General features: G+C 38.8%; 1 protein-coding gene across 2 annotated transcripts; it reads right to left on the reverse strand.

Moving 5' to 3' along the window:
• Window positions 1–11,825: 11,825 nt before the first annotated feature.
• LOC145015825 (cyclic nucleotide-gated ion channel 4-like) lies at window positions 11,826–43,412 on the reverse strand. Of its 2 annotated transcripts, none has more exons than XM_078974300.1 (7): window positions 42,795–43,412; window positions 14,345–14,560; window positions 13,817–14,133; window positions 13,634–13,742; window positions 13,254–13,494; window positions 12,889–12,971; window positions 11,826–12,508 (listed from the first exon to the last, which is right to left on the reverse strand). In XM_078974300.1, exons 1-7 carry the CDS (start codon window positions 43,287–43,289, stop codon window positions 11,993–11,995), a joined length of 1,977 nt encoding a protein of 658 aa, XP_078830426.1. In that variant the 5' UTR covers window positions 43,290–43,412; the 3' UTR covers window positions 11,826–11,992. The 2 variants fall into 2 exon arrangements, with proteins under 2 accessions (XP_078830426.1, XP_078830427.1); XM_078974301.1 differs by lacking the exon at window positions 42,795–43,412 and adding an exon at window positions 15,024–15,474.
• Window positions 43,413–72,089: the final 28,677 nt, after the last annotated feature.

Consider the following 72,089-nt stretch of genomic DNA (forward strand, 5'->3'; position numbering starts at 1 on the left):
AGAGGACAGTGGGAGTCTTAAAGGTCTTGAAAGTCTCAAGAACTAATCAAGAATAAAACCTGAAGTTCTTCACTAGCACATGACTTGAGGTTCATAAGCTATCGTGTTGACATATTCTATGCCCATTCCGATTAAATTTGGCTTTGCATATGAGCTCTTAGAGTTATCAATTGGTTGCACAACAACTTGGAAGCAATGGCAGGCCCTTGAGCTGCCAGATGGCAAGAAATTAAGATTGAGTTCAGTCCATATGAGTTGGGATTTGTCATTGTCCTTGTCTTGTAACTATGGTTTTGACAATTCACATGGATAAGAACACATACACCATTAAATCTAAGTGTAATAAGGTTTCTCTCTGATTCATGAAAATGATGGTGAGGAAACACCTTCACTAAGTAGATTTTAGCTAGATAGCAATTGTGATATTTGCATTCTCAAAGTCATTAGTGGAGCGTGTGTGGTTTACCGGCACACTAACATGGACTTGTGAGAAGTGGCAAAGGTCTAAACAATCAAGACTATGATTATGGAATCCCTTTTCATAGTTCTTAAAATTGTTTAGACACACCTGTGAGCTATCTAAGATAAGATGTATGATTATGATAAAGTTTTATCAACGCAATCTAGTATCAGAAATCTGAACTTTGGTAAGAAAGTCAACAAAGTATTGATTTCTAGAGGTCTAGCTGATTTCTGAGTAAGTGTTATGCTAATAATCATCATGTTAGTAGGAGCATGATAATTATGATAAAGGTTGCAAGTTAACAATGTTAATTATAGAAAACAAAACTTTCAATTGGGAAAGAGTTGTTTTGTTATAATTAAGGGAGAGGAAATGAAATTATACTTCATCTCAAATCTATAAGCTTAGATTGTAAGTTTTTAATCAATTTATTCTAGTATATATATATGTATATATATATATATATATATATATATATATATATATATATATATATATATATATGTTGGAATGGCTCAACATAAGAAAATTCTATATATGGGTCCATTATTTGCGTTCTAAAATTCGATTATGATTACAACATCCCTTTTCATAATCTGAATTATAAGAACTTGGCAAATAGAAATGGAAATTTTATAGCAAAAGACTGGTTTAGTCTTTATGTGAGACATATGAATCGTGTCTCATATGCTTCGGATATAGGATCGATTACATGTCCTATATTCATCCTTTCTAAAATTTCCCAAATGCCTGGGGCATTAAGAAGGGAAAAAGGTCTAGAATTGGATATGACTAAAAGGATTAAACAATTTTCGAGGACAATCTAAAGTTTACCAAAGATTGGTTGCTCAAGGACATTTGGCAGTATAGTGACAATTCTGGAAGGACCATATTAACATAATCTGTAAGGAGGCAACTCTTGTTCAGAAGTGATAGTTAAAATGGAATCTGCAAGTGTTTCAAAGTTCGAAATTATTCAATCTGTGTAAGATTAGGAAACTTAATACAAGAAGGATGTTACCAAGGAGCTGATCTCCTTTGGAATGCTCTGTAATGGTTGTTGTCAAGTCTTTCTGACTTTGTGCATAATCATTACAAGAGGATCAATGCATATAAGTTTAGAATCTAACAGAATTCAGTAAATGACATGAATTTGGAATTCTTGCATTTGCAGTAAGGATTTGGGAATGTGATAAGAGGATCATTGGAGTTATGTTCAATTCATCTATTTCACAAAGTAAAGATCATAGACAAACATAGTATGCATACTTAGTGTATGGCATGACTAGTGTTTAGAAAACATAGTGTACAAGCTTAGAGCATGGGAGAACTATTGTTTTAAATTCAAGAATAAAGTTGATAGCTGAAACAGTATACAATGAATAATGTGTAATCATATGGTGATAAATAAAAGGTGTTTTATTTATGTTCATAGGTTTTGATACCATATTGAATTCAATTATTATTGTGTTTCACTTTGCTTGTTTTAACTTCTAGAATAACTAGGTCATTGTTCTGTATGACTAAGTTATTCAAACCATCCACAGTCGGTCATATGTTGGAAGTAGATATGAATTAAGACTGTCATGGGTTGGATTGTAGAGGTCTAAGATGTTGGACAAAGGGCTACAACACTCATGAGTGCTCGTAAGTTATGAATATTGGATTCAACCCGCGCTCATTGGAATCACTTCATGGATTTTATCACGAGTGATCATGAGACGATAATATCTTATACTCTTCAAACCTAGATATATGAGTTGTTACTATGAGGTGGTTGTACATTGATTGCACGAAAACACATTCAGTAACTCAATGTTATAAAACGTGCCTTTGTGTATGATTCAACAAGTAGTAGAACAAGCCATATGAGTCGAAGTTTATCCATTCTTTTTACCTTCGTGATAAAAGCGATATATGTGGGCCCCTCGATGATTTGGTGATGACAAATGTGAGTGCTCGGCCGGGCCAGGACTGATTTGATTTGTTCAATTAGTCAGTCGTCAAAAATCGGAAATCGGGAAACAACAAATGGATAGAGAGAATGATTATAATCCATGTCTCAGTCCATATGATATCGAGAATGGAGGAATATATGATCCATTATCTAATGGACAAGTCATTGACAAAGGTCAGAGTTCGACAGAAGCTTTTGAGAGCTACGATTGCCAGTCGGTTCTTGAAGTCATACACAATAATAGTTTTAGACTTATCCAAGTGGGAGAATGTTGGATTAATGTCTAAGTCCATAACTATAATTGGTGAGACTTGACCCGACCCGACATGGTCCATTTGGGTTGCATGGCATCATGCATTTGGATATACTATAATGAGAGAAATAACACTTAAGGTTTGTTAATATATTATAAGTTCTAATATATTAATAAGGTCATTTAATTGATATTGATCAAGAATTAATTTGGAATTAATTAAGTGATCAAAAGGAGACTAATTAAATATATGGATTGATTGTGTAAATCATTCATTCTTATATATGTGGGCTTGTGATCTAAGATTCCTTATATTGGACTAAGTCCATGGGGTGACCCATGGATACTCCATGGAGGTTAAAATCCATGGAGCATAAGGAATGGGTAAAGTTACGAGTTACATGGTTTAACCCTAATAGCCACCATAGAAAAGAATCCCATGGCTCAAGAAATCAGCGACTATGTGTGAGAATGACGGGCTAGCCGATTTCATGAAGTGTGTATGTTCTCTCAATCTATTCCAAGTGTATTTGGTGTTGTGTGAAGCATTTGAGGTGTCACACTTGGGGCACTAGGCACTCAAGCTTCATGAAGACAATCCTACATTAAAGGGGTATGTAATTCTAACTTGATATATTCATTTGAATCAATGTTATTATGCTAGTTAGCATGAATCCCTTGGAAAGTTCATATTTGCATGTATAATAGAGAAAACATAGATCCAAGGTATTTAGGGTTTATGTACACTTAGGAGTGTTAGAATGCTTAAAACTCAACAGAGAAACCCTAATTTTTACGGTTTGCACCCTATTTAAAGAACTTATTGCGCCTGTTGTGGCACCCTCTTTAAAGAGCTAATTGCGCCTCTTGTGGCCTCTTGTGGCCTTTGTAAGTGATTTTGAGGCATTTTTGAAGGATTCTAGAGCTTGAAGAGGAAGGAGCAAGGAGAGGAGTAGTAGATCCAACATCTACTCCGTCTTGGCCATCATTTTTAGGTATAAAGTCGTCACCTTGATCTCTAGTTGATTAGATCCCTTTTCTTAGTAGTAGATGACCATTCTTGGTGCGAAATGGAGTCAAGCTTGGATCTGGACTTATCACAAGAATATGGTTCCAGATCTCGACCTCTCAAGGTCCCTAATGGCATAAAGTTGCTCACTTTATGCAACCTATCCCTTTCCATGCACAAAACCTTGTAAGAAGCCTAGTTTTGGGGTTATGGCCTTGTAGGGCCTTGCATTGACGTAAAGTTTGCAACTTTACGTGGTATCTGCACTAAAGCAGTTTGGATGTGGAGTTTGGGACCATAGATCCCACTAAAAAGGGATGAACTTGTTAAGAACCAACAGAACTCATCAAGCCCCTTAGGTGACTCGATGAGTCGGTGTAGCGTTTGCCCGTTTATGGGTTTTTGGATAAGTGCAACGATGGATTAGGGTTTTGGTTCGTTTAGATCTTAGTTTTCTGGACATATGATGAATTGGCGAGTTGAGGTGGGACTTAGTGGGATGGACTCGGGAGGAACTCAACGAGTTACAAAAGGTAACTCGGCAAGTTAACGACTCATATAGGAACTCGACGAGTTCATAGGTGTACTCGACGAGTTGAGGTCAACATGGAGTGTTGACCTTGCTTGTTGACCAGGGTTGACTAGAGTTGACTTTAAGGGATATTATGGGATTATGACAAGTTAATGGTTATAAGTAGTTGAGGAGGAGCAACACGTGGGACATACCTGATTCTAGCGTGTCACTTCAGCATTTGAGAGGTGAGTCTTCTTACCATACCAATGGGTCTAAGGCACCAAGGCCGGCCCATTTTATGTTATATAGATTGTTGATTGATTATTGTGACATCCCCATTTTCACAACTAGAAAAGACCGATTTTGTTTATGCTTTATAAAAATCAGAGTACCTCTTTTAATAAAAATGTTGTGGAATTTGTTCCCAGTAAAACATGATAAATACATTATCAAGGCATTTCCGAAGAAAAAGTATTTTTATTCATTTTAAAACATTTGGGATGTCATCGTCAATACAGAGACATAAGCATAAACAGAACTTACATTCATTATCACTAGTGATTTATATCTCCTTAATCTCTCTATGTAATGTGACTTCATATCAATACCTGTGATATAAATAAACTGAGTGGGTTAGGTTGGGAAACCTGGTAAGTTCATAGGGTTTTCAACCCACAATAACATAATTATTATGTTTAATCATTAAACAATTAACCCAATTACCCATCCCCATTATCTTCTTTACTCTTAAGGATTTACCCTAAGAATTAGTTATTCCTCGCTCATATTTTCCTAACGATTATCATAAGGAACAGGCATAAAATCCATCATTGCCAGGGTTTGCTTAATAGGCACTAAATCCATAGCTGCTAGGGTTATCTCGTTTATCGACAGTATTGTTTCCGAGAATCCACTCGCAATACATGTCAATGGTTTTTAGAGTACACCGGTGAACACATCGTTCACAACACCTACAGGTTGCGAGTCTGCTAGTGTTCCATTAGATTGTCTAGAATAGTGCATGGTTGTCATCCATACTCTGATAGATGACAGGGCCATCGCTTGGGTCATCGCTTAGGTCATCGTTTGGCTCATCGTTTTGGCTCATCGCTTCTCACCATATTTTACCACTTATATATCATCGCCCATTATTCATCTCATCTCTCATCGCTCATCATTTATCTCATCTCTAATCTACCCATGTTCTACCCAACACATTTTGTAGATATAAAATACGTATACAGTTTAAATTATTTAAAACATGTATAAAATCGTTCATCTAGCATAGACAGCAAGTATACAGATAATATGCACACGTAGCACGTAATTTATATAAAATACTTCATATCTATGTGTAAGATGAAAGTAACTATGCACTCACAACACGTAATTTATATTAAATACTTCATATCTATGTGTAAGATGAAAGGTACCATGCACTCACTTGAAAAGGTGGTGACTCGGCACTCGGATAGCACTTCGTTACTCTTAACACAATTTTCCTCTGACAAAACAACGGGTTTTTCTCAAAATCGGGATCCTCTGGAACAACATTTCTGATCCGAAAGTCTCTTTTTCTCAGAGCCATCGGGAACTCTGGGGCTTCTGCCACGTGCTAGGGAGGTTCCCTAGGCTTTTCAGGGGGTTTCGGGGCTAAAGAGAGAGAAAAGTGATGGGAGGTGTGAGGAATGAAGAGGGCTTCACCTATTATTTATAGGAGGCTAGGGGGTCACTTACATCGTGATTTTTAAGGTGCTCACGTCGTGAGCCAGGTTGGCTACAGCCAGGAACAGCCTAGTGCTGACACGTGGCATCGCACACAGGGTGGAAATCAGTCGATTTTCAAAAACTCATAACTTTCGCATACGAACTCCGTTTTGATGTTCTTTCTATCCACATGTAGGTAAAAACAAGGTCTACAACTTTCATTTAGACTTTATTAGCTAATTCTTGATTGATCTTAAATTTAACAGTAGGAGGAGATTAGACTATTAAATGACCGCGAAGAATTCGTAACTCCTTCATACGGACTCTGTTTTCTTCTATCTTTTTATAGTTGAGTTCCTATTAATGAGATCTTAAACTCTCATTTAGTTCGTGTAGGCCAAAAACTGCTCGAACTAAAATTCGAGTATCATGCCGTACACTGCTAAGCTGAAACTTCGAAAAATCATAACTTCCTCATATTCTACGACTTTAAATTAGATTACTAAGGCTAAAAGTCGCTCTATCATAAACTCACTATTTACATCTTCCTGGTGTCGTGACGGTTCCATTGCGAAACTTTGACCGGTCATAACTTCTTTGTTATAACTAGGATTTCGGCGCTCTTTATATGTACAGAACCCTTGAGATATATTCTACAACTTGGTTAAGATTATTTATTCTAAATAATATTTTGTCGAAAAGTCATTTTTGACCCCTATTATCTCTAAATTGACTAGCCCGGATCTACGGTGGTTACAATTATGCGTTATAATAGTATGACATTTGCATGGAAGACCACGTGGGGGTTCCCGTGGCATTTGGTATAAGCCCTGCGAGGGTTTCCATGGCATCCTAGTATATCTGCTTGTATAGTTTGCATTATGTCTTGTTTGGTAGTAAAGACCTTGTGGGGGTTCCCAAGGCAAGAAGACCTTGTAGGGGTTCCCATGGTAGGATAACCATGTAGGGGTTCCCATGGCAGATAAAACCACATGGGGGTTTCTGTGGTATTAGGTGTAAGACCGTGGAGGGTTTCCATAGCTTCCTTATATGTTGTATGCATGGCTTATGTGAGTAATATGATATGTGTTATGTGGATTATGTTTGGGGTATGCTCTGGGGGACTCACCAAGCATTAGCTTAAAGTTTGTCGATTTGTTTCAAGTACATCTGAGCCCAAGGGCAAGGGCAAGGCTTGATGACACGGGGGTTCCCGTGGCATTTGATATAAGACCTTGGATGGTTTCCATGGCATCCTAGTATATTTTCTTGTATAGTTTGCATTATGTCTTGTTTGGTAGTGAAGACCTTGTGGGGGTTCCTAAGGCAGGAAGACCTTGTGTGGGTTCCTAAGGCAAGAAGACCATGTGGGGATTCCCATGGCAGATAAAAAACCACGTGGGGGTTCCCATGGCATTAGGTGTAAGACCCTGGAGGGTTTCCATGGCTTCCTTATATGTTGTATGCATGACTTATGTGATATGTGTAGCTTTATAGATAATATGATATGTTTTATGTGGATTGTGTGTTGGGTATGCTCTGGGGGACTCACTAAGCATTAGCTTAAAGTTTGTGGATTTGTTTCAGGTAAATTTGAGCCCAAGGGCAAGGGCAAGGCTTGATGATGCGGTGTCCACTCTTACTTGAGCATTTTACAGGACACTCTGATATTTTGAAATAAAGTTGTATTTGATATGGTTTAAAAACAATTGTAACTGGTTTTTGTGGATGATGAAAACGTGATTTGGATAAGTAAAAATGAAAAATTTTCTTTTGAAAATTGGGTCGTTACAATTTCTACTAAGGCTGGGTTTTTATTGCAATATTGGAGGGAAGTCGTCGGTATAAGGTGACATCTCAGCCCTAATTGGATTTCACGAAGTTCAGATTCGATTGGCTATGTGACAGAAGAAGTAGTAATGAATGATTTCAAGGAAAAATCTCATTTAAATGGGGGAGAGTTATAACACATTGTTTCAGGTCGTTTCTTAATTCGGGGTTGCGATCCGAAGTTTGATTACGAAAATGGTTAATAATGTTGTCTGTAAGGCCTAAACCTTTTGATTTATATCCTGGACCAAAGGGTAGAAAAGGGAAAAGTTAGATCAGGCTTCTTGTGAGGTTTTAGTTTTAGTTCTATTGGTGGTAAGTCAAAAGTAACTAGACATAAATGTGGGTCTCTTCAATACCTCTCCGTGAATATAAAGATCGCTGAGAAAGGAGATGGAACGATGAAGTTAAGGTCGTTTGTAGTTAAGTTGGAAATGAATAAGTTATAACTATTTTGGTTTTAAACCCTACTTTTTATAGTTTGGACCATATTTAATGGACCTTAAGCCCTTGAGGCCTCCTTTATCATCAGCCTCCTCTCCCTCATCCTAGCCTAATTTGTGATAGTTTAAGGCCTTAGTGTGCTTTACGTGTGTTATTTTGAAGAAGGAATCCATTGGAGAAGCGTTGGTGAGCTTGAAGCTTGAATATCTAGAACCTTCAACACCTTTACAACCTTCCAGATGTATAAAGCTTAAACCTTTATGATTCTCTTACTTATATCTTGGTTATCTTAGAAAATTTGATTCTTTTGGTCCCATGGCTTGGATCTTGTGAGTAAAATCTACCCTAGAGCTTAGGTTTATCATTTCTTGAAGTTTATGAATTTTTCATGGAATTAAATTGGATCTTCAGTATTCCTCTTGGATTCATGAGTTGTTGGCCATTTTATGAAGTTATGAAACTAGCGTTTGGTTTTGGGCTCTCTTTAGCCACGCAAAGTCATAAATTCAGGAACTTTAAGACTTTATCTGAGAGTTGAATATGTTTTATAAAGGTATTAAGGACTTAAAATGTATTTTTCTTAGTTTCTTGAGTATGCAAGGCATAACCCTAGAGTATACAGCGCATAATAGGTTATTCCCCGTTTTCACTTTTGTGGAAGCATGCTACGGGGGCGTAGTTATGGTGTACACATGGCATACTCCTAGGACTAGAAATATGTCATTTTGAGATTTAGGCCAAGTTGTGTTGGTTTAACCTTTGAAGGGTAAAATGGTCTTTTACCATTAGTGAAAAAGAATATGAAATGGACTTTGATTATGGGTTATTACCCTAATTGTTGATTAGGATTCCGTTTGATATGTTCAGTGTAAGGAGCTTTCGTAGCAGAAGTGTGTCTGCGAGTTTTAGTTATCTTCAGATTGAGGTGAGTCTCCTCACAATATTTGCAGGTCGAAGGTACCAATACCGACACATTGAATTATGGTTATAGGATGCTAGTTGTGTATGTGACTCTCAAATGTATTGTAGGTGTTTTTATGTATACCGAGAGCGGCCGGATGCTAGGCGGGGCCTGATGAATATGTTGGGTGGGGCACATCGCATGTTATTGACAGATCTGTACCGAGTGGGGGCAGATGTCGGGCGGAGCCTGATGTATGTATGGTATGTGTTATTTTGGGAAACTTACTAGGCTTTGTGCTTATAATTTCATGCTTATGATTTTAGGTACCTTCGGTATGAAAAAACGCCCGACATGATAGCACTGCATCCCCTATTGGCTATTTATGATTTTTACTCTGATGTATAAATGATTTAATCACTGTAAATGGTTTTGGAACAACTCATTTGAATGGACTAAGTATTTTTGAGATAAAAAAATTTACTCTGAATTTGTGGGATGTATCAAGAGGAAACAACAAGTAGTGATGAAGAAGATGTGGGCGAAAAATTAGAGAAAGGGGTGATGAGTAAGCAAAGTAAACTCAAACAACTGACTGATCACATGATAAGTCCGTTGGTTAGTGGAAATCGGCTATTGCCTTAAAGAGGCGGTGAGAACATGGGCCGAACACGTTGCAAGCCATTCTTGATCATCTTAATATTATATATAATACTAGGGCAAAAATATTGGGTTTAAGGACTAAACGTGTCAAACTGGACAAAGAAGTGTGGCAAAAGTTTGAAGAACAAACAAACTATCCTTAAAGTTTTGTTCATTAATATATATATATATATATATATATATATATATATATATATATATATATATATATATATTAATGAAATCAGAATTCTATAATGAACCTAATTTAAAAAAAAGTATATGTACACAGGATTTGGATAATATAAGTACAATTTTAAAACTTTTCAAGAAGATACACTATTACACACCATTATGAAAGTTGGATGCTATAGAACCAATATAAAATTAGATTTCTAAAATAATGCTAAAATAGTAAAATTAAAATCTTAATAATCATCATGAAAATATGATGCTTAAACGATGACATTTTCTAAAACCATTTGACTAATTAACATGTATACATGATTTGGTTAATATTAGTACATTGTTATAATTATTCGTAGAATTCATGTGTACACACCATCATGAAAGTAAGTTGCATTCACAAAGGAAATAATGTTACAAGGGTCGTTTCAATTCATAGACCCATTGAAATTCTTTTTCCATTCTGTCAGATTTTGGGTTAACTAATTTGATAGTAGATAATTTCATACTTTGTATATTTGGTTGGTTTTAGTATGTTTATTATTCCTCATTGTAAAGTTTTTTTTTACTCTAACTTTTAATTGCATATTCTTAACCTTGCTTTTTATATTTGATTTTTTTATCAAGTTTTTAAGTTTGGACTAGATGTTAGGCGAGAAGGTGCCATGCCATGGTTCTACCATGACAAAACTCCACGTAAGAATGTGGTGTGACATCCATTTTGAAACCATGGAAAAACAGTGGTAGGGAAGAAAGGAAGAAGAGAGAGATATAGGAGATAGTGGGAGAAGATAGAGAAAGACCCGACTCTTTCTAGCCAAAGAGAGAGAAATCACACTCGAAACCACAGAACTAACATGGTGTTTACCACAACTTATATAGCAAACCGCACCCACACCTTTTAGCCTTAGAAATATAAACATATTTTGATATGTAACATATGATGAATGAAAATAAGATCACTATGTCAGTGTCTTTAGTACAAATCAAATTTTTGGAATTCATCAGCATGATGGAAACAACATCTACTTTTCATCCACATTTCAAGTCACTATTTGTTACTTGACACCATATAATGTATCATCACTTCTATAGATAGTGAAACTATATAAACAATGAACAATAATTAATTTATCAGTCAACCCAATCATCAACGGACATTAGTTACTATTAGTTTTACATGTATAACAAAAAATAGGCAGCTTGACTAGTGTTTTATTTGAAAGTCAACTCACATGATAATATAAACATATACGACACAGTAGAGAATCCATGGATCACTTAACCAACTTTAATTCCAAGGCTAAGTAGGAGCAACCCACAAGATATGAAAACTTCGTTTTTCATTTTGTCATTTCTTCGAACACATGATCCGGATCTCCCTACCCCCTCCCTCCATTTATACCACATTCACTCAATTTCCAAACCTAAATAATTACACTAACCCGATCGGATTCCATCGACGGAATCATATACGAGGCAGGATGAGTGGTGATATGGTAAGGAAAGCATGGGTGGTGGTTGCTACCATTGGGTCGGTTGAGGTGTTGCACGGTGGAATGGACCTCTTACGAAAATTTCTTATTGTTCGTTGAGAGTGGGTTACAATGGGTAAATTAAGAGTGAATAGAGGAAAATAGGAATCAATGAAGAAAGTCATGGATATGAGCTGCTTTAGATTTTAGAAGCATGCTCTATATTATTGCCATGGACGTCGATCCATAAGATAAACAACAGTAACACTAATCATGTAAGTATTCATAAGTTGTCTCCATCCATCATCTATGCATGATTTTTTAATCAAATCTCGTCGCAAGTTCTTGCTGGATTAACTTTCTACTTCAAGATAAAACATTCTGGTTGATCTGTTGCATCAACAAATCAAACTATTTATCAATCAACGTTAATTTCGAATGAAGTTTTGAAACCTGATATTGATATGAACATTAATCTACATATTATACTCATATATTGTATCACGACTCTTTTCATAATCAAACGAATAAATAAACATATTACATATACAACTTTATACTTCTCTTTTTATCATCTTTACACAAACATTATAACACCCAAATCTACAATCTCAAAAGTCAAAATCATCATGATTTGGTTTAGGCGAAGTCAACAAAGCAGCGTAAAGCCTCAACCGATCTTCCCCAAGTGAAGAACACCTTGATAATGGTCTTCTTGGTCTAATGAAAGATAGCGACGTCAAAGTAAGTCTATGTCGGTACCTCCGCCAAGCCAACTGAATCGCCACCGCCGCCCAAGTCCTCCACCCTGGAGAATAATAACGAGCACTCCTCTTCACCTTTTCATTCACGAATGTATACCTGAAATGTTGTGTTACATACTTGACATCATCAGCTTCTAGCCCAAAAGCTTCGGTTGTTTCGAGAGTCATGAGGGTTGATGATGATGGCGGTAGTCTCTCGATGAAGGGTCGTCGAAGACACCATGATAAGAGCTCGTCGCCACTGAAGTTTCCAGGGCCTAACATGCAACAACTATTGACACCGTCTCGGAGTACTTGGCTGCTTTGAAGATGACCTCTTACTATGAACAACATTCTCTGTACAGGATCTCCTTCTCTTGCAATCTACTCCAATAATAAATAAAATATTTTAAAAAATACAAAATTTATGTAGTAACTATGAATTTCATATTTTGTTGGTTGCAAAATTTCAATAAATTGCAAAATTGATTTTTTTTCTTTTGAAAAATTAAAAATTTACTTTTTTACTAACGAAATATTGTGTTTTTGGGTTTAATTAGATAAAAGATTCTATATTTTAGGTTTTCTTTAATTAAACTTCAACTTTATATTGTATTTACTTTTAATTAAACCTCAACTTTACTTTTAGTTAACAAAATATTGCAAAAATGGTTACCTTATTAAATATTAAATATGATATGATAGTTATTTTTTGTGATTAAATGAAGGTAGCAATTGTAAACTTTTGAGTTAGAAGGACTTACCGTTTCTCCCTTGGTAAAAATGAGGGACTTGACACGATCGCATATATTCTCAAGGACCAAATTGTCCATATGTTGAAATAATGGTACCTGAGTTAAACATTCATCATAGCAATAAGATTTTAAGATAAGAAGTAAGAACATATAAGTTTCATCTCACCTCCTTGAAGGTCTATATATGTTATTACCAATTACCAATTACACACACCAGTCAAGATTATTGTCATTTAAATCCAAACAGTTCAACATTTACCCATCAACTATGAAATAAGATATCCGATTTATTATAAATAATAGACACAACTAATAAAATAAGATTTCCAATTTGTTATAAATAATAGATAATAGATTTCAGATTATCAGTATAGGTACCTGTCGGACCAAGTCCAAACAGAGATGATACTTAATGTCTCTCCTGAGACCCTCTGGGAGATTACGTATCATCTCACATTCGTCCACACCACGCATTGCCGCCCATCGTTGGCGCTCATAATTACGTACTCTTTGTCGGAAACTCTGAGGGAGGTGCCTCCTCCTCATCCACCACTCTATGTTTCTCATTTTCAATTGCATAGCTTGTTTCTTTGATGTTGTTGCATGTAAAAACACCTATATAAACAAAAATATATTATCTTTCAAAAATGACTAAAAAGTCCTTGTAGTCTCTACATATTTAAAAAAGTAACTTTAAGTTCAATAAGGATGCTTTTGAGACAAGGTCATGATATTTATATGTGTATGTATGTACCTTGATATTTCCAATCAACATGGTGACTAGAAGAAGCCCTGTTGTGAGAACGATAATGATGAAAACGCATTCCAACCAATCGGTTGTGCTCTCTAAGTTTCCGAACGTACTGTATATATAATAAATACATATAATAAAATCATTTACACTATAAAAACGTTTCTTGAAGAAAAATTGGGTTACCTAAGGGTCATGAGTCCCCAAAAAATCGGAAAAAGTATCTTTTCCAAACGGCTATCATTAGTAACGAGTTGAAGAGTCCATTTATAAGCTCCATAGCTAGAATTGTCTTCGTTTTCAAGACAAGTTGTTCTCGCCTCTTTATTTGATCCCCACAAGAGCCTTGTGTGATCTTTCATGAACTTATCTTTGCCATAATAAATAGGGTTTTGACATGTCAAAAATCTTGAGACACAAATCCCGTTTGCTTCCATGCATTTTTCTTTCAAGCATTTCGCAGCCCTTTGCATACCAAGCAAGTACCAACATGCTCCTACTGCCTGCATACCAATAAAAAAATATTTGAGAAAATGACTGACATATAGTATTAATTAAGTTCTAACGTGTTGTATGTAAACACAACATAAAGAGTACTTTTGTCACAGTTTCTTCTGGGAGTAACTTTATTTTCAATTATTGAAGGGGTTTATTGTAATTTTAAAATAATGTATGTGTGTTAAGACAAAATTTAGATAAAAAAGACAATCTTACATGAGAGGCAACGAAATAAGCGATCAAATTGAGAGCAATACCCCACCAAACAGTACCAAAAATGTAGCCTGAGAGATTTTGCATACGTCGCAAAAGGCATACAGAGTGATAAATCTTTGGTAAGTATTGAAACAAGAACATGATTAAAGAAACTGTCATTATTTCTGTCGTGGAACCCTTCTTTAACAATGCAGGAATCACTACCCATAACACCACCTGTCCAAAAAATTAATACTATATTATTAAAAATTTGTATAATAAAAATGAGTCTAATGATTTCAACTTCTTAATAGTTAACAGAAATAAAGTTATTGAACTGTTTAGACTTTCGAGAATTTTAATTAAAATAAGGTGTAAAAAACGATACAAAGATAAACAATAAATGGTTCCATTTAGATTGATCAAAGAGACTAAACATGTACATATTAGAATAACATTTATCAGAACCAATATTTATACGGAACAAACCGTGCAAGAAAAATAAAATGTAAAACATAAATATGTTAGAAATTTTTTAGTATTAAATCATTTAATGTTTATATTCTTATTAGTATTAAATTAATATTTTTAGGACGTGACTTTATCTTGTCCTTAGATTTTGTCTTAATCGAAAGTTGACATGTATTAATATAATAATACTTTTATCGGTGTATTAATTTCTGTCAAATGTCTGATAAACCTGAGGGATTGGGAGGATGACGAAGAAATCAAACAGGAACGCCCTCCGGGACACGTTGCATGAATTCCTGTCGTCATGTCGTGATCGGACGTCGTAACGCGACCACCTGTTCCACTTGAACTGTAACCACATGTTGGCCACGTGTAAGGCGTCGGTCATGCACCGGACCACCGTGACGGTGATAGCAAACCACCCGTCGATGAACACACACATCCAGGAGTCGCGTATGGAGAGTACGTAGAAAAACAGCGGGTCGATGAACATACCGGTGATGCATGCAAGCAAATAAACCTGTTCCCAAGCCAGTAATACACCTCGACGGAATGCGCTGCCGTAAATCCTGCTCTTACTCTCCGTCGACTCCACTTCCACTGTTTCATCGCCGGAGTAGTCGTCGGTTGTGTCGGAGTAATCATCGGAAAAACGATGCCTGCTATTCATTTTGACTGGAATTCCCCATAAGGAAGAAGATATATATATATATATATATATATATATATATATATATATATATATATATATATATATATATATATATATATATAATATATATATATATATATATATATATATATATATATATATATATATATATATATATATATATATATATATATAGATCCGGTAAGAAATTTTTTTTGATAGGAAGGGAAGAAGTTTTTTTTCTACATATTTTTTTGACGAACAAAAAAAATGAATCACTAGATTATTCATTTGTAAGATGATTCACAAGAAAAAATTCTCAAAAAAACATCTTTATGATTCATTTTTAAGTAAATTAAGAAAAAAATCACTTTTATGACAATTTTAGTGAATAACAACAAAATCATTATATAAATGAATCATCGAGATGTTTTTTTTGAGAATTTTTTTTCTTGTGAATCATCTTACAAATGAATCATCTAATGATTCATTTTGTTTGTTCGTGAAAAAAATATGTAGAAAAAAAACTTCTTACCTTCCTACCAAAAATTTCCTTCTTATTTGATCTTGACTCTCTCTCTCTCTCTCTCTCTCTCTCTCTATATATATATATATATATATATATATATATATATATATATATATATATATATATATATATATATATATATATATATATATATATATATATATATATATATATCGCAGTAAAGGGACTGAACGTTCAGCGACTTGTTCGGTGAGAAGTTCGTTTATTTTTGTTTATTTAATAAATGAACGAATATAAACACAAATTTCCGTTACGAACGAACATAAACAATGATCTCGTTCATTCAATTATGTTTGTAAACGGTTATTTATGTTGTTTGTTTACATTTGTTTATGTTCGTCCATATAAATTAATTTTATGTTCATATATGTTTATTTATATTTGGTTAAATTACTATATCATATTTTCATTTATATTTAAATTATGTTTATTTATCTTTGTTCATTTATGTTCGTTTAACATGTTGATGAGCATAAACAAACAACTATTAACAAGAAAAGTTGTTCGTTTATCCATTTGTATTCATTCATTTGTTTGATTAATTTAAACGAACAAATACAAACAAGTCATGTTTGTGTTCGTTCGGTTCGTTTATAGCTCTCTCTTTATATATATATATATATATATATATATATATATATATATATATATATATATATATATATATATATATATATATATATGTGTGTGTGTGTGTGTGTGTGTGTGTGTGTGTATGTGTGTGTGTGTGTGTGTCAACTACTAGGAGAGGGTTTGGTTTTGTTTTTTGGTAATTAAAAAGTTGAAAACTATTGAAACATTCTTGTCGAAGTTAAAAGGATATGAAAAATACACAAATTCCATTTCTACGGAAGGAATGAATTAGAAGAACGTCGGGATTTACTCTATAGTGGAACTTTGTTCCTACATATATAGGTGGAACAAGAAATTGTTTAAAATTTTTTATATTGTTGTTCATGATTCATCAAATGATTGATGGGAGTATATCGCAAAAGGTTGAAAAGGTTATGGCCGTCGGTTTAACATATTGGCTTTCATATAGAGGTAGAAGTGTTAATGTTAATGGTCACAAGATGGGTATTCGGCTCATTATATTTTAAGTGAAACTTTAATTTGGCAACGGGCTCTTTAGAAGTGAAACTTCAATCTTTTGCATGGATAGCTTTCTCTCTCCATCTTCCCTTGGGTTTTCTAAAGAATCTTAAAATAGAGCTGCCAAAATTCAATAACTATGCAAGAAATTGAATCAGATAGTAGAATCCTGATCAAGCCAAAAGTCCGGTTACCATCATATAAATAAAGACAAAATCATGTCTTAGGACTTTGACAAGTCTCTATCTGAACTAGCATCTTATTTTGTAACAAGTAAAAATGATTATTTTCTTTGATTTGCACCGTCTCATTTTTTTTTCCAGTAATATTGGAGCCGATCAACACTACATCTTATAACAAAAGGGTTTCTAAATTAAAGGTATTAGATGTTGTCATTTCTTTTTCAGGTTGAAAGTTAAAGTTTTGTCTAGGATTTAAAGTGGAATTATGAATAAATTAGATTTACTGTTCAAAATAATAAATAGATAAATAATTAAATAAAAATTCAATCTTCATCTTATACATGAGTTTTAAGTTTTATGAAAAAAATACTTCATGACAAACTTGTGAGAGGTATACTATGTTTTAGGGCAAGAAATTTCGCCAACTTGAGAAGGTACATCTCACAAAATAAATATGTGGATGATACATTGAAAAAAAGTTTTATATCGATCAACATTAATATATGGTAATGAAATCTAGATTTGTAAATAAAATTGGTTTAGTTACTGCAAGTGTTTGTTAAAGTTTGGTTGAAAGGGTAATATATCTTTAAAAAACCTATCTAGAAATTGTTTTATTTTGGAACATCTATAATCGAAAATTTCTATGTAACTCTTTGAATTAAAGTAGTGATAGTTATGTGATATATAAAATGTGATATCTCTTATAAAACATTAGAGATCCTTTTATTATATATATATATATATATATATATATATATATATATATATATATATATATATATATATATATATATATATATATATATATATATATATATATATATATATATATATATATATATATATATATATATATATATATATATATCGAAGCTCTAGATTTCTTCCACCTCCTATGGTCCCTTATAACAGACACCCTATTTTTCAATCTCAAGATTGAGCAATCTAAAAATACATGGATTCCACATGGTTCTTACATTTTTCAACATATAAAAATGCATTTACCATTAAAATTGAAAATATACAATGCGTGCCATGGACCGAGATTTTCAAGATCAAAACTCGAGAATATAAAGAACTCAAGCATATAAACCATCCATAAGATCCTTTGATCGGTAAAGTTGTAACACTCGGTTTTTCGGATTGGGTTGATTTAGGCCTTCAAAGAGTCAAAGGCATGATTTTTAGGAAAAACCACGGCTCACGATGTGACCATAGAAAGGGTCACGACGTGAGAACGAATTAAATGAAGACTCTAATTTAATTGAGCTCACAACATGAGATGCGTTGCAGCCCAAACTCATGATCTTTTAGTGTTTCCACTGTATTTAAACCCCATAACTTCATTTTAGGGGGAAACCAACCTCCTTCGTCCCTAAACTCAGTAAAACCCCAAACCTAACCTTTCTTTGTGTTTCTTGAGCTTTTGGTGGAGTTTTGGTGGTTTGAAGAGGAAGAGATCACCATGGAAGCATAGTCTCAACTTGGAAGTTTCATTTGCAACCCTTAGCTACACTTCTGGACCAATATGAGTAATCAAGATCCAATCTTTATGTTTCCTTATTATTAGATCTAAATTTTTATGCATATTTATCCAAGAGCTTAAGAGTGAGAGTGTTGGGACTCCATAAAGTTGGGAGCTTTATATGTTATTAGGGTCCCTTGATGCTTATATATCATGGATTTGATGTTTGGAGAAAGTTTGAGTTCATACATGAGAAATTACTTCCTTTTGTTCATAAATAACCTAGCTTGAGCTCAAGTCTTGTATTGGACATACAAGACCTTAAAGTACTGATTTTTATGATTCTTGGAGTGTTAGGAAGCCTCCTGCAATAAATGGATTAGTGACTTAAGGGATTAAGAAGTTTTGGATCAATAAGGCATTCAGACGGGTCTCACGACGTAAGGAGATGAATGTCACGTCTTGAGAGTGGTGAGACTCGATTATTTTTTCATGTAGTGGCTCATAATATGAGCCATACATGGTCACGTCGTGAGGGTCTGATGGCTATTGACTTTTGTTGACCATTGACTTTTTGACCAAGTTTGAATATGGGTCAAACTTGAGGATTTTTGGCTATTGATTGAGATTCTATCTGCTTCTAATGTTAGTTGATTCGCGGGAGCAAGCAATACTTAAAAGGGGGCGTATCGTAGTGTAACAGCCCGGATCCCCAGGTATCTTCATTTCATATATTTTTGACATTCTGTGAGGGGACTCGGTGAGTTGGAGGTCGAACTCGCCGAGTTGGGTCGCGGTTTTGGGCGGGGGTTCGCGTCCGGACTCGGTGAGTCCAAGGGATGGACTCGGCGAGTCCGCGCTGTTTAATGAAACCCTAATTTACCGGTCCTAAGCCCTATTTAAAGGACCTTATGGCCCTCATTTGCGGCCACCTTGAACCCTAAGAGCCTCCATACGTCTGTAAGCCCTTGTGAGTGTGTTTGAAGGCCATTGTTCATCATTTTGTGTGATATTGCAAGGAAAGGAGGGAGAGGAGCAAGCTTGAAGTGTTGGGGAGCTTAGATCTGTTGCTATTTCATCAAGGGAGTCTTCTTGAGGTAATTTTCAGAGCCAAACTTCGTGTTTTGTGTTGATGTGCCAAATCTAGGGTTTCTTCTTGCATGTCTTGGCTTGAATAAGAAGTATGAGAGGTCCCATGGAGATATGGAACCTAGATCTGGACTTTAGCAGGTCCAGGAGACCCCTTATGACAAGCTTTAGGTCCATTCTTTTGAGTTAGAAGCTAAACTTGCCATATTAGAGGTTGTTTCTTCAAAATAAGCCTTGTATGCATTGCATGACAACCAAGACTGAGACTTTACGTGACAAATAAGCTTGGGAAGGCCAGATCTATGTATGTATGGAACGGATCTGATCGCAAAAGCCAGTTTTAGCTGGTGCATGGCATGGACTCGCCGAGTCTGAAGAACAGACTCGACGAGTCGCTTGAAGATTTTCTTTGAGACCATCCTGTGTGTAGTCCGAACCGAGTTGTGGGCGACTCAGTGAGTCGCAGAGAGTTGGAAAGGTTTTGACAGGTGGACCGAGTCAGGTTGGGACTCGCCGAGTTGACCTTCGACTCGGCGAGTTGAGTCGCAGTGGCCCTGTGATTCAGGCCCAGGGGGAACTCGTCGAGTCGGGGGAGTACTCGACGAGTCAAAGGGGAATAACCCTGATAGTTGATTAAAATGCGTAGACTCGCCGAGTCACTAGTGTGCACTCGCCGAGTCCGGTCCAAATTGATTAAAGACGATTGACCAAGTTAAACTGTGTTGACTTGATAAGGATGGACCACCTTTGTAGTACAAGTAATAATTATAGATTTATAATATCATAGGAGGATTGCAGCTCGAGGGTTCGAGCCCGAGTGATTTCAGGATTTACGATTAGCGACTTAGCGAGGCATTCGAGGTGAGTCTTCTCACTATACTGTACCCGGAAGGGTTTTGACTGTGTGACCGGAAGGTCGAATATGATATGAAATATATGCCTTATGTGTGTTAAGTTATTTGTTATATGTGTCATGTATGATATGTTTGATCCGGGCCGGAAGGCAACATGATATGGACCGGAAGGCGTGGTCATATGGACTGTAAGGGTTGACGTGGGTAGGACCGGAAGGTTTACCCAGTCGGGACGGAAGTCCCCTGAGACACATGGACCGGAAGGTCAAGGCCTGGAAAGGCGTATGTGCGTATGTTGTACTTTGGGGACTCACTAAGCTTTATGCTTACAGTTGTTGCATTATGTGTTTCAGGTACTAGTGAGGACCGTGGAAAGGCGCCAGCGTGACCGTACACACACTCGGGGAAACTATCCTGTTATCTTTTGTTATGTAATCGGTTGTGACTACATTGTTACTTTGGAATCTAAACTTATTAATCAGGTTTTGATGGTTGTAAAAATGAAAATTTTTAGTTGGAAATTTTATGACGTTACAAGTTGGTATCAGAGCCTTGGTTTGAGGGATTCGGGTACACCTTCGGGCGTAACTGAACTCAAACCGGGGATTTGAGAAAATTTAAAAAAAAAAATAAATAAGTAATAAATTTTTGATAAGTGAGACGACCAAAGAAGAAAAAGTGTGTACGGTCAGCCAGCGCCCGAACGGTAAAAATCCCCAAAATACCCTTATTATATGTGTTACGATATATGATATGATATGATACGCATGCTAGTAGACTAGGTATACATATTAGGACTAGAGTGGCCTAATTTTGTGATGCCTTAGTCTAGGGAAACCTGCTTCTATGAGGTGCTCGAGAGCGAGTGGGTAACTAGAGTATGACAAGAATAAAGTACTCAGGATTCGGGGTTTGGGGAGAAGGACTTGGGGTGAATACCGACGCGGTGTAATTGGTAGTATTGGGCCCGTACTACCAAGGACACCGGGTCAGTGGGCAGCCCAAGTAAGAATCCCTGAGTATCGGAGACTGAGTAGGACTGCGTTATCGAGTGCGATTCTGCCCGATAGAGTCTCTGATATTTTTATGTTGTATTTCAGAGACATCATGGTTGGACCACGACACAGACCTGGTACGAGTGGAGTGACTGACGAGGAGCTTCGTCAGATGATTCATGAGGAGGTAGCTGTAGCGATCCGGGCCGAGATTCCAGAGATGTTTGGGTCTATTAAGACCACGCTGATGGAGACATTTGATGAGCGGTACGCCGCGTTGACTGAGGCTGCCGCCGCTGTAGCTACCGTAGCTGTGGCCGCTGCCAGACCACAGGGAGGTGACTCGTTGCTGTTCCGGGAGTTCAGCAACACGAAACCACCAGAGTTTGACAGGACACAGGATCCGATTGCTGCTATGAGGTGGATTGCTGATATCGAGGGATGCTTCTATACTTGTTCATGTCCGGAGCATCTGAGGGTGCGGTTCGCCTTGAACCAGCTCCGCCTGGGAGCAAAGGATTGGTGGAAGTTCATGACGGCGAACTTCACTCTTGCGGAGGTTTCAGCCGTGACTTGGGAGAGATTTACTGCTATGTTTAGAGACGAGTATGTTCCCCCGGTGGAGAGGGAACGGTTGGTTTAGGAGTTCTTGACCCTCAAGCAGGGTAATGATTCGGTTACAATGATCACGCGGAAGTTTCATGAGAGGGCGATGTTCTGCCCCGAGCAGGTGTCCACGGAGCAGGCTCGGATGAGCCGGTATTTGGGAGTGCTGAGGAGAGACATCCGGGAGTTTGTATCGAACTCGTCATATCAGACTTTTGCTGAGCTTCAGGCGAATGCCAGGAAGCGTGAGATTGAGTTGGAGACCCAGGCCAGGGAGGAGGTCGAGTCTCAACGGGTGGATTGGCGGCCGGCTCAGTCGCAGCCGGCAGCCAAGCGGACCAAGTCCGCTGATTTGAGATCCGGAGGACAGAAGAGCCGCACTTGTGGGAAGTGCGGCAAGGGTCACGAGGGGGCATGTCGATCGGGTGCTTGCTACAAGTGTGGCAAGGAGGGGCACATTGCCAGGGATTGCCCCAAGGGATTTATGGTTTGCTTCCATTGCAACCAGACTGGCCATCGGAAGGCCGAATGCCCCCAGCTTCGCCAGGGATCTTCGCCTGCTGCCAGGGTTCCTGAGGTTCGGCTAGTGAAGACCGAGGCTCCGAAGGCTCGTGGGAGAGCTTTCCAGTTGACTGCGGAGGAGGTCCGCGCGGTGCCTGATGTTGTGGCCGGTATGTATTCTTTCATGTATTTACATTTATTCTGAGATATTATGCTTATATTACTATTTGCGTAGGTACTTTTCTTGTGAATCATGTGCCTGCTTTGGTATTGTTCGACTCGGGTGCGAGTCGGTCCTTTGTTTCGTTGGCTTTTAGCCAGCACATCGATACCGATCGAGAGACGATGAGTCATCCCCTGCGAGTTGCTATAGCGAATGAGAGAGCGGTATACGCCACCGAGGTGATTCGAGGATGCGTGATCGAGATTTTTGGGGTCGAGTTTCCTATAGACTTGGTCCCTATAGCTATGGGGGATGTTTGCATTATCGTGGGCATGGATTGGTTGAGCAAGTTTGGAGCAGTCATTGACTGCGAGAGACAGTTGGTGATGATTCGAGACCCTAGTGGGGGAGTGCTCACGGTTTATGGCGAGGGGACCCGGTGTGGGTCGGCGTTTTGTTCGGCGGCCAGGGCAAGGCAGAGTTTGCAGCAGGGCTGTGATGGATTCATAGCCTATGTGATGGATACTCGTGTGACCGCGGAGAGGCCCAATTCGATTGATGACGTTCCGGTTGTATGCGAGTTTTCGGATGTGTTCCCCGAGGAGTTACCAGGTGTGCCTCCGGAGAGGCAAGTGGAGTTTCGTATCGATTTGGTTCCGGGAGCGGCGCCCATCGCCAAGGCGCCTTACCGCCTCGCTCCATCGGAAATGCAGGAATTATCCTCGCAGCTTCAGGAGCTGTTGGGAAAGGGATTCATTCGACCGAGTAGTTCGCCTTGGGGAGCGCCGATTTTGTTCGTCAAGAAGAAGGATGGTTCACATCGGATGTGTATCGATTATCAGGAGTTGAACAAGTTGACGGTTAAGAACCGATACCCGTTACCTAGGATCGACGATCTATTTCTATCAGTTGCAGGGGGCATCTTGGTTTTCCAAGATTGACTTGAGGTCGGGATATCATCAGATGAGGGTTCGCGAGGAGGATATCCAAAAGAATGCTTTCAGGACTCGTTATGGACATTATGAGTTTGTGGTGATGCCTTTTGGGCTCACCAATGCCCCGGCCTCATTCATGGATCTCATGAACCGGGTGTGCCGACCGATGCTGGATCGGTCGGTGATCGTATTCATCGATGATATCTTGGTGTATTCGAGGACTAGGGACCAACATGAGGAACATTTACGGGAGATTCTTCTGGTTTTGAGATCGGAGAGACTGTATGCCAAGTTATCCAAGTGTGATTTCTGGTTACGAGAGGTCCAGTTCCTCGGGCATCTTGTGAACCAGAAGGGGATATTGGTCGACCCGGCCAAGATTGAGGCGGTGTTGAGGTGGGAGGTGCCGAGATCTCCCACCGAGATCAGGAGTTTTCTGGGTTTGGCTGGATATTACCGCAGATTTATCAAGGATTTCTCCAAGATCACTGTGCCACTTACTAGGATGACCCGGAAGGGTGTTACGTTTTCATGGGGACCGGAGCAGCAGTCTTCATTTGAGACGCTTCGTCAGAAATTGTGTGAGGCTCCAGTGTTTGCACTCCCGGAGGGTTGGATGATTTTGTGGTATACTGTGATGCATCTATATCGGGTTTGGGGGCGGTACTTATGCAGAGGGGTCATGTGATAGCGTACGCTTCGAGGCAGTTGAAGCCTCATGAGTCGAGATATCCCACGCACGACCTGGAATTGGGGGCGGTGGTGTTTGCCCTCAAGATCTGGCGACACTATTTGTACGGGGTTCGGTGTACGATTTACACGGACCATAAGAGCTTGAAATACTTGATGGATCAGCCAAATCTGAATATGCGACAGAGGAGGTGGTTGGATGTGGTGAAGGATTACGATTGTGAGATCCTGTACCACCCGGGCAAGGCTAATGTGGTAGCCGACGCATTGAGCCGTAGGGCGGATAGCGCCCCGATCCGACATATTTGTATGAGGTTGACGGTTTTGACCCCGATTCTGGATATTATTCGAGGGGCTCAGTTGGAGGCTGCGAAGCCGGAACACCAGAAGAAGGAACGGGTTGTAGGTCAGGTATCAGGATTTGTTACGGATGGTAGAGGGCTTATGACTTTTCAGGGACGGATTTGGGTGCCGTTTGTCGGAGGTGCGCGCACTATTTTGATGGAGGAAGCACATTGATCGAAATTCTCGATTCATCCTGGTGCTACAAAAATGTATTTGGATATCAAGAAGGAGTACTGGTGGCCATGTATGAAAAGGGATGTCGCTTGTTTCGTCGAGAGGTGCTTGACTTGTCGGCAGGTCAAGGCCGAACACCAGCGACCGCACGGTAAGCTGCAACCGCTAGAGATTCCCGAATGGAAGTGGGAACAAATCTCTATGGATTTCATCACCAAGTTACCGCGAACGGCGAGAGGAGTCGATGCGATTTGGGTGATCGTGGATCGGCTGACAAAGAGCGCTCATTTTCTAGCCATTAGCGAGAGCTCTTCTGCGGAGAAGTTAGTTGAGTTATATATGAGAGAAGTAGTATCTCGGCACGGGGTGACGATCTCGATTATTTCGGACCGCGACGTGCGTTTCACTTCCAGGTTCTGGAAGAAATTCCATGAAGAGTTGGGTACTAGGTTAAATTTTAGTACGGCATATCATCCTCAGACAGACGGTCAGAGTGAGCGGACAATTCAGACACTCGAGGACATGCTTCGGGCATGTGTGTTGGACTTCGGAGGGAGCTGGGACACCTATCTACCGTTAGCAGAGTTCTCGTATAACAACAGCCATCATTCGAGCATTGGTATGCCGCCCTTTGAGCTGTTGTATGGGCGGAGGTGTCGCACCGCCATCTGTTGGGGTGAGGTGGGACAGCAGGTTATGGGTAGCACGGAGATCATACTTCAGACGACCGAGCAAATTTAGATGGTCAGGCAAAGGTTGTTGACCGCTCAGAGCCGACAGAAGAGTTATGCAGACAGGCGACGGTCCGAGCTTGAGTTCCAAGTTGGTGATCTCGTACTCCTGAAGGTCTCTCCTTGGAAAGGAGTGATTCGGTTCGGGAAGAGGGGCAAGTTGGGGCCCCGATATATTGGTCCTTTCCGTGTGATCGCAAGGGTGGGCCGGGTAGCCTACCGTTTAGACTTTCCAGCAGAGTTGGGACAGATTCACGATACTTTCCATGTGTCGCAACTGAGGAAATGTATAGCCGACGAATCAGCGGTGGTTCCGTTAGGGGATATTCAGGTGGATGCAAGCCTGAATTATGCTGAAAGACCTGTAGCCATCAAAGATCGGAAGATCAAGGTTTTGAGAAACAAGGAGGTACCCCTGGTATTGGCTCAGTGGCAGCATCGGAAGGGATCAGAGATGACGTGGGAGCCGGAACGTGAGATGCGGGAGCAGCATCCGGAGCTTTTTGCCTAGCGGGACTTCGAGGGCGAAGTCTTATTCTAGTGGGGGAGAATTGTAACAGCCCGGATCCCCAGGTATCTTCATTTCATATATTTTTGACATTCTGTGAGGGGACTCGGCGAGTTGGAGGTCGAACTCGCTGAGTCGGGTCGCGGTTTTGGGCGGGGGTTCGCGTCCGGACTCGGCGAGTCCAAAGGATGGACTCGGTGAGTCCGTGCTGTTTAATGAAACCCTAATTTCCCGGTCCTAAGCCCTATTTAAAGGACCTTATGGCCCTCATTTGCGGCCACCTTGAACCCTAAGAGCCTCCATACGTCTGTAAGCCCTTGTGAGTGTGTTTGAAGGCCATTCTTCATCATTTTGTGTGATATTGCAAGGAAAGGAGGGAGAGGAGCAAGCTTGATGTGTTGGGGAGCTTAGATCTGTTGCTAATTCATCAAGGGAGTCTTCTTGAGGTAATTTTCAGAGCCAAACTTCAAGTTTTGTGTTGATGTGCCAAATCTAGGGTTTCTTCTTGCATTTCTTGGCTTGAATAAGAAGTATGAGAGGTCCCATGGAGATATGGAACCTAGATCTGGACTTTAGCAGGTCCAGGAGACCCCTTATGACAAGCTTTATGTCCATTCTTTTGAGTTAGAAGCTAAACTTGCCATATTAGAGGTTGTTTCTTCAAAATAAGCCTTGTATGCATTGCATGGGAACCAAGACTGAGACTTTACGTGACAAATAAGCTTGGGAACGCCAGATCTATGTATGTATGGAACGGATCTGATCGCAAAAGCCAGTTTTAGCTGGTGCATGGCATGGACTCGCCGAGTCTGAAGAACAGACTCGACGAGTCGCTTGAAGATTTTCTTTGAGACCATCCTGTGTGTAGTCCGGACCGAGTTGTGGGCGACTCAGTGAGTCGCAGAGAGTTGGAAAGGTTTTGACAGGTGGACCGAGTCAGGTTGGGACTCGCTGAGTTGACCTTCGACTCGGCGAGTTGAGTCGCGGTGGCCCTGTGATTCAGGCCCAGGGGGAACTCGTCGAGTCGGGGGAGTACTCGACGAGTCAAAGGGGAATAACCCTGATAGTTGATTAAAATGCGTAGACTCGCCGAGTCACTAGTGTGCACTCGCCGAGTCCGGTCCAAATTGATTAAAGACGATTGACCAAGTTAACCTGTGTTGACTTGATAAGGATGGCCCACCTTTGTGGTACAAGTAATAATTATAGATTTATAATATCATAGGAGGATTGCAGCTCGAGGGTTCGAGCCCGAGTGATTTTAGGATTTACGATTAGCGACTTAGCGAGGCATTCGAGGTGAGTCTTCTCACTATACTGTACCCGGAAGGGTTTTGACTGTGTGACCGGAAGGTCGAATATGATATGAAATATATGCCTTATGTGTGTTAAGTTATTTGTTATATGTGTCATGTATGATATGTTTGATCCGGGCCGGAAGGCAACATGATATGGGCCGGAAGGCGTGGTTATATGGACTGTAAGGGTTGACGTGGGTAGGACCGGAAGGTTTACCCAGTCGGGACGGAAGTCCCCTGAGACACATGGACCGAAAGGTCAAGGCCTGGAAAGGCGTATGTGCGTATGTTGTACTTTGGGAACTCACTAAGCTTTATGCTTACAGTTGTTGCATTATGTGTTTCAGGTACTAGTGAGGACCGTGGGAAGGCGCCAGCGTGACCGTACACACACTCGGGGAAACTATCCTGTTATCTTTTGTTATGTAATCGGTTGTGACTACGTTGTTACTTTGGAATCTAAACTTATTACTCATGTTTTGATGGTTGTAAAAATGAAAATTTTTGGTTGTAAATTTTATGACGTTACACGTAGTGTTCAGAGTTCTTCGACTCAGGTGATTTTCGCCTCACTGTACCATGTGTCGAAGGCACTAATGTTGGCCTACTAGTTTTGGTTATCTATTAGTAGAGGGATTCTTTAGGGATTGTATATAATCATGTATGATAGACTGAGGACTCTTGACCTTGTCTTTTTTACCTGATCCTTGTTTGGTTGTGTTTATGGAGTAGGATTACCTGTCCGGGTGAATATCTCACCTCAAAGTATATATGGTTATGCGTTCCTTGGATTGTTGGTAATTAGTATGTTGTTATGTTGTAGTGATCTGTTAGATCTGTATCCTGGTATTTAGGATGTTGTTGTGCGGTAGTGATTTATATCTGTATGTCTGTGTGTACTTGTTGGTTATCATCTAGTGAAGTGCCCTAGGGACTGTGTAACATCCGGATTTTCAGGTATCATAATTTAAGTATTTACTTTTTGAGTTAAGAAGGAGGACTCGATGAGTTGACGCCTAAACTCGTCAAGTAGGATATAATTATTAATTTAATATAATTAGGAGGAGAAATTTTAAATTTTGAAATTTAAAATGAAGAATCAATTATTAATTTAATATAATTATAGTGGAAAATTTAAAATTTAAAATTTAAAATTTGAAATTTGAAATGGATAATTAATAGGTTGACAAATGGCATGATAAGTGACTTATAATATTAATAATAGTGATAATACTATGACACTTGTCAATAGAAGAATAAAATTATTCTTTTATTAGAATAGTGATATATATATATATATATATATATATATATATATATATATATATATATATATATATATATAAAATCAGGGTGGTTCAGGTTGGGATGAGGATAACCCATTCAATGCCCCGAACCCGATGAAAAACCTGATAACGACCTGTTACCCGACCCGAAAGGCTCACGTTTTGGGTTACGCTATTGGGTTCATTTTTTTGCCATCCCTAAATATTATGCCTAATAAAGGCATTTTCTATTTATCTATGGTCCATTTTCTATGGCAAAACTACATGTTTATTCCTATAGATGTATTTGTGGGTGTCTACGCTTCCCAATAAACACATGTCTACCACTTACAAACTCCAAGTGTGAGCCACCCCATATGCGTTCTTGGATTTTCACCTAATCATTTGTAACATCCCAAAACTCAGGTAAAGCAATTTAACCCTTCCCTTTTGTTAAGTTGTTAAGATTAGTCCATGGAATGAGTTTTGTAGCAAACGAGTACGTTGGGCGTACTGGGGTGTACGTTGCATGTAATCAGAGAGTGAAACCCTAAAAGAGCCTTCCATCGTCCTTAGCTTAAGTGTGAGTGTTTTTGAGCAAAAAGTGCCTTGGTGTGTTAGTGAAAAAGAAGGAGAGGAGCTTGTGGAGGCTAGGGCTTGAAGTGCAAGTTAGGATCTGGGATCTTCAGAAGAAGGAGCTTCATCTAGACGTATAAAGTTCAAAACTTTCCTCTTTATTTGGTTTGATGTTGCATGGACCATTTCTAGGGTTAAAAGTCCCAAAGGTGGAGACTTTATGAGTGTAATAGACTCCATAGACCTAGATCTGTCCCATTTCAGTGATATTTGTGTTATAGATCCATAAAAATCACAACTTGGTTGTTGTTATGGGGTCATGCTTGAGTTATGAGCTTTATAGGGTTGGGAATGGAATGTTATGGGTGTTAGTGACTTGTCCAGCCATGCAAAGGCTTAAAGTCAGCAACTTTATGGATTAAGAGGCTTAGGGATGGTAAGATCTAAAAGTTGGACGTGTGTCTTAACTGTTTAAGACCCCAAAAGCTAAGGAGTCTGAAACTGGGAGTTACACGGGGCATAATCCCAGTACGCGCGGCGTATGGGGTCGCGTACCCCGTTTTGTGAGGACGTCGGGTATGCCCATCATACATGTTTGGTACGTGCAACGTAACGAGAGGGGTAAAATGGTCACGATAGGGGTAAAATGGTCTTTTACCCTTCTGAGAGTACTAAGAGAGGAAATAGTCTAGCTTTGAGATGTATTGATTAAGGGTGTTTATTTCGTATGATTAGGCAGAGGCTAGATCATATTTTTACAGAGTTTGAGATTACCGAGTTACCCAAGGTGAGTCTTCTCACTATACTTTACCTAGAGTGGTAATTAGAATTATATGACAGAGTATCTTGTATGCTATCTATGTGATTGTGATGCACTACATTATTTCTACCTGATTTATGTTGTGTATGTTCCAGAGTTTACAGAGTTAAAACCGGAAGGTTCACAGAGTTAGAACCAGAGGGTCCAAAGAGTTATAGACTCAAGTGGCTAATATGTGTTATATGTGGTATTTTAGGGAACTCACTAAGCATTTATTCTTATAGTGTTGTGTTATGTGTTTCAGGTACCAGTGAGGATCGCGGGAAGGCGCCCGCATGATCAGTACACACACGAGGAGTTTTTATGTATTATGATCTTGGGTTGTGTTTCTATGGTTGTTATATGATACAATGACATTTTTATAATATTTATGAATGAAAGTATGTTGTTGGAAAATGTAAAAATTGTTTTGTAAATTTGGGTGTTACAAGTTGGTATCACAGCCTTGGTTTGAGGGATTCGGGTGCACCTTCGTGCGTATCTGAACTCAAACTGAGGATTTGAGAGATTTTTAAAATAAAATTGACAAAATTTTCTCAAAGAGTAAAAAGTTTTTGAAAGAGCAGAGCAGAGCAGTGTGTATGATCAGTCATCGCCCGAACGATGATTTCCCAAAATACCCTTTACATTATGAGCTATGAGAAATGTTATGATATGATATGCATGCTAGAATAGGCTTGGTATTCTTATTAGGACTAGAGTGGCCTGATTTGTGATGCCTTAGCCTAGGGGTTTTGCTAGTAGATGCTTGAGAGTGAGTAGATAGCAACGAGGAGCTGTGAGAGATCTGGTAGAGAGTAGACTATGCATAGTGAGAGTAGAGTACTTGGGACTTGGGATCCTAGGAGGAGGACTTGGGGTGAATACTGATGCGGTGTGGACGATAGTATTGGGCCCGTACTACTGAAGACACTGGAACAGTGCGCAGCCCAAGTAAGAATCCTTGGGTTACCAAAGAACGAGTAGTGTCAAGTTATCGAGTGAGAGTATGTTCGAGCGAGCCTCTGATATGTTTTATGTTGTATTTCAAAGACATCATGGTTGGGACACGCCACAGACCAGGGATCAGCGGGGTGAGCGATGAGGAGCTCCGCCAGATGATCTATGAGGAGGTGGCTGCGACCATCCGTGCAGAGATTCTAGAGATGTTTAGGTCTATCAAGACCACTCTGATTGAGACTTTCAATGAAAGATACGTGGCAGTGACTGAGGTTGCAACCGCTACAGCTACCGCAACTGTTGCTGCTGCCAGACCTCAGGGTGGCGATTCGTTGCTATTCCGGGAGTTCAACAACATGAAGCCACCAGACTCTGATGGGATGCAGGATCCGATTGCTGCGATGAGATGGGTTTATGATATTGAGGGATGCTTCTATACATGTTCATGTCCAGAGCATCCGAGGGTCCGATTGGCGCTGAACCAGCTTCGCTTGGGAGCGAAGGACTGGTGGAAGTATGTGACGGTGCACTTTTCATTTGCTGAGCTTGCCGCAGTGACCTGGGAGAGGTTCACCGCTATGTTTCGTGATGAGTACGTTCCCCTGGTGGAGAGGGACCGTTTGGCCTAGGAGTTTCTGACCCTCAAGCAGGGTATTGAGTCTGTTACCGTGATCACTAGGATGTTCCAAGAGAGGGCGATGTTCTGCCCTGAGCACGTGTCTACCGAGTAGGCACGTATGAGTCGGTATTTGAGTATTCTAAGTAGGGACATACGAGAGTTGGTGGCGAACTCGTCATATTGAACATTTGCCGAGCTTCAGGCAAATGCTCGGAAGCGGGAAATAGAGCTAGAGACTCGGGTTAGGGAGGAGGCGGAGACTCAGGGGAGGGATCGACGACCAAATCAGTCCCAGCCGGCAGCCAAGGGGGCCAAGCCCGCCAATTCGAGATCAGGGAACCAGAAGGGCCATACTTATGGCAAGTGCGACAAGGGTCATGAAGGAGTGTGTAGAGTAGGGTCTTGCTACAAGTGTGGCAAGGAGGGGCATATGGCCAAGGATTGCCCCAAGGGATTTGCAGTCTATTTTCACTGCAACCAGACTGGACACCGAAAGGCCGAGAGCCGGCGGGTGAAGGCCGAGGCACCGAAGCCACGAGGGAGAGCTTTTTAGTTGACCGCAAAGGAGGTCCGCGCGACGCCCGATGTTATGGCTGGTATGTATTCTTTCACGTATTTTCTATCATGTTTATGATATGGTGTTTATATTATGTTATGCGTAGGTACTTTCCTTGTGTGTTCTGTGCCTGCTTTGGTGTTATTTGACTCGAGTGCGAGTCGGTCTTTTGTATCGTTAGCCTTTAGTCAGGACATCAGTATCCGTTGAGAGGCGTTGAGTCGACCTTTGCGAGTCTCCATAGCTAACGAGAGAGCAGTGTATGCCACAGATGTAATTCGAGGATGTGTACTCGAGATCTTCGGAGTTGAGTTTCCAATTGATTTGGTCCTGATTGCTATGGGAGATATTTGTGTCATTGTGGGCATGGATTGGTTGAGTAGATTTGGAGAGGTTATCGACTGCGAGCGACATCTGGTGACCATATGAGACCCTAGTGGGGGATTTCTTACAGTTTATGGTTAGGGTACCCGTTCTGGGTCAGCATTTTGTTTAGTCACAAGAGCGAGGCAGAGTCTACAACAGGGCTGTACTGGGTTTATGGCTTATGTGGTGGATACGAGAGTAGGTGCAGAGAGACCGAGGTCGGTCGATGAGGTCCCGATAGTACGTGAGTTCTCTGATGTTTTCCGCAAGGAGTTGTCGGGTGTGCCTCCCAAGAGGCAGGTGGAGTTTCGTATCAATTTGGTTCAAGGGGCAGCGTCTATCGCCAAGGCGCCCTGTCGCCTTGCACCTCCATAGATGCAAGAGTTATCCTCGCAGCTTTAGGAGCTGCTGGGAAAAGGGTTTATACGGTCGAGTAGCTCGCCGTGGGGAGCGCCGATCCTTTTTGTCAAGAAAAAGGATGGTTCACACCGGATGTGCATTGATTACCGGGAGTTGAACAAGCTAACGGTCAAGAACCGTTACCCTTTTACCGAGGATCGAAAATTTGTTCGATCAGTTGCAGGGAGCGTCTTTGTTCTCCAAGATTGATTTGAGGTATGGATATCATCAGATAAGGGTGCGTGATGAGGATATCCAGAAGACAGCGTTCAGGACTCGTTATGGGCATTACGAGTTCGTGGTGATGCCTTTCGGGCTCACAAATGCACCGGCGGCATTCATAGACCTCATGAACAGGGTGTACAGGCCGATGTTGGATCGTTCGGTAATCGTGTTCATTGATGATATATTGGTGTATTCGAGATCTAGAGAGTAGCATGAGGAGCATTTGAGGGAGATCCTCAGAGTTCTGAGATCAGAGAGGCTTTACGCCAAATTCTCCAAGTGCGATTTCTGGTTACGAGAGGTCCAGTTTCTAGGACACCTCGTCAACCAGAATGGGATATTGGTCTATCCGACCAAGATCGAGGCGGTGATGAGTTGGGAGGTGCCGAGATCCCTCTCAGAGATCAGGAGTTTTCTGGGGCTGGCCGGCTATTATCGTAGATTTATCAAAGATTTCTCCAAGATTGTGATTCTTCTCACCAAGTTGACCCGGAAGGACGTAGCATTTAGTTGGGGACCAGAGCAGTAGGCCTCATTCGAGACACTTCGCCAGAGATTATGCGAAGCCTCGGTATTGGCCCTTCCGGAGGGAATGGAGGACTTTGTGGTATATTGTGACGCGTTGATATCGGGACTGGGTGCGGTGCTGATGCAGAGAGGGCATGTGATAACATACGCATCGAGGCAGCTAAAGCCTCATGAGACGAGGTATCCTACCCACGATTTGGAGTTGGGGGCTGTGGTGTTCGCCCTCAAGATCTGGCATCACTATTTGTATGGGGTTCGGTGTACCATATATACGGATCACAAGAGCTTGAACTATCTTATGGATCAGCCCAACCTGAACATGCGTCAGAGGAGATGGTTGGACGTGGTAAATGATTACGAGTGTGAGATCCTGTACCACTCGGGCAAGGCTAACGTGGTAGCCGATGCCTAGAGCCGTAGGTCAGAGAGTACCCCATTACGAGATGTTTGTTTGAGGTTGACAGTGATGACTCCGGTGTTGGACACCATTCGGGAGGCCCAGGTAGAGGCCATGAGATCGGAGAATCGCAAGCGAGAGCTGGTGATCGGACAGATATCTGAGTTCATTACCGATAGCCGGGGGCTTATGACCTTCCAGGGCTGGATTTGGGTGCCATATGAGGGCAGGGCACGTGCCATTTTGATGGAGGAGGCGCACATGTCGAGGTGTTCGATCCATCCTGTGGCCACTAAGATGTATTTGGACCTTAAAAGAGACTATTGGTGGCTCTGTATGAAGAGGGACATGACGTGGTTTGTAGAGAGGTGCTTGACTTGTCGCAAGGTTAAGTCCGAGCACTAGTATCCACATGGCAAGTTGTAGCCACTTGAGGTTCCCCAGTGGAAGTGGGAATAGATTTCCATGGATTTTATCACCAAATTGCCGAGGACTGTGAGAGGCGTCGATGCAATTTGGGTGATCGTCGACCGGCTGACAAAGAGCGCTCATTTTCTTGCTATCAGTGAGAGCTCTTCCGCAGAGAGGCTGGCAGAGGTGTTTGTGAGGGAGGTGGTATCACGATATGGTGTACCGATCTCGATTGTGTCAGATCGAGATGTGCGTTTCACCTCCAGGTTTTAGAAGAAGTTCCATGAAGAGTTGGGTACTAGGATGCATTTCAGTACCGCTTACCACCCATAGACGGACGGACAGAGTGAGCGGACGATTCAGACGCTCGAGGACATGCTTTAGGCGTGTGTGTTGGACTTTGGAGGACGTTGGGACACCTATCTGCCTTTGGCTGAGTTTTCTTATAACAACAACCACCATTCAAGCATTGGTATGCCTCCTTTCGAGTTGTTGTATGGGAGAAGGTGCCGGACTCCCATCTATTGGGGAGAGGTAGGGCATCGAGTGATGGGCAACACCGAGATAGTGCTTCAGACGACCGAGCAGATTTAGCAGGTTAGACAGAGGTTGTTGACGACCCAGAGTCGCCAGAAGAGTTACGCGGATAGGCGACGATCCGAGCTCGAGTTTCAGGTTGGAGATTTTGTACTCTTGAAAGTGTCTCCTTGAAAAGGAGTGATCCGATTCAGGATAAGGGGCAAGTTGGGGCCCCGATACATTGGACCGTTTAGGGTGATCGTGAGGGTGGGCAGGGTAGCATATCGTTTGGAGCTACCTGCAGAGCTGAGCCAAATCCATGGTACCTTCCACATGTCACAGCTGAGGAAGTGTATAGTCGATGAGTCAGCAGTGGTACCGTTGGGGGATATCTAGGTGGACGTGAGCCTGAATTATGTTGAGAGACCGATCACGAGTTTGGACCGGAAGGTCAAGAAAGTGCCTTTAGTTCAGGTCCAGTGGCAGCATCAGAAGGGGTCCGAGCTGACTTGGGAGCTGGAGTCAGAGATGCGGGAGCAACATCCGGAGTTTTTTTCGGCATGAGACTTCGAGGGCGAAGTCTGGTTCTAGCGGGGGAGAATTGTAACATCCTGAAAATCAGGTAAAGCTATTTAACCCTTCCCTTTTGTTAAGTTGTTAAGATTAGTCCCTGGAATGAGTTTTTGTAGCAAACGAGTGCGTTGGGCGTATTGGGGCGTACGTTGCATGTACTCATGCGCTTAAGTTGGACGCAGACTCGCTTGGGTACGTTGGGCGTAGCGGGCCCAGATGCAAACCCTAATATTTGGCTTGTACACTATATAAAGGATGCTAAGACTCATTTCTCAGCCTCCATATCATAAAGTGAAACCCTAAGAGAGCCTTCCATCGTCCTTAGCTTGAGTGTGAGTGTTTTTGAGCTAAAAGTTCCTTGGTGTGTTAGTGAAGAAGAAGGAGAGGAGCTTGTGGAGGCTAGGGCTTGAAGTGCAAGTTAGGATCTGGGATCTTCAGAAGAAGGAGCTTCATCTAGAGGTATAAAGTTCAAAACTTTACTCTTTATTTGGTTTGATGTTGCATGGACCATTTCTACGGTTAAAAGTACCAAAGGTAGAGACTTTATGAGTGTAATCAACTCCATGGATCTAGATTTGTCCCATTTCAGTGATATTTGTGTTATAGATCCATAAAAATCCCAACTTGGTCGTTGTTATGGGGTCATGCCTGACTTATGAGCTTTCTATGGTTGGGAATGGAATGTTATGGGTGTTAGTGACTTGTCCAGCCATGAAAAGGCTTAAAGTCACCAACTTTATGGATGAAGAGGCTTAGGGATGGTCAGATCTAATAGTTGGACTTGTGTCGTAACTGTTTAAGACCCTAAAAGCTAAGGAGTCTGAAACTGGGAGTTACGCGGGGTGTAATCCCAGTATGCATGGTGTAATGAGTCGCATACCCCGTTTCTGTGAGGACACCGGGTACGCCCAACATACATGTTTGGTACGCATAGCGTAACCCGGAGAGTTGACTTTTGTTGACTTTTAGGGTTTGGTCAACTTTAGGGTCTTTGAGCCATGAGAGGGGTAAAATGGTCTTTCACCCTTCTGAGAGTACTAAGAGAGGGAATAACCTAGCTTTGAGAGACGTATTGATTAAGAGTGTTTATTTTGTATGATTAGGTGGAGGCTAGATTAGATTTTTACAGAGTTCGAGATTATCGAGTTACCCGAGGTGAGTCTTCTTATTATACTTTAGCTAGAGTGGTAATTAGAGTTATATGACAGTGTATCTTGTATGCTATCTATGTGATTGTGATGCATTGAATTATTTCTACATTATTTATGCTGTGTATGTTCTAGAGTTTTACAGAGTTAGAACCGGAAGGTTCACAGAGTTAGGACCAGAGGGTCCACAAAGTTATAGACTCGAGTGGCTAATATGTGTTATATGTGGTATTTTGGGGAACTCACTAAGTATTTAAGCTTACAGTGTTGTGTTATGTGTTTCAGGTACTAGTGAGGATCGCGGGAAGGCGCCCGCATGATCAGTACACACACAAGGAGTTTTTATGTATTATGATCTTTGGTTGTGTTTCTGTGGTTGTTATATGATACAATGCCATTTTTATAATATTTATGAATGAAAGTATGTTTTTGGAAAATGTAAAAATTGTTTTGAAAATTTGGGTGTTACATCATTGAGGCATTGCCATCATTATTTCTCGACATGTCACATTTGATTCATAGTTTTCATTCTCTAAAATAGTCGTCTACCTAAAAAAGTTCCTTCTTCGGTACCTTACATTATCTATAACTACCTCTCATAACACCATATTCCAACCATCATTGTATGTTAACCATTACCAATATCTTTTATGCAACAACACAACCTCTATTGGTTGGTAGGAGTGTGGGAGTTGGCTCAGCAATCCACTTGGCGACCTCAACGAACATCTGGTTGAGTACTCGATCGGCATGCAAAGCTCGGTTTGGCAATTCGACAGAAATGCACCGATGAGAGAGAAAGGTGGTTGGAGGAATTGAAGTTTTTTTGAACGTTGGAGTTGGTTAAATTTCCATTTTTTTAAAAAAAAATTCAAAAATCTCACTTTTATCACTATATAAATACGTTTACATACCATATTTCATCTCACTTCACTTTATTTATTTGTTCACTCAAACAACATAATTTTGTGAAAATTATGGCTTCTCCTTCTAATCCAAAAACTTAAAAAACCAAAAGAAAACACCCAAAACAGAAACCCAATCACACATTGTTCACCAAATTTCATTCAAAGCCAAAACGATCGACCTATTTATTCACCTCAAAATTTACACTTTGGTAGTGTCTACTACCCATTTTAAGCGATCAACCTATCTATTTACCGTGTCATAACGATCTTAACGAGAGCCACTAGTACTCTTATCGAATGAAAAAGAAATAAGGATGAAAGTAAAAGAGAAGGTGGTGAAAAAAATACAATATCTAGGTTTCATTATTTAAATTCCTATGTTTTTTTTTTTTTTTTTTTTTTTTTTTTTTTTTTTTTTTTTTTTTTGTGGTTTCTAGGTTCTTAGTTTGAAATCCTATGTTTTTTTTTAATTTTTTTTTTATTTTCTAGTTTAATGAAACTTTAATTTTTTAAAAAATATAATATTTGAAATGTTTAATTTTTTAAACTAATTAATCTAAAATATAACAAATGTGGCAACCAATATCATTTAAATGAAAAAAATTTGAAGAAGTAAATTCTACGTGGACCGCAACAAATTTGACACTACCCCTCCGACCTTACCACTACTATCTCATCCCAACCTACTTCAATGCCATCAACCTATCCCACCCTATATAAATATTTACCCTTTGCCCATTCTGATAAACTATTATTCTCCGCAACCTTCCATTTTTCAACAACCACCCAAAATAAACTTGGTATCATCAAAATCAATCTTAAATGGCTAAATACATTCTTTCCTATATTGTTGCCTCTATACTCCTATTCTTAATTTACATCTTAAGGCCTTAGGAGATCGTAGTTGGCAAATTTTCATGCTTGAAAAAATGATGCCGTTACTATAAATTAGTTTATAACTTGTGGGAACTATAGTTATAAAACTAAGTAAACTTTCATAGTAAATAGTAAAACTCAAAGTTATTAATAAATTATTTTATATAAATTATTAATTAAGATGTATTTTTTTAGTTATATAAAATTATAATCGTTGATTTAAATAAATACATGATCTTATAATCCATATTAATTTTATTTTAATTTTTATTCTAATGTTATTAATTTAATGTAATTAGAATGACAAAGTTAAAATTTAAAATTTAAAATGAAGAATAAATAAATAGAAAAGTGACATGATATTAATTAAAAAACCAAATAGGATGACATATGACAAAAAAAAAAAAATTGAATAAAAAGAATTGAAACTTGCACCATAACCTAGTGATGTTAATATTATCCGATGGATGTGAGATTTTATCATAAAATTTGTTTTAATGGCACTCTAGAGCGTCAAAAGGCTTGTCCTATGGTATACAAGTTGGCAGGATATTGTAATGAGACGTTTATCTTCATGGTTAAATATACAAATATTTACCCTTAAGTTGGCAGGCCATCATCCCACTTTGAGTGTGGGGAGTAACAGACAATTACTTTGTAAGTCAAAGATAATAATAAATCATGTTATATGCATATCATGTAGATATCTCTCCCAATTGAAGATCTATATCCACTAGCCTTGTTGAGCTTAATTATTCTAGACATAACCCAAATACGTAGAATTTGCTCCAACATGTTGTCAAGCTATACGATTCAAAGGACTTCATAGTCACTTGGAGGGTATTAATAAGATATTGCTACCAACTTTTAACGTGATAAGGTATCAACAGTTATGTTAAAATAGCAAACCAATTATATAGTGTTGGAATACTTCTGTTGACGTCGCATTAGGACCATTCCTGTAATAATTATTTGATTGTTTTTACATTTACATGTTGTGATAACAACCATGTCAATATGACATAAATAGTACCCCATCTTATATAATTGTTATTTGATGAAAGTAACTATAAGTATAAATATATGGGGGAATCTGATTTCCCTTAGATGTCTCATATATACAAAAAAGGTGAAGCATGGTTCTCTTTCTTACTGACTATTTTTTCGTAGACACGAATTCGGTCTTCAAGAACACCATTTACTATCCCATCCCATGTGATTTTCCATCAAATTAAGACATCATAACAGGAATCAAATTGACATCTTCTTCTACAAAGATTGAGTTCCCATCAACTAAGTTCTATAACTTTTATCTACTTGGATTCCATATGTTTGAATTGATTAGAACTCATATGGGATAATTGATTTTTGGAAATTAAACAACATATAGAAATCAATATATCATGGTTAAATAAGAGAGTGGTGGAAGAAAAAAATTGTGGAAAATGGTCGAAGTAGATTGCTGATGTAATGAGAATGAGTCAAACTCAGGTAAAATATTAGGAGTTTAGTGCCAATTAACCTTTAGCATTTTTAATGATCTTATGATGGAGGAGGGGTGATTGAATGTAGATATTATTTAGGCTAAATCTTCTCTTTTTTTTTTTTTTTTTTTTTTTTTTTTTTTTTTTTTTGTAAACTTTAATATTTTTTAATTGGTTTGATTGGTGTTATAGCCCTTCATGGGAATGTATTAAACTCAAATAATTCTAGCTTTTTGCTAGCTAGTTTTGTATACAACTCTTGATGTTAAAAAAATAGTAAAATTTGATTTCAAAACGAGTTAAATGTTCCTACAAAAAGGCATTGAACTTCTTTTTGGTCCCTACAAAAAAACTAACCTTTATGTTGTAACTACAGGTGTTATTCGAACTAACAGTTTTGTTGTAACTACAGTTGTTATTCGGTTGGTTATCAGTTTTTTAACATCTATAAATTAATTATCATCAAACCAAATAAGATTCAGTTTAATCTGTTTTATTTTATTTGATTTGGTTTATTGGTTAAAACAAATAAATGAAAAGTCTATTACAAGTTTACGTAAGAAAGCCTTCTTGCAAGCAAGTAAGAAGGAAGGCTTTTAAGATGGAAAGCCCCTATTGAACACTCACCGGAGAGAAGGTGTTGGTGATTTGTTGTCATCAATATTATTTAAGTGTAATGAGATTACTTTGTTTATCAAAGGTGATCTTGATAAATATTAAACAAGTAAGGAAGGTGTGGAGTACACACTTGTTTAAGTTTAATCAAGTTTTCAAAGTACACTGTCATTTAAGGGCGAAACCCCTAAACGAACAGGGGTCCAGGGGCAACGCCCCTGGGAGTGGGGTCCAAGGGGCAGAGCCCCTGGCTGGGTTCGAAAATCGTATTTTCAAATAATTAACTATTGTTTGACCCTTATCCAAACTTCCGTTTTATGTCAGTTTTTATAGTTTATAACAGTTAGAAACTATCATATGACAGTTTTCAGAGAAAGATCATAAATTTGGTTTTGGTCTCATTTTTCTGGTACAGACGAAACTATCATCAAAACATTCTAAATTCTTATCTCTCTGAGTCTTATCCGATTAAAGAATATTGAGAATATCACCCAAATACTTTAATCTGAAAGTGTTTTACACAAATTTCAAGCTTTACTATACCCCAATTTCTAACAGAAGGGATCATCTCCAATCTAGTTTACAAGTTAAAACAAATTCAAATTAAACCAAATAAAAAGAACAACCAAATTTATAAATTAAATAAAAATTAAATAGAAAAATCATCCTTGAGAAGTTAACAGGATATAAAAAAACAACTCCATAATTAAATAGTCCAAATAGAAAAATGTCATCCATGCTTCTGTTGAGTATATATATGTTGTTGCCCAAGATTTGTTTTTAATAAAATAGTGTATTTGTTGTTCGAAAAAATAATTGAATGGAAGCACTAAGAGGTTAATAAGTAATTAGACTAAACATAGGTTAACATGTTAGATATTATAAAAGGATTGATAATAAATTTATAGAATTAAAATCAAACGTTAATTTATGAAAACTAAAATATAATAGTACTGTATATTTAATTGTTTTTTCGGTATAACTAAAATAATAAAAATCTAATAAAACCAGACCAAATAAATATACTTTGTTAGGTAAACTAAAAACCAAATAACTCAAATATCATTTATTTTCACTTTTGTTATTCAGTTTTGTTTGATATATTTATTCACTTTAATAGACAATATTATTGATCCATGTCCTTTCCTTTGTACAAAGATACACACTTCTTGTGAATACAAATCGATTTGCGTCTTGTATTAATTAGCAAACTATAGTTTGTTTCATATATAAAAAAAAAAAAAAAAAAAAAAAAAAAAAAAAAAAAAAAATTGAAGAAATACTCGTTCAACCTTTTAATTACATGTTAGACTTTGTTCACATGGAATGTAGAAAAATCTAAATAAATCTTAGATATTAATTCGACAAAAGAAATCTAAACCTCATTCTAACCAAACTGCAAAAAATAAAAATAAAATTGCTGACGTCATTTATTAGGGTATATGTTTATAAACTGAATAATTAGATTTGCGCAGCATATATATTCCCCTAGTTCCCCTAGTTATTATAAAATAATTTCGTGATGAATTCAAGTCATATTAAGCTTATACTCTTTGTATATAATGAATATATATTATGTTTAATATTCATGAGTCATAAACACGATGTTAACTTGTTTATACATCCAAATTCCATCCCACTCCCTACATTAACTGACTAGCATATGATATAAGAATCATGTTTTTATTGCTTCTTTGGTTTACTCTAATGTGGTTATTAATTTCACAAATAATTAAAGTAATAAATGACTTAATTCATATATAATATGCATAACGTATTTGTTCATTTTTCACGTGTCTTAGTTAGAACCCATGGTTAATATATATATTCAAAATATTTCCATCCTACTCCCAACATTAACGATATAAAATCGGTTTTTTAATGCTTATTCCATTTTCCTAGTGTGGTATTTAATTAAGTAATTTCTAAGGCATATATCAAACCTGGGGTATTGGGAGGATTACGAAGAGATCAAAAACGAAGCTTTTCTTGGCCTTGGTTATGATCCGAGCGGCGACGTTACGTGCAATGTCATCGTCATGGCTTAATCGACGGTGGTGGTGCGGCGATCTCCACCACCTGCTCATCTTGAACTGCAACCACATGTTCCACACGTGTAAGGCGTCGGTAACACACCGGAGAACCGTGACTGTGACGGCGAACCACCCGTCGACGAAGACACACATGCATGGTTCACTTATGGTGAGTGTGTAGAAAAACAGTGGGTCAATGAACAGACCGGTGGCGCAAACCAGAAGGAACGCCCGGTTCCATTCTTGAACCCATTCGGATCTTGGGTCCAGAAACGCCCTCCCACGTGGTGGGCACGTGCTAGGAATGAGCTCTTTGCAATCTTTGGATTCCTCTTCAACATCTTCTTCTTCTTCCTCACTGGTATCTGTACTGTATGCATCTGCAAAATCATGTCTGGTAGCCATGTATGTGAGTATGTATATGTGCGTGTGTTTTCACCTTCACTGTGTGTGAGAGATTGAGAGAGAGAGAGGGGAATTAGGGATGGGGTTTAGTCAGTGAGAGGGCAGAGGGAATATATGAAGAGATTTTTTTGGAGGGTAGGAGTTAGGAGTGAGGTGTAAATGTGTAATATAGATTTTTTTTTTTAAATATATTTTTTGGATTTCTCTTAAAATAATACTAGAACAATTTCAGAATGAACTTATCACTTGGAATGCATTAAACTATTAGGGTGGTGAAAAAAAATGCAGTGTTAGTTACATGCTATTCGAACTAGTTAAATCAACAATATTTTTCTATTTTTAATTATTTAATATCTATATTATTAGTTTCATTTTTAAATATTTAATTACTTAATGTCAATATTATTATTTATTTATTACAAGTTTTATTTGTATTTTTCATATGCATTACATAATTATTATTTTATTTTCTTATATATATATATATATATATATATATATATATATATATATATATATATATATATATATATATATATATATATATAAATGTAGATAACATTTATTGTGTGAAGATATGAATATTTCAGGACCAATAGATGAATAAAATGAATGATCATTATCTGAGAGTTTATAATATTACTATGAGATAACAAGGTACTGTATAATCACATAAATTTTGATATAAGAGTATTTTAGTTAATTAAAATATATTAATTTTTTTTTAAATTTTAAGAGATATTTAATTCTCTTAATTTTAATAATAAGAATTTTTTAAATTAAATTAGGTTCAATTCTAACATAATTTTTAATCATTTAGAATCCTTGTAACTTAAAAACGAATTCAAATATTCTTATAAAACTTAGGGTTAAACAGATATCATTCTTAAAGAATACAACGACATTCAAACAAAATTTTAAAAAACGACATTCTTAAAGAATAATATTTTATGTATTATCAAGAATAACAAGTTTATTTATTTATTTATTTATATTTATTATCATCGGAAAACACATTTTTGTTGCAATGACATATCCTCTTGAGGATCGTGTAGAAGGTAATACAAATGAGAATGCAATTCTTTTAAGAGTATGTATAATTTTATACTAAAACTAAAAAATCATAAAATGACTAAGTACACTATGTTAGCATGAAGTATAAAATTGATACTCAAGTTGAGAATATATTCTATAGATTTTCCACAATTTTAAAAGAATGTTGTTGTTCTTGTAAGATGAACCATGAAATTGTAAAAGAATATTGTTGTGTTTGTAAGGTGAACCATGAAATTATGAAAGAATGATAATAATATAAACAAGACAAACCTCATGCCTAACAGAATGGTCGAACCTCATTTGTTTTTATAGAAGCAAAGTATTTCGAACCTTGTTGTAACAATTCCACATTAGCTAAAACACGACAATTAATATTTATAGTTCCACAAATAGATGTTATGTGAATTTTATGAGCTCAATACGATATAAAAAAATCAAGATATATAAGGAGGAATCAATACTTGACATAATAATAATCAGAATTATAGTGCACTCAGAATATATCAGAGAGAGAGAGAGAGAGAAAAAAAGAGAGGGAGAGAGAGAGAGAGAGAGAGAGAGAGGAGTAAATTACCTTTAGGAAGGGAACAGGTGATGCTGATGCAAATAGGATTACGAAAATTGGATTTAGCGTTGATGAATTGAATTTTGGAAGCACCTTTTTCGTTTAACAACTACAGATTAGTTTGCTTATCATGATCTTTGGAGTTAGGGTTTCTATACGAATCTGAAATTTAGAGTAAGTTGACTTTTAGTCAAATATTGACCAAAAGGGCAATTTAGTCAATAGCCTAAAGCTGCCTCCAGTCTCTCGGCTTCATCACCACCTCTCACTCCCGAATATATTCTGAAATCCACTCCTCATACTTCTTTCACTCACCTTATGATCATCTGATCCCGTGTCATTGTAACAAAACCTATAAATCATCTAAATCTCCACACCACCGCTGAACCCCCTTCCCCACTCACTCTTCCAAGCTCTTCAAGATCCAAATTGGACCTTTCCAAGAAAGAAGAATTTTATGCTCTTATTAAAAACAAAACTTGGTGGTGAATAAGGCCAAGAAAAGTGTGTTGTGGAAGAGTGTTGATGTCGTCACTGATCACCACTCCTACCTATACGATTTAAGCGACCAACATCACTGCGACGACTTCCGCAAGAAGAATTTGTGTTGTTGTATACTACTGTGGGTGATGAAGAATGGTCAAAGTAAGTTGACTGTTGAGGGAATTGGTAGTTAAGGCGCTGCTCATTAGCAATGAGTTTTGATCGATCTTGAAGGAATGTTGGTAACGGGTCTTTGTGGCAAAGAATCATAACAATATGGTCATATTTTGGTGAGAGACCATTGAGTAAGTGAGTGACCAAAGTTCTCTTAATGTTTGCAAGGAGATTGGAGATGGTGGTGATTCTCTCACAATAATAAGCAATCAGTTGATCTCCAAGAGTCATAAAATGTCACTCATTATCAAGTTCAATGGAACGGGTATCTTTATTGTCATGAAACAGGATTTAAGGAGCAATCCAAACTCTGTGTCTAGTAGCTTGGTTTTCAAGATGGTATTGAAAAGTAATTGAGTGAGGGTTCTGTAGATCCATGCTTTTACCACATAATCAAGTGTGTACCAGTCTTCATCTTTATCAGATGTGGGTTTGGAATTTCCTGTAAGATGATCAAGAACACTAAAGGCACAATAGTATGTAAGAAAATAATTTTATTCATGCATCATAGTTAAGTTGATTAAGGTCCATGATGAGAGCCACGCTAGTTTTAATATTTGTGACTATGAATGGTTTTTGATTTTTGGTGGGTGTAAAACTTCCAGATTCAAACATTGTGAAAGTGAAGAGAAACTTTGAGAAAAGCAAGAGAGATGATAGAGGTCAGATAGTTTTGGGTTGCCGGTAGAGGATGTGAGCAAGAAATAGGGTAAATGAGGGATTTACCATATTACAAACGATGTTTTCCCATAATTGTATTTTCATTGATATGGAATATATATACATCATACATAATACAATAGGATATGATGGTCTAGAATAGTTGGCTAAATTATAAAATACATACAGGACATATACAAGTACACTTATAGTTGTAACTTCATGAAAATAAACAAGAAGAGTTTAAGTCACTAAGATTAAATTAGATGATTAAGTTATAGAGAAAGAATGCATGAGAATATACATTTTGTCCAAAAGGGTAAAATTGGTATTTTTATACTTTTTGGGAAAACTTTGTGACTTAATAGATTAAGACTTGTATTAAGTTAGTGATAAGTGACTTAATAGATTTGTAGAGTATGTTCCCACCTTCATGTGAATATAAAGAACATAAAAAACGAGTTAGTAACAAAGACATTATGAAGGTTAGAAGTTGGGACAAATATGCCCCAAAGCTGGAAGGAAAACAACTAAGTGTTGTTGTCAAGTCGGAACCGTACAACGGGGAGTAGATATCCATGCCGTAGCGAATGATTTACGTAAGAAAGAATAGTAGTGCACTTTTCTCCGCGGCCTAGTGGCCAAAGTAGGTTGCTAGTAGAGAAGAGTACCACGACGTGTCAAGAACAGTGTCACGACGTAGTAAGCATTTAAGCAACAATTGACTGTGGGTTAAGTGGTCGCCGTGGAGTGGCCAATAGGTAACCGCGACATGGTTATGCAACAGATGAAGAGCTGTTAAGCTATTCATTCTCTCCATATCACATCCAAACACCTTTTATGTCAAGCTCCGATGATTTGGAGAAGGAAGACGAACCAAGTGGCTGTCCATGGTGTTTGCGGCTTGGATGAGGCATCAACATATTAAGAGGTAATCATTGTTCTCACCATTAAGCTATTAGATCTTTAATGAGGATTTATGGAATTGAGTTATCTATCGATGATTACCTATTAGTAGCATGTTAATTGATGCTAGGGATAGTGATTATAAGCTTTGAATAAGCTTTATGTGTGATTTCAATGGTGAAATCACTATATGTGAAGTTAGGGTTTGAAACCCTAACCTGGAGATTATAAAATTGATGCATTGGAGTTAGATTGTAACGAATTAGATATTATGTGATGCTTAATGATGGGTTTTAATGGGTATTATTAAAACATGTGTTGAAAAACTTAACCCTTAAGTTTACATACAACCTATTTGGATCTAAGTTTACTCTATTGATAGCAACAGTCTATGAAAATAAAGAACCTTAAAAGAAACCCTACTATAATTGAAAATTATAAGGGATTAGGGTTTACATACCTTTTCATTATTATTGGAAATAATTAACCAAATCCTTTTTCAAAAGGCTCTTAGAAAGCAAGCACTAGAAATCTAATGCCTTTGTGGTTTGTACCCAAACCCTAGAATATTAGAAGAATTGTGGAGAGATGAGAAGGAATATGATTTCAGCTATTCCTTTTGTGGAAGTGGTGGCCAAAAATGAGGAGCCATGGGGCTCTATTTATAGCTGATAAAAAGAGCCTTGGAAACCTTAATTCTAATATAATACTATTATTTCAAATTTAGTAATTATCCAACTCCATAATTATCTTTAAGGATTAATCCAAAATCCTTAAAAAAAACTCCTAAAAACCCTCCATAACTCATGGAAAGTTCTGGAACCTATCTTGTTCAACTATTAAATAATTACAGCTTAAGTACATGCCCTTTAATTAATCAAATTAATCCCAAAATTAATTTTAATTAATTTCTGATTAATTATTAATTAAATAGTATTATTTCTAACTAATATATTAATCTCATAATATATTAAAAAATTATCTATTGCTATTTATTAATCATATAATAAACCAATAAATCAGTGCAAAGTTATTCTAGTCAATTAGTAGTTTTTAGGGCAACCTAAAAGGACTTGGCTTTTAATTCAAGTACATACCAATTTAGTTATTCATTTAGATACCTAATCCAAAAGTCTCCCACTTAGATAAGTCTACAACTACAAATGCAAGTATAATTTCTAAATCAAACAACAAAGTATGCTATCCAAAGCAATTGTTAAACTCTACTCTGATCAAACATCGACCCTAAGATAAGTGATCAAATATTCATCTGTTCTTCAATATATTGAATTGACATGAGACATGTATTACAATCAATCTCTTGTTTAAAGCTATGTTTCCCGATTTTCTAATTTATGATGACCTCATAAGATTACTAATTGAACACATCAATTTAGTCATGGTTAGGCCCAACACTATAATGTTAACACTAAATCACTGAGGGGTCCAAATATATTGCTTTTTCCCGTTAGGTCAAAAGGAACAAATAAACTTCACTTATATGCTTGTATCTTTTACTCATCAAACCATGCATGCCATTACATTTTATAACATCACGTTACTGATGCATTATGTAACACCAATGCACCCGACTTGTAAATTACAATTCATATATCTCGTTCTTAAGAATATAAGATATTACCATCTTAGAATCACTCGTGATATAATTTATGAAGTAATTCTTTGAGAGTGGATTTATCTAATACTTAAAATCTCATTTTCTAAGTACTCGTGAATATTGTAGAAAATCTTATTGCAATGCATAGCTCGCACAGACAATATACAATTCAATTCATGAGAGTCTTAATTCGCTACTTACTTCCAAAAGTATGAACGAATGTGTAGCTTCGAATAATCAAATCATTCAGGAAGTAAATCATGAAAAGCGAAGCACAAGAATAGACAATTGAAAAAGGCAGTAACCATAGTCAAAAATCATCTTTATTATTTAATCACCAAAATCATTTACATTTATATAACATCTGGAACAGGTGCACATTATCTTTAATATTGTAAAATTGAAAGTCTCAATATGTTCCCTGCTCACAACATGAGGAATGCCTTCTCATGTCATGAAGAGCGATCCAGACCCGTGCATCATTTTAAGCCTCACGATGCAAACAGTATTGTGCATACGATGTGAGGGCGGCTGGTGACCTAATACCTTAAGTTTTCAGTATTTAAGGGAATGATAGGGCTAGGGTTTGTCACCCTCAACCTCTCTTACTCTCTAAACCTCGAGAAACCTTAATCTTACTCCTCCCTAAGATCCTTCGTCATTTGGGTGCATTTCTAGCTCGAAGAAGAAGAAAAAAAGAACAAGGATGTGTTCTAGTGGTTGTGCGGGCAAAGAATCAGCATCATCATCATGTTTCCTTATTTTGGACCTTTGTAAGTATTAAAGGCGCCAACTTTATTGCTTATCATGGATAAATCTTGAGTGTCGTGCATCTTATTGTTGTTATTTCATGCTTGAGTGGAGTAAATCCATAAAGTTATCAACTTTATGGATTCCAAGAGTCCCTAGAGCATTATATTGTTCAAATCTGGGAGTTGGTATGCATGAAAGAATGAATCTCATTCTTTCCCTTTTTGACCTAGAAATGGATGATCATGTTTAGTGCATGCATGGCCATAAAGGAAACATTTTTATGGACCTTAGAGGCCACCTTTAGCTTCTAGATGAAGTGGACTCGAAGACTTAATGGAATAAGGACTTAAAAGGGTGACCCTTAGACATAGACACCGCTCATGACATGAGATTTAAGATCTCATGACTTTAGATCTGTAGCATCTTGTCTTCTGTTAGAACCCTTGGAGCTCACGACTTGAGAATGGGTGCTCATGTCGTGATGTCTATTCAGGTGGTTTCTTTGACTGAATTGACTAGTTGGGTCAAGTTGAGTGGGAATCAGATCGGGTTCGCTATCATGACATAACCCATGCTTGGACACGACGTGTGGTGGTTTGAATTTGACTAACTTTGACCGAGTTTGACTTAAGGATATTTTTGGGTATTTCGGATTATGTTTAGATTTGGATCATTCTGATGATTAGGTGTTGGTTGAGCTGAGATTTGTAGTTAGGTCCTCATTAGCTAGTGTTAAGTTTCCGAGGTGAGTTTTCCTCACTGGACTTGCAGGTCCAAGGCACCAAGGCTGGACCTTTGGATTTGGTATCTTATTATGTGATAGTATGTTATTGTGTTGTAGTGATTTGTTAAATCAGTATCCTGGTATATAGGATGATACAATGCTTAGTGATCTGTAGATCTACTTTTCTGTCTATAGACTGTTTATATGTTTATCTGTTATATGTGTAAATATTTGGTTACTCGTTGAGGCTTTACTGCTTTTGTGCAAAAGCCAACAGGTCCGAGGCATATGTAACATCCAGAATTTTAGGTATATCATTGTGTGTTTAATTTTTGAAGTTTATGGAGTGATTTGACGAGTTGTGAGTCCACCTCGTCGAGTAGAGTTGAGTTGTCTGTGTGGCTTTAATGAATAGACTCGACGAGTCAGAAGGCCGACTCGCCGAGTAGGTGTTAGGCAGAGAAACCCTAATTTTCCATATTTTTGTACTATTTAAAGGGCCTTAAGCCCTTATTTCCACCTCCTTTGTCTCCAGAGAGCCCTGTGGGAACCCCTATATCAGTTCCATCCGTTTGAGAGAGAAATAGGCTAATTTAGGCATTCTTTTGAAACTTTGGGAGGGGATTTGGAGAGCATCTTAGCTTGGATCAAGAGAAAACTTTTGGATCCAGAGATTCTTCAAAGTTTTGCTTCAAGTTGGAGGTAAAAGATGCTAGCTTGATCATTTCCTTATGAGATTTTGTTTTAGGGAACTTTTAGGGCTTTCTTCCATTTATCTTGTGTCATGGAGTGATTTCTGTAAGGATTAAGGTTAGAACCTCAGATATGGAGTATGAGTGGCCTTGTGAGTCCAGAGACCCGAGCTTTATTGAGCTGGAAGTAAGCTCTGGTGCATTTAGCCCTTGTTGGAGCATGTTTTAGCATTATGAGCCTTATATGCCATGCATGAATGTAAAGCTTGCAACTTTACGTGCTATTCTAGCCTTAGGAGGGTAGATTTGGAGTGTGGGGGTTATAGATCTACTTAGAATTTTCTGAATAAGGATTGATTTTGTATGAACTCGCTGAGTCCATAAGCTGACTTGATGAGTTGGTTCGGGTCCGTCCTGGTATTCAGGGCCAACCGACAACTCGTCGAGTTGGGGGTCAACTCGACGAGAAGAGTGGAACCTTCACGAGACTTCTGAGGATACCAGTGGACTCGACGAGTTGTGTGGGTGCACTCAACGAGTTGGGTCAAACAAAGATAGTTTACTCGAGTTTGGCTTCTGTTGACTTTAGGGTTTGGGTAGAAATGAGTAATGGAGATCATGGATGGGTAAAATGGTCTTTTATCCATTTCAAGAGTTAGAGAAAGAGAAAGAGTAACCTCTAGTTGAGAATTGAGTATTGATTAGGGATAATTACCTTATGTGTTATGCGGTGGTTGGTTCGAGATTCGAGTTCGAGGATAATTTCTTGCAGTTAGCAAGGTGAGTCTTCTCACTATACTTTACCTATAGTGGTACTTATGTGTGACCGGAGGGTCTTATGTGCTTACATTAAGTATTGTGTTATCTTGCTTTATGTTGTAAGCTATGCATGATGTCTTTGTGATTTATGTTATGCGAAGCTTTACAGACTGGACCAGAGGGTCCAACGAACCGTAGGACTGGAGGGTCCCATTGAGACACATTGGCCGGAGGGTCCTATAGTGATATAGCCTCGAGTGGCTAATGAACTGTGTGTGTGGTATTTGGGGAACTCATTAAGCTTCATGGTTATCGTGTTATGTGTTATGTGTTTTAGTTTTTTCTCAGGATCGCGGGAAGGCACTGACTTGATTGTACACTAAAGAGAAAGAGTTATGTTTTGAAGATCCTGGATTTTAATCAAACAATTATGGAGTTGTGATTTATAAATTAAATAAATGAGATTTTTGTGAAATGTGTTATGAGAATTATGCAATTTTATACAAAAAATTTATTCAAAAAGTGACGGTGTTACAAGTTGGTATCAGAGCCTTGGTTTGAGGGATTTCGATGCACCTTCTGGTATGTCCGGACTCAAACTGAGGATTTGAGAAAAGTTTTCAAAAGAAAAGATTTTTCTAAAAACAAGTAAGAGTTTCTAAGAGAAAAATGAGAAGGAGCAATGTGTACAATCAACTAGATCCCGAACGGTGATTTCTCAAAATACCAAAAGTTGTTGAAATTATGAAATATTGATGGGATGTTATTAGATATCATTATGCATGCTAGAGGATAGGCTAGGTAGTTCATGTTTAATGATAGAGATGCCTGATTTATGATGCCTTAGCCTAGGGATTGTTGCTATCTGTTATGTGCCCTTAGTATGTGTTGAGTAAGAGTATCTAGCCGGAATCATTTAGTAAGGGAGTTCTGAGTCGAGGGATAATCTAGGAGAGATACCTAGATGAGCATTTGAGGATCTATTGAGAAGAGTAATTAGATACCATGAGAGGTGAGATAGCCTAATTTCAGTGATGCCTATGAGTCATGAGTAAGGCAAGTGGTGTTGTGTGCTCGAGTGGTGTGTTAGTAACTATGAATGTTATTCGATGCCCGAATGCTGCTTGCTTTGTGATTTGTGGGATTTTGGATAATGGGATTCATCTATCGAGAGAATATGACGATATTCAGGAGGTAAATGGTTGGAATTATAAGGAGTTCTTTAACAAATGATTGTAGAGAAGTGTGAGAACCTTGGAGAGTCTAGTGAGTAATTTGAGTCCTATGAGTATGTTGTTGGGGAAGAGTATGCGTTGGAGGGCGAGCGTGTGTAACGAGATTGGTGATCGAGAAAGTTGAGTAGCTACATAGGAAATCTGGGATGATCCGTGTGGAAAGTATGGGTAGATTTAACAGGTAGTATGGGCCCGTACTACTGAAAGTAGAGGACCCATACTTGAAACGGGGAAAATTCCATAGGTTCTAAGTAGCTGATTGAGAGGAGATAACATGGTTCAGATACCATGATTTTTAGCAGATTGAGAGGATGTAACATGGTTCTGGTACCATGATTCGTGGCAGGTCGAGAGATGATTACATGGTTTGAGTACCATGATTTGTGGTATTTAGTTTGGGTTTTACTGGTTATCCAGTGTGATTAATTAGACTGAGATCAAATGTGATAGAGTGTGGCGCCAGAGGGCAATGTCGATCGAGTATAAATGGAGCACACCGTGAAGTAGGAGTCGCAAGACTCAGGGATAAGTAGGGATGGTGCTTTATGGAAGATTACGGTCTGACTTGAGCAGTCGACTGATAGATGAGACGTCACCTTCTGTGATCAGAGTTGTGCTATTTCTATTTCCTCGTAAGAAGCAGAAGAGATATCGAGCTTCCGGTTTCTGTGTTTGGAGGTTAGCCCTATGGGGTATCATTCATTGCGATCTTTCACCAGAGAATTTTGGTAGTATTTTTGTGGCAAGGTATTTTAATACCATGATAGAGTCGTTAGTGGGACTAAGGTGGAAGAAAACAAAGAGGTGCCTTATTGAGGGAGGCATACTTCTAGAAGCAGTTTTGGGTGATCAAGAGGAGTATATCGGGGCGGTGGCCCTTTTTGTCTATGTTGTGTATCTTCTGTGAGAGTGAGATCTCTTTCTTTTCGGATGATTCTCACAGTGGGAGGATGGTCGAGGAATCATAGACAAGGTGCGTGATAGTGCATTATTTCCAGATTAAGAGTCAGGACTATGTCGGGGCAGTCAGAGTATCCGTCGGTGTGTCGATCTGAGGCATTCAAGATGAGTAGAGGCAGTCGTTGAGAGGATTTTGAGATTTTTTCTGGATTATGGGATATTCGGAGTTGCTTGATTTCAATTGGAAAGATCATCGAGTGTTATGTGGTACTTTACAAGCATAAGTGTAATGTACCTGGTAGAACAGTATGTGGAATGGATTGTTGGTGTGCCAAATGGTGATGGTTGAACCCTGAGTGGGGGAGAACCCGGTATTTTATTAAGAGTATCAGAGATTTTTTTAAGAGTGGTTATAGAGACCTACGGTACGGATACATGAGACCCGGGTTATTGGTGGTACAGGCGAGAAGCAGTGCGAGATAATAGATGTTGTACATGTTCGGGAAAGGATGCGTGTCTCCATAGCCGGTGGCTGTTCATCAGAGACCTTGTGGTGGTTAGGAAATCTTCGAGGTTGTAATGGTAAATTCGAGGCGGTTGGCTCGTAAGGATAGTTCCGATGGTTGAAAATTTCTGGTTCGATGTATGGGTATGTGTCTAAGGAAGGATGAGTGAACCTACGATATTTTGCCGTTGGCCAAGAGAAGTTATTATGGCTAGGGAGTTTCTTCGGATTTGCAATTTTTGAGTTCAAGGCGGTTGGGTCGCCGAGTTTAGGGTGCAATGGCTGGGATTTGCGGGAATAGGTATAGAATGTGATCTATACTCCTGGGGAAGCAGTTGATTTATCAACCAATTGCAGAGTCGGTGTGAGTAGTTTGTGCGGACAGTGATCAGTAGAGGGTGAAGCATTGGACTTCATCAACGTGTTTTCAGTCATTGATGATTCCTCAGTGCTTCAATTTTTGATTTGAGAATTTTATGAAGCTACAAGTTTTGAGAGGAGAAGATCGGTTGTGAGATTCTGAGAGGGTACATCATGGTATCTGAGTATGATGTCGTGATTATAAGATCAGTGGTTGAGGCAAGATGTCGTGAGAATCTGTCATGGTGTACCATGGTATCCGGGTATGATGTCCTAAATTTTGGAGTATTTGAGTCTTGAGTTTGAGATGACAAGTGGTGTATCTAGTATCTATGGTTCTAGTGGGAGTCCTTCGGCCATTTTGAGATCAAGCGTGATTATCCAAGAATATGAATTTCGGCAAGAAAAAAAGGGGGAAAATGTGTTTGGTCATGACGGTTGTCGTCAGAAGTGGTGATGGTTAACGTGGATGGGTACGAGTACCTATCCATGTTGGATCATGGAGTATTCGATAATGAAATCAGAAGGTGATGACTTGAGGATGAGATTATGGAGTGATAAGAGAGTAAGTGGATCCGAATGGGAGTAATCACTTCGGATTATTAGGGGTAAACCATGGAGTGAGCCCATAGCGAGTCAGTGAAAGAGAGTGTTGTGATACTGCGGGGAGCCGTAGTATTCACCAGTCAATGAGAAGGTGTTGTGATACTGTGGAGGGTCATATCCCTCTTGGGTTAGTGTGAGGGAATGTTATGATACTACGGGGAGTCGTAGTCTTTTCTAGTCAGAGCATGATGCATAAGAGTTTTTGGTCTTGGGTAGCCTTATTCCTTGAGTTTCGGGAACCTGGTGTTCGAACCAGGGGCGAGACTGGGGTCTCCATATTTGTCGGGAATCATTCTATTCTGAATTAAGTTGTGGATATCGCAATCGAAAGGAATTGGAGAAGTGATACACACATGTGTTGCGGGTCATGGGTCATGAGTTTAGTGCTTCATTGGGACAAGTGGTTCCAATTCTGTGCCGGACCAGACTCTCGAGTCTGGTTTTGGTTTTGGTGGTATATTGAGTAGGCGAATGGGATTCCGGATTCAGAGATAGGTTTCATTTTGAGGGGTATTATGTGTTATCTGATGTCTTAGACTTGAGTGGGCCAGTTTGCTTTTATGGAAAGGACCGCAAGATGTATGGAGCTAATGAGTATTAGACGACAGAGGTCGAACGTGAGACGGTTTTAGTTGAGATTGTAGTACTCGCTTGTGGTAAAGCAAACTTCGTGACTTGTGTGTCACACTAAGCCGAAATAGTTAGAATGAGAAGGAAGTCAGTGAGACGTTTTGGGGTATGCAAAGGGTAACTTTTCGAGGTTCAACTGTGGGGATGAGAGTTGACCTAGTGCTCAGTGTTGAAAGGGATATCTGAGAGGGAACTGAGGCTTATGATTGTTAGATGTCAGAGGATACTTTTGAGAAAGCATGATCATTTTATTATGTTTGAGGGCAGGGTATTGACAATTCTTAGTGCAGATAGGATTTCAAGTGCGGTACTGTGGATGGGTCCCTGGTGTAATATAACCGTTTTGCTCCTTGGAGTATGATATGGAGCGCTTAGTATGTTTAGTGTGAGTTATCCGTGGTAAATTTTTGGGCCTTGACTTGTCTCTATTAGTCACTACGGGAGAATGAGAGGGGTAATGAGTTTTCAGGGTCTGTTATTCGACGAGCGAATAACATGATGATAGCTGGAGAGGGTGTCCTGGTAGTGAGACAAGCCACTAGATTTTTCAGATTCTGGTGAGTCAAAAGAGGTATCGTAGCGGCAGGAGGGTATGTACTCTTTCGGGTTTGGGAGCTCCTGTTTGGTTTCAGGTGTCTTTGGAGGAAGTTAGTTGTGTGGTATGAGATCATTCGATGGTACTTTTCGGGTTGTGGGTTAAAATCTGTGTGATGTGGATAAGTGATTTCAAGGGTGAAATCTAATTCAAGTGGGGGAGAATTGTAACATCCAAACTTTCAGGTATATCATTGTGTATTTAATTTTCGTAGTTAATGGAGTGACTCGACGAGTTGTGAGTCCAATTCATCTAGAGTCGAGTTGTCCGTGTGTATTTAATGAATGGACTCAATGAGTCAGAGGACCGACTCGCCGAGTAGGTGTTGGGCAGAGAAACCCTAATTTTCCGAATTTATGTCCTATTTAAAGGGCCTTAAGCCCTCATCTCCACCTCCCATATCCCCAGAGAGCCCTGTGGGAAACCCTAGATCAGTTGCATCTATTTGAGAGAGAATGTGGCTGATTTGGGTGTTCTTGTGCAACTTTAGGAGGGGATTTGGGGAGCATCTTGGCTTAGATCAAGAGAAGACTTTTGGATCCAGAGATTCTTCAGAGTTTTGCTTCAACATGGAGGTAAAAGATGCTAGCTTGATCATTTCCTTATGAGATTTTGTTTCAGGGAAGTTTTAGGGCTTTCTTCCATTTATCTTGTGTCATGGAGTGATTTGTGTAAGGATTGAGGTTAGAACCTTAGAACTGGACTATGAGTGGCCTGGCGAGTCCATAGACCTGAGCTTTATTGAGATGGAAGCAAGGTCTTGTGCATTTAGCCCTTGTTGGAGCATGTTTTGGCATTATGAGCCTTATATGCCACACATGAACGTAAAGCTAGCAGCTTTACGTGCTATTCGAGCATTAGGAGGGTAGATCTGGAGTATGGGGGTTTTAGATCTACTTAGAATTCTCTGAATGAGGATTGAGTTTGTATGAACTCGTCGATTCCCTGAGCTGACTCTACGAGTCGGTTCGGGTCCGTCCCGGTATTTAGGGCCAACCGACAACTTATCGAGTTGGGGGTCAACTCGACGAGCTAAGTGGAACCTTCACGAGACTTCTGAGGATACGAGTAGACTCAATGAGTTCCATGGGTGCACTAAACGAGTCTGGTTAAACAAGGAGTGTTGACTCAAGTTTGACTTCTGTTGACTTTAGGGTTTGGGCAGACATGAGTAATGGAGATCATGGATGGGTAAAATGGCCTTTTATCTATTTCAAGACTTAGAGGAAGAGAGAAAGAGAAAGAGTAACCTTTGCTTTACTTAGAGTTAAGAATTCGAGTATTGATTAGGGATAATTACCTTATGTGTTAGGCGGTGGCTGATTCGAGATTCGAGTTTGAGGATAATTGCTTGCAGTTAGCAAGGTGAATCTTCTCACTATACTTTACCTAGAGTGGTACTTATATGTGACCGGAGGGTCTTATGTTCTTACATTGAGTATTATATTATCCTGCTTTATGTTGTATGGTGTGCATTATGTCTTTGTGATTTATGCTATGTGGAGCTTTACAGACCGGACCAGAGGATCCAATGAACCGTGGGACTAGAGGGTCCCACTGAGACACATTGACCGGAGGTTCGTACAGTGATATAGTCTCGAGTGGCTAATGAGCTGTGTATGTGGTATTTGGGGAACTTACTAAGCTTCGTGCTTACCGTTTTATGTGTTATGCGTTTTAGGTTTTTCTCAGGATCACGGGAAGGCACCAGCTTGATTGTACACACTAGAGAAAGAGTTATGTTTTGAAGATCCTAGATTTTAATCAAACAATTATGGAGTTGTGATTTGTAAATTAAATAAATGAGATTTTTGTGAAATGTGTTATGAGAATTATGCAATTTTAAACGAAAATTTTATTCGAAAAGTTACTGTGTTACTGTATACCAACTCGATGGTTGATTTGGCCCGAGGGTATTCCATGTCGAGGATGACAGGACTCGTTATAGATTTGCATTCCAGCCCATTGGTTAAGTAGGCCTCGTGTATTCTAAACCGATGGTTGACTGGACCCATAGTGTATTGGGGTATTCCAACCCAGTGGTTGATTGGACCCGTCATTCTGTTATTGTAAATATGTGTTATGTTTTTTTTGTGTTGGTACCTTAGGGGATCTCACTAAGCGTTGGCTTATAGTTTTGGGTTATGTTTCAGGCACTACAGATGACTGAAGAAAGGCGAAGGTGTGACCGTACACATCCTGTTGTTTATGACTTATGTCACACCCTAAAACCTGAATGGCGGAAACGTTCTGGCATGGAGGACGTTATGTATAGTATCACCACACAAAATAATTGTAAACAAGCAACCAATATCATCCATTGCATTAATATTATAATTTAATACAAGTGTGTTCTTTATAGTTTATAAGACACCAAAAATGTAAATCAAAATAAAAGATGAGTCTTGAATGCGCTCCATCTTCTCAAAAGTTGGCATCGGTACCTGCCTACTGATGACCTGAGAATACAATTTATTTTGAAAGAGTTTATCAGCTTTAAAGCTGGTGAGTTCATAAGCATTTTAGTGTCATTGTTGTATCAAAATGTTTGTAGCAGTGTTCGTAGTATGAGTTTGTAAATTTTGTAGTAAAAGTATGTGAATGTTTGTAAAGGTTTGTAAATGTTTGTAACTCTTAGAAAATCCTATATTTTCTACTAAAAGTAGCCTTATACCAAGGCCCGACTGTTTTCTATGTTTGTTTCTTGTAAAAGTGTGTAATTTTTCCAAGTGTAACTATCTTTAACAAAATATACTTTATACATTATCATTTATGTGAAATGATCACAAAGTGAATGCAAAAATGAAAATAATGTAGTACTGTAGTGTTGTATTATAGTAACTATTGTTGTACTAAATACATTAAACCGGATTTTTATCAAGGTATAATGTGATTTGATTGTACCATAATATCGACTATAAACATGATGATGAAAGATGTCGGAAGTAATGACATTTGGCACCTGAAGACTTGCAGGTCCTACTTAAGCTAGCAGCAAGGTGTAGGATAGTCAATATAGTATAGATCTATACGCAAACCAACGCTCTCCCACCAGGAGATTCTGGCTACAAATCGGGCCATGGCAGGAATGACATGCCCTGAAACAGTGGTTCACATATTTGTTATAGTATACTTGTATATGTATTGTATGTACTAGATGTATTGTATGTTCTCTCTGTCTAATACGTAGTATATGTAGTGTTTCTCATAATAGTAATATCTCTTAGTTTCTCATCATAGTATAGTTGTATAGTTTCTCATAATAGTACGTTCTCTTAGTTTCTCATCATAGTAGAGTTGTATAGTTTCTCATAATAATAAGTATTGACTCATAAATGAACTGACTCTTTGTATGCTTCATTGAACTAGAAGTAATGAGTAGTATATCCCTAAACTATACCTATTATAGTTTACTAGTAGATTTGTTTGTATGACTGAATGTATTGAAATGAGATAAAAGTCTTTATATCTATACATATATACATAATATATATAACTAAGGACCCAACGACACTCGGACAAAAAATAGGGTACTCTAAGTCCACAACCAAACAAGGAACAGGAAATAAAGTGAGTTGTCAGTCCTAAGTCCTTCAATCCTTATTTATATAACCATATATGTATTAGACATGGTTTTGACAATGTATAAGTTTGAAAGCGATAAAAGAAAAGGTTTGATATATAAACGTAAGTTGGGTAAAGAGTTTAAGATGTAAAAGAGTTTGATAATAGTTTGAAGTAGTTATCTTGATTAAATAGTTAAAAGCATAGTAAATCCATTGTTTGATAGTTATTAATCACATGTGATTGATATAATAACTATAATGGTTCAACTAGTATCCCCCCCTTAAAAGCATTTAAAATCATTTAAAAAGGTTGATAAGGGGTATGAACTCACATGTAATGAGTGGTTTGGATGAAAGTGTTGGATAAGGTGCTTGGTGTCAAGTGAAGACTTGAACACACACATTGATCCTATTTAGCATATAAAGACACATATATGTATCTAATTAGTGATTATAGCACTAATTAAGCAAGTAAAGACACCCTAGAACATGGAAAACACTTTGATTCAAGTGTTATAAGTACTTAAGGGTTGCATCTAAGGGTTGTTGGGGTGTGCATTGGAGTTTACGCTCCAAGAGTAAACTCTCCATGAGTTTACGGCCTAGGGTTTGCGGCCCTTATGGGTTTACGGCTTTAAACCCATGGTGACTTGTACCATTTTGATGTTTAAGGTCCTTAGTTCATGTGGGAGGTGATCTACACCAAGTTCTAAGCCTTAGGAAGGAGTTTAGGGAAACATTGCACCCATTAACAGGGTTTACGGCCAAGGGAGATTGCGTTGGCTGTAAACTCCCTTGGTTGTTGGATTCTTGGTGTTTTCAAGTCCTTAATTCGTTATCCTAACTAATAAACATGTAAAGGATGGAAGGACTTACAATTTCAAGGCTAAAGATTGGAGTTTTCAGCCTAAAACACTTTTGTGTTCTTGGTGTTCTTGAGGATCTTGAAGATCTAGATCAAAAGATGGAATTTGTGGATGGATTCAAGGATGAATTAAGAAGAAGTGATGTAATAACACAAAGATGGTAGGGTTTACTTACATTTATGAAGATTGGAAGAAGAATCTTGAAGATCCTTGGGAGAGAATCCGAATTCTTTAGCTTGGAAGGTGAAGAATGAGTGATAAATGAAAAAATGTCATATATATACTACGGGTTTACGGCCACCATGTGTTTACGGATGTAAACCCACATGGTGTGGCCGTAAACTCCACATGATGATGGCTAGGGCTAGTTTGATAGGTTACCACTTCAATGGACACTTCCTTTCACTTATTCTTTTAATGAATTAAGCTCAGAATGCTTAAAAAGACTCCAAACTGTGTTAAAAGTTAGCAGAATTTAGTTTGACTAGATTGAAATGCAAGGTTTGTACAAATAGAAATATCGGGTTGTCACATCATCCCCCCGTTAGAGAGAATTTCGTCCCGAAATTAGAGTTTAAGCAATAACTAGTTACAAATAACTAAGCGAAAAGATGAGGATATTTTAGTTTCATCTGATCCTCGCGCTCCCAAGTGAATTCCGGTCCTCGCTTGGCGTTCCAGCGAACCTTCACTATCGGGATACGACTTTGCTTTGTTTGCTTGATCTCTCGGTCCATGACCTCTACAGGTTCTTCCATGAAGTTGAGGCTCTCGTTGATATCGATGTCGTTGAGTGGGATTACAAGAGTCTCGTCGGATAGACACTTTTTCAAGTTCGAGACGTGGAAAGTAGAATGTACGTTACTAAGTTCATGGGGTAGGTTGAGTTTGTAATCTAAATGGCCGATTCTAGCGAGAATCTCGAAAGGCCCTATGTATCTTGGATTGGGCTTCCCACGCTTTCTGAAGCGTATCAAGCCCTTCCAGGGTGAGACTTTCAAAAGTACGCGGTCTCCCACCTGGAATTCCAAAGGTTTCCTTCGTTTGTCTGCGTAGCTTTTATGTCCGTCTCTAGAGGATTTCAATTGTTCACGAATCTGAACGATCTTCTCTATCATTTCCCGAATGATCTCCGGACCTATGAGAGTGCTTTCAGGAACTCATCCTTTAGCTAACTGGGTGTCACCCACCTCAGCCCAGCACAAAGGGCATCTTCACTTCCGGCCATAGAGGACTTCCAATGGAAAACTCGACAAGGGGCAAGTGAGTATCCCATGCCTTCCCAAAGTCGATCACACAGGCTCGCAACATATCTTCCAATGTTTGGATAGTTCTCTCACTTTGTCCGTCGGTCTGAGGATGGTAGGCTGTACTCATGTCTGGCCTGGTTCCTAGTAAACTTTGTAGCAACTTCCAGAACCTCGAAGTGAATCTACTATCTCTATCAAAGATAATGGATATAGGAACACCATGCAGTCATACGATCTCCCGAATGTATGTTCTTGTAAGCTTCTCCATCTTGTCAATTTCTTTGATAGGTAGGAAGTGTGCGGATTTGGTCAATCTATCGACGATGACCCAAATGGTATCAAGTCCACCCGTTGTCTTGGGCAACTTGGTTATGAAGTCCACAGTGATCCGCTCCCACTTCCATTCTGGTATCTCTGGTTGTTGTAGTAGACTGGAGGGTTTCTGGTATTCGACCTTGACCTTAGCGCAAGTAAGGCATTTATTCACGAAGGTAGCAATTTCTGCTTTCATGTTAGGCCACCGGTATAACTTTTTAAGATCCAAATACATCTTATCTAAAACTGGGTGGATGGAATATCTAGCGTTGTGCACCTCAGTCATGACCAAGTCTCTGAAGCCACCATGTTTTGGTGTCCAGATCCGGTCCATGAGATATAAGGCTCCGCCACCCTTGACTTCCAAGTTCTTATCCATTCCTCCAAGGGGTTCACCTACCATGTTTTCAGGTTTTAAAGCTTCGAGTTGAGCCTCCTTAATTTGTGTGGACAGATGCAAATCGATAGTTACGGTCAATGATTTGACCCTTCAACCAGAATATTCTTTCCGACTTAGGGCGTCTGCTACTACGTTGGCTTTACCCGGATGATAATGAATTTCGCATTCACAGTCATCGAGTAGTTCGACCCACCGTCATTGTCTCATGTTGAGCTCCTTTTGATCGCATATGTGTTGTAAACTCTTGTGGTATGTAAATATAGTGCTTTTTGTACCATACAGATAGTGTCTCCATATCTTCAGAGCAAACACAGCTGCTCCTAGTTCAAGATCATGTGTGGTGTAGTTAACCTTGTGTGTCTTCAGCTGTCTCGAGGAATAGGCGATGACCTTACCTCATTGCATCAGAACACAGCCGAGTCCCTGGTTGGATGCATCTCAATATACTTCGAAGTCTTCTATCCCTTCGGGGAGTGATAGTATCGGTGCAGTGCATAAGGCTCGCTTCAACGTTTGAAAGAGGTTTCGCAATCCGCGAGAATTTCTGTATGAATTTGCGGTAGTAGCCAGTGAGGCCTAGAAATTAATGAAATTTTGTAGGCGTATTTGGTGCTGACCAGTTCTCAATGGCTTTAATTTTGGAAGGGCCTACGTAGATTCCTTCTTCGCTAACCACATGTCCTAAGAATTCGAATCTTCGGATACAAAATTCACATTTAGAGAACTTTGCAAAGATCTTCTTCGATCGTAAGGTTTCTAGGACTTGTCACAAATGATTTCTATGTTCTTCCTTACTTCGAGAATAGATCTGTATGTTTTCAATGAAGACGATGATGAACTGATCCAAGTAAGGATGACATGCTCTATTCATTAAGTCCATGAATACTGCGGGCACATTTGTCAATCCGAATGGCATCACCACAACCTCGTAATGTCTGTAACGAGTTCAAAAGGTTGTCTTTGGGACATCCTCCTCAAGCACTCGTAACTGGTGATATCCGAATCTTAGATCAATCTTGGAAATGTAACTCGCCCTTGCAGTTGGTCGAACAAATCGTCTATGCGAGGCAGAGGGTAACGATTTTTAACCGTAATCTTGTTGAGTTCTCTGTAGTCGATACACATACGTAATGACCCGTATTTCTTCTTAACGAACAAGGCCGATGCTCCCCTTGGTGAGAAGATAGGTTTGATGAAGCCCTTGCTGAGCAATTCATTAAGTTGACCAGATAGTTCCTGCATCTCAGCTGGTGCTAATCGGTAGGGCAATTTGGCTACTGGGGTAGCTCCTGGGACTAAGTTGATTATGAACTTGACTTGTCATTGTAGAAGCAATCCTGGTAGCTCTTCTGGAAAGATGTCGGGAAAGTCTCTCATTACCGGGATGTTCTTTAGGTCTTTCGTTTCTAGGCTTGTATCAACAATATGAGCAAGGAATGCACGATATTCCTTACATAAGTACTTATGTGCTTGAATACTTGAGATGATACGAAGGCTCGTGCTGGGTTTGTCGCCATTGATAATAAGACTTTCGTTAGATGGAAGGTTAAGGCGAACAACTTTCTCGTAGCACATTAGGTCGGCGCGATGAAGACTCAACCAATCCATGCCGATTATGACGTCAAAATATTTAATTAAGACCGGCATGAGGTCGACTGTGAAGGTATGGCTATCTAAATTTAGGGTACATCCTATATATATACTGTTAGTGCTCTCAGTTTTCCCGTTAGCCATTTCTACAGTGAATGGTTCCTCAAGTGTGTATGCTTTTTGTTTAAGTAGGCGAGCAAATTTCTGATTTACGAAACTTCTCTCTGCACCACTATCAAACAGTATGCATGCATAAGATTTATTGAGGAGAAATGTACCAATGTTCACTATAGGGTCGGAAACCGCTTCCTCGTGGCCTATAGCCAAAACTCTTCCCACTCCGCCGGCATTCCCTGCCTTCGGGTGGTTCCTTTTGTAGTGGCCCACCTCGCCAAAACCGTAGCAAGCTTGGCCCACACCAGCACCGGGTATTTGGGTGATTGGCCTTGCCGGAGACTTGTAGAAACGGACAGTGTGTCCTTTCCTGTTGCAGTTAGAGCACTGCATTTATCGATAGGGACCGTTGTGGTGGAAGTCACATTTGTTGCACTTTGGCAAGCTTCCAGCGTACTGCTTCACCAGAGCAGAAGCGGCAGGTGCTATCGCATCATGAACCGCTACGACCTTCTGCTATTTGGCAGCTTTTTGCTTGTTCTTGTCATCCCAGAATTTCCGCATGTTATCTGCGACTTTGGAGGGTTCTGAGATGGCTAGGGTTGTTGTTGATGACGGGGTACGTACCCCATGATCAATGAGCCGTTGTGCCAATCGCTTGGCACTATCGAAGGTAGCGGGGTTTGAAGCTAGTGCATTCCCCTGAAATGGAGGCACCATCCCCAGATGTACCTCTCTATTTTCTTTCCCTCAGTGTGAACCATGTTAGGGAACAGGGCCACCAACTCGCTGAATCTGGCAGTATAGGAAACTATGTCAGAGCCCTTCATGGTTAGGCTCCATAGTTCCTGTTCTAGTTTATGGATTTCACCTTGCGGGTAGGATTCCTCAATCATGAGGTCTTTCAGGGTTTCCCAACCCATATCATTTTCCACTATTAGAGTTAGTGACTAGATATGGCTATTCCACAATGTTAGGGCTTTTTCCTCGAAGGTGCAAGCAGCAAACTTGACCTTGCTCCCTGCTGGGCAAGAGCAGATTTCGAAGACCGACTCTGTCTTTTCGAACCATTGCGAGAGGGCAATGACTCTACCAGTCCCTCTAAAGGACTTTGGCTTGCAATTGGTGAAGTCCTTGTAGGAGCACTCTCTCGAGCGCACGGGGATTTCACCTTGAGTAGAATGAACAGGTGTCCCACCTCCACTGGCACCAGTAGAGTGATATTGAGCCATGGCTGTTGCCACAGCCGCAACTACTGCAACATTTAAGGCTGCCGTATCGATTAGTGGAGGAGGTGGTGGTGGTTTTTGATTTGTCGGCGTGCTTCTGGCAGGACGTTTGTGAGGACCCATCTTTTACTGAAAGTTTAAAGAGATGATGATGATATTGAGAATTAATTGTAAAGTATGATAAGAGTGATCGATGGACTAATTCACCATAGCCCAAACATTAGAACCAGTGTATGATTTGAATAGAGACACAACAATAGAGTATGGAAAACACAAGGGTATAGACTTTCCAATAGATTAGCTAACTGCCAATATTACTGGTATTACTGATGTAAATGACTTTGGGAAAAATGACCTAATAGTAGATCCTACATCAAACCATATAAGGGAAAATGTTGACAATTTAGTAGTCTAGATAGTGTACTGAAAGACAAGAATATTTTACAGACAAGTACTTCCTAGAGCACATATAAGAACAGACTATTCCTTAAATCAAAAGAAAAGATGTGCTAGACATCTTCCACCGGTGATGGGCATTCCTCGGGTGAGCCCTAAGGTCTGCCAGTTGACGCAACACTTCTTGGAGATGTCACCCGTGAGCTCTCTGACGAACTTAAAGTTCTATGACTTCAGATCGGGATGATGCTAGCTGTTGTGTAACAACGTGAATTTTCAAAACAAATTTTTAAATTTCTTAAAACATGTTTTCATCCAAATCAAGCCATAAAAATCCAATGTATCATATCATAATACAAAATATATCAAATCCCAAGATCATGAAATAAATCTTCCGTCAGTGTGTACAGATCATGTAGGCGCCTTCCCACGGTCCTCGCTAGTACCTAAAACACATAACACAACAACTGTAAGCATAATTGCTAAGTGAGTTTCCCTAAGATACCAATTACACGCATACACCCTTCCAGGACATGACCTTCCGGTCCATGTATCTCAGGGGACTTCCGTCCTAACCCGGTAAACCTTCCGGTCCTACCATCGTCGACCTTCTGGTCCACATCACAATGCCTTCTGGCCCATAACATAATGCCTTCCGGCCCATAACATAATGCCTTCTGGCCCATATCAAACATAACATACATAGCACATACAAGTGGTTAACTTAATCACATACAATGCATACAATGCATACAACTTGTAACATATCCAATCTTCCAGTCACACATAGACACCCTTCCGGGTACAGTATAGTGAGAAGACTCACCTCTGATATCTCGGTAAATCACTAACTCGGTAGGAATGCGATCCAGCCTCCGCCTAAACACATAAGGCAAATATTTCCATAAATATAACTGTACTCTAACCTTTCTTAACATCCTCATAAGAGTAAAAGACCATTTTACCCCTCTTCTGACTCAAAGGCCTCGCTGCTGACCAACCCTAAAAGTCAACCAAAGTCAGCGGTCAAACTTTGACCCGACTCGGCGAGTGCACTTGGGCAACTCGGCGAGTCCACTTGTCTTCACTTAACTCCTTAGTCCCATTTAACACGTCGAGTTCCTCCCTTTACTCGATGAGTCCCCAGGCATGAATCGCGGGATTACCTTGACTCAACTCGCCGAGTCCCAAGAACAACTCGGCGAGTACATGCCATGCACAAATTCTTTTGACCTCCTGAGGTCAGATCTGTTCCTCAATTCCATAGATCTGACCTTCCCAATCAATATAATCACGTAAATCTCGAAACTTGATGCTTATAAACATACATAATGGCATCAAATGGAGATTTAGTCCCAAAAATGGCAACCTAAGTCCAATCACCCCTCAAGGACCCATAAAGCATACTAGATTGAAGTCTCTGAACCTCTTTGAGTCCAGATCCAAAGCATAGACTCGATGAGGGACCAATTGCTCCACATAAACATCCTCACAAGAGGTTAGAAAACCCTAATCTCTAAGTTCAATACTAAAACTGAAGAAGGTTCGAATGAATACCTCAAGTTGGAATCTCTGGACTTTGAAACCACTTGAATCACACCTCCTTCAGCCTCCTCTTGCTCTTGATCACCTTCTTTTTTCCAAGCCAAGGATAGAAAGATCAATAAAGGCTTCTTTTTCCTTCCAAACGATATAGATCACTAAGGGTGCTCTGAAGGGACTGGTAGCCGCAATGGGAGGCTAAGAGTAACCTTAAATAGGCTCTAACCCTGGAGGATTAGGGTTTCATTAAACAGCGTGGACTCGCCGAGTCCAATGCGAACCCGGATGAACAATCACGACCCTACTCGATGAGTCTACGCATCAACTCGCCGAGTTCCTTCACATAATTCAAAAAAAATATATATACCTAGGATTACGAATGTTACATGTTGCTGCTGAGACTAATTGTCTCTTACAGTCCTTTCCATCGCCTCTTTGAATTGGCGAATGCGGACCGTGTTGATACCAGAGTTGGCATCAATTTCCATGACTCGGTTGATGGCTGCTCGACCTTGCTCCACATTCCGAGCAATCCTACAGACCATGTTGGGTAGGACTCGGTCAGCTGAGCCACCCTCAGTTAGGTTGTAAAAGCTTCGATCCCCATTGTGGGGTAAAGGTTGACCTTGCTCATCACTCCAACGATTCAAGTTTGTTGCCCCCAAGGGTGTGGGACCTTGAAATGCTGGTCAGGGGTTGCGATTTGGGCTTGTCCCTCTTGGGGTAGGTTGTTGACTTCTATCTCGAAATCAGAACCACCAGAAAAGCCTTTTGCATGGTGATCATCCAAAGGAATTGGGTGATCATCTTCTTGCTCGTCTTCAAGCCATCCAACATTGCCTTCGTTTAGGAAGTATAGGTCACCAGGAGGGTGGAATCCAGCCATGATATCTACGATAGAGAAAAGGGGTATACGAATCTAATATAAATAGATGTACTACTTAAGATAATTATAAGACGAACCTTACTAGTTACTTCAATACCTGCATAGTGTATACTAGTTATATGAAATCAAAATAGGATAGACCTTCGAATAAGTAATCCTAAGTCCATATCCACAACCAAACAAGGAACAAGAAGTAAAGCAAAGACCACAAATTCTAAGTCTATGACACATTAATCTCATATATCCTTAGTTTATCCACTTAGCAACTATTGACCTACTAGTAAAGACCTTTTTAGTTCTCAGATAAGTAATTATAGTAACACAAAATACTCGTATAGTATTTTAAGTTCATGTTTTGTTCTAGTGTTCTCATTGTAGTAGTGTTGGTAAGTTATTAGACTTGTTGCCATATCACAACCATTCTCGGGCATATGCTAATCACTTATCAGACCAACATAGTTGATCAGGCTATGTCACTCCCAGAACTGACCATACATCCCCAAGCCTACTTGTGACATTTAACAATCTCAATACTTTTGTTTCATCCTAGTGACACTGATTTTAGTATGAATGCATGTGTGTATACTTAGTTAAATATTTTACTTTTTACAAGTATAAACTCTTGGTCAAAGTATTTTAAACCGGTTGTGTTTATAGTTTGTAAATCTTTTATGGGTTGATATACTCAATTCACTATAAACAATGCTCTGATACCAATCTGTCGCACCCCAAAACCTGAACGACGGAAACATTCGGGGGGTGGAGGACGTCATGTACAGTATCACAACATAGAATCAGAGTAAACAAGCAAAAAATATCATCCATTACATTAATATTATAATTTAATACATGTGTGTTCTGTATAGTTTATAAGACACTAAAAATGTAAATCAAAATAAAAGATGAGTCTTGAATGCGCTCCATCTTCTAAAAAGCTGGCATCGGTACCTGTCTACTGATGACCTAAGAATACAAGTTATTTTGAAAGAGTTTATCAGCTTTAAAGCTGGTGAGTTCATAAGCATTTTAGTGTTATTGTTGTATCAAAATGTTTGTAGCAGTGTTTGTAGTATGAGTTTGTAAATTTTGTAGTAGAAGAATGTTTGTAAAGGTTTGTAAATGTTTGTAACTCAAAGAAAATCCTATATTTTCTACTCAAAGTAGCATTATACCAAGGCCCGACTGTTTTGTATGTTTGTTTCTTGTAAAAGTGTGTAATTTTCCCAAATGTAACTATCTTTAACAAAATATAGTTTATACATTATCGTTTATGTGAAATGATCACAAAGTGAATGCAAAAGGGAAAATAGTGTAGTACTGTAATGTTGTATTATACTAACTATTGTTGTACTAACTACCTTAAACTGGATTTTTATCAAGGTGTAATGTGATTTGATTGTACCATACTGTCGACTATAAACACGATGATGAAAGACGTCGGAAGTAATGACATTTGGCACCCGAAGACCTGCAGGTCCTACTGTAGCTAGCATCAAGGTGTAGGATAGTCAATCCAATATAGATCTATACGCTAACTCACGCTCTCCCTCCAGGAGATTCTGGCTACAAATCGAGCCATGGTAGGAATGACATGCCCCAAACCAATGGTTCACATTGATGTTATACTATACTTGTATATGTATTGTATGTACTAGATGTATTGTAAGTTCTCTCTATCTAGTACGTAGTATATGTAATGTTTCTCATAATAGTAAGTTCTCTTAGTTTCTCATCATAGTATCGTTGTATAGTTTCTCATAATAGTACGTTCTCTTAGTTTCTCATCGTAGTATAGTTGTATAGTTTCACATAATAGTAAGTATTGACTCATGAATGAACTGACTCTTTGTATGCTTCATTGAATTAGAAGTAATTAGTAGTATATCCCTAAACTATACCTATTATAGTTTACTAGTAGATTTGTTTGTATGACTGAATGTATTGAAATTAGAATAAAGTCTTTATATTTGTACATATATACATAACATATAACTAAGGATCCAACGACACTAGGACAAAAAATAGGGTACTCTAAGTCCACAACCAAACATGGAACAGGAAATAAAGTGAGTTGTCAGTCCTAAGTCCTTCAATCCTTATTTATATAACCATATATGTATTAGACATGGTTTTGACAATGTATAAGTTTGAAAGCTGTAAAAGAAAAGGTTTGATATATAAAACTAAGTTGGGTAAAGAGTTTAACATGTAAAAGAGTTTGATAACAGTTTGAAGTAGTTTGCTTGATAAAACAGTTAAAAGCATAGTAAATCCATTATTTGATAGTTATTAATCACATGTGATTGATATAATAACGATAATGTTTCAACTTGTATTCCGCCCTAAAAGCATTTAAAATCAGTTTAAAAGGTTGATTAAGGGGTATGAACTCACCTGTAGTGATTGGTTTGGATGAAAGTGTTGGATAAGGTGCTAGGTGTCAAGTGAAGAATTGAACACACACGTTGATCCTATTTAACATATAAATACACATATATGTATCTAATTAGTGATTATAGCACTAATTAAGCAAGTAAAGAAACCCTAGAACATGGAAAACACTTTGATTTAAGTGTTATAAGTACTTAAGGTTTGCATCTAAGGGTTGTAGGGGTGTGCATTGGAGTTTACGCTCGAAGAATAAACTTCCCATGAGTTTACGGCCTAGGGTTTGTGGCCCTTATGGGTTTACGGCCATTAGCCCAGGGTGACTGGTACCATTTTGATGTTTAAGGTCCTTAGTTCAAGTAGGAGGTGATATAGACCAAGTTCTAAGCCTTAGGAAGGAGTTAAGGGGAACATTGCACCCATTAACAGGGTATATGGCCAAGGAAGATTTCCTTGGTCGTAAACTCCCTTGGCTGTTGGATTCTTGGTGTTTATAAGTCCTTAATTTGTTATCCTAAGTAATAAACAAGTAAAGGATGCAAGGACTTACATTTTGAAGGCTAAAGATGGGAGTTTTCGGCCGAAAACACTTTTGTGTTCTTGAGGATCTTGAAGATCTAGATCAAAAGATGGAATTTGTGGACGGATTCATGGATGAATCAAGAAGAAGTGGTGTAATAACACAAAGATGGAAGGGTTTACTTACATTTGTGAAGATTGGAGGAAAAATCTTGAAGATCCTTGGGAGAGAATCCGATTTCTCTATCTTGGAATGTGAAGAATTAGTGATTAAAGTTTGGGTGCACGCTCGAGTTATTCCAAGTCATAACACAATATTCGGGCCATACACTCTCTTAGGAGGAGTGTACAGAGGAATACACGGGTGTGCGGCCGCACATCCACACCATGGGCGCACACTCGGGGTGGTAGGTCAGCCACCCCTATATATAAGGAAACCCCCTTCTTTAATTGTTTTCTTCTTTTGGCTGCACATAACTACTTTCTCTCTCTTGAATCTTCATCCAAGAACCCTTCAA

Source organism: Lactuca saligna, chromosome 9, assembly GCF_052625555.1.
Source record: "Lactuca saligna cultivar CGN05327 chromosome 9, ASM5262555v1, whole genome shotgun sequence".
In the NCBI taxonomy this organism is placed as follows: domain Eukaryota; kingdom Viridiplantae; phylum Streptophyta; class Magnoliopsida; order Asterales; family Asteraceae; genus Lactuca; species Lactuca saligna.

What these genes read in the sequence shown, in the direction of transcription:
- LOC145015825 (XM_078974300.1), bottom strand. Translation starts at nt 43,289, where the DNA reads ATGGCTACCAGACATGATTTTGCAGATGCATACAGTACAGATACCAGT. An exon ending in TAATCCTCCCAATACCCCAG is followed by an intron (nt 14,561 to 42,794) that starts GTTTGATATATG and finishes TTTTTTGGACAG; the next exon opens with GTGGTGTTATGGGTAGTGAT. An exon ending in CTTATTTCGTTGCCTCTCAT is followed by an intron (nt 14,134 to 14,344) that starts GTAAGATTGTCT and finishes ATTGGTATGCAG; the next exon opens with GCAGTAGGAGCATGTTGGTA.